At 47.8% G+C, this 64,627-nt stretch overlaps 1 protein-coding gene and 1 pseudogene across 2 annotated transcripts; both read right to left on the bottom strand.

Moving 5' to 3' along the window:
- Positions 1-15,937: 15,937 nt before the first annotated feature.
- Positions 15,938-48,145, bottom strand: CFAP97D2 (CFAP97 domain containing 2). 2 transcript variants are annotated; one of them, XM_074387372.1, is made up of 5 exons: positions 47,758-48,145; positions 37,954-38,034; positions 35,084-35,202; positions 24,316-24,482; positions 15,938-19,450 (listed from the first exon to the last, which is right to left on the bottom strand). In XM_074387372.1, exons 1-5 carry the CDS (start codon positions 47,845-47,847, stop codon positions 19,191-19,193), a joined length of 717 nt encoding a protein of 238 aa, XP_074243473.1. In that variant the 5' UTR covers positions 47,848-48,145; the 3' UTR covers positions 15,938-19,190. The 2 variants fall into 2 exon arrangements, with proteins under 2 accessions (XP_074243473.1, XP_074243474.1); XM_074387373.1 differs by lacking the exons at positions 15,938-19,450; positions 24,316-24,482 and adding an exon at positions 27,237-28,805.
- Positions 48,067-50,747, bottom strand: LOC141581690 (ADP/ATP translocase 2-like; annotated as a pseudogene).
- Between the last annotated feature and the right edge of the window lie 13,880 nt (positions 50,748-64,627).

Genomic DNA, 64,627 nt, shown 5'->3' on the forward strand with positions numbered 1-64,627 from the left:
GGTGGCCGAGCCGTCCTTCCCGGAATGTCATCAGCATTTTAAACGTAAGAGCAATGCACTCTCCTTACAGAAAAGGAGTGGTGTGCGCACACAGCACGTGAAGCCCGGAGACAAGCGAGGGAGAAGTCTCCGCCTTCCACGGAGCGCGGCTTTCCTGGAAGCGCGGAGCCGCCGTTCCCTTCACACCCAGGCGACGCGCGGGAGGAGAGCCGCGGTTCGGGAAGAGACAGGCCAAACGCGGTCCACAGGGAGAGAGACGCAGCGGAGTCTGACACGCGAGAGAAAGCCCGACTTAATTTGTAATAAAAACTGAAATCACCATGCGGTACCTCTCGCCATGGGTTAGCAAAGATCAAAAAGGCGACGACGCTGCCAGCAAGAGCGGGGGAGGCAGGCACCCTGCTGCGGTGTTTTTGTGAGTGATACTGGTACACTCTCCGGGATGAACGAGTTGAAATATCTTCCAAAATTAAAAGTTCGTGCCGCTAACCCTAACGATTTTTGTCTTGGGAAACATACCACAGATCTGCATTTTTGCATGTGCGCAAAATGACCTGCAGCGTGTTTTGTAATAGCAAAAGATGGCAGCGATTTAAAGACCCATCAGGACACTCACGTGGCGGAATCTCGGCGGCTGTTCAAGAGGACAGGCAGCTTTGCACGGACGCTGAACAGTCTCCACGATATTGTATGTGGGAAGAGCAGGGGCAGGGTCACGGTTATCATGTGCTTGCATTTCAATAAAATACAAATTTAGCAAAAGGATAGGTAGGAAGATCCTTAAACTGTCCCTGGAAGGAAAAATGAGAAAACTGGCATCGCGCCAGGCCTTCTGGAAGGAGTGTTGGAAGATGAGAGACGGTGGAAGTGGGAGAGGTGCTTCCCTGGATATCTTTTTGTACTTTTTGATTTTCAATTAATGTGCATATATTATCTTTTGTGAAATTAAGTCGTTGAAACTTAAAGCTGTTGGGACTTGGAATTATCCTGAGCCTTGAGGGGAATGTGGCTATGCAGCCTAGGTCACATGGCGTGAAGCGCAACTCTGCCTTTTTATTCTCTTTTACCTGTAAATAGTAAAGACCAAATGGTGCCAGAGGTAAGACCCCTCAGTTGACTACCCCTCCTCATGGAGTCATAACGCAGTCTTCCTTGAAATACAGTGATCCCTAACCAATTGAATGGCTATGGTGTGTGCCCCTGGTCCCCTGTGAAAACGGTGGTGATCCCGCTGGAGTTTCTCTGTCTCCACCTGCTAGGTGAATCCTGAACTTCTACACTTGGAAAGGCTGACCCCATTTGTCTAGGTGACCAATCTCAGGCTGTGTGTTCGAATACAAGCTATATGTAACCATATTTTCAGAATCTCATTGTTTAAGGTTGACACTTTTGAAAAGTAAATATAACTTTTATGAATATAAAAACCTAAAAAAGAAAAAAAAATCAAAGAAGCCAAAAAAAACCCCACCTTCCTATAAAAAATCCCACCCACTCAAAAATTCTCTCATGCTGCTGTGAGTAATCTGCCTTGTAATTTTCTATGTGTGCGTATGCATATATGACTGGGTAAAATTTTAAAATTGTGTTCAAAAATGTATCCTGTTGTATGTTTCCCTTTCCTCCTCCTGTCCCACTCCTTCTGCAAGCAGCTAGTCGTCAGTTCTGCTCATGAACTTGGGGCAGGCAGGTGGCGAGGTGTGTTCAAGCCATGTGTTCAATGGCTTCCATTCACTTAATGAGATTCTCAACCAAAAATGAGTGACTGAGGCAAATGTCTCCATGAGTAGAGGTGTGAGGATGGGCCCAGGAAAACGCAAGCCACAGAAGCATCAACTAAATAGGGTTTTGGGGACTGGGTGTTGAGGAGGAGAGAGCAAGCAGAAGGAAAAAGGGAGGGGTTGGCAGTGAGGCGCTGATGAGTGCTCAGTAAACCAATAATTTACAAAAGATGAGGCAAACTTCTGACCAGAGGGAGTGGAGGAAAGAGTTATGTAGCCTGCATCAGGGTAGGCAGAAGAGTGGCTGATCATCTTGTCGTTGTTCTGTACCTGGAAGGGAAACTTGTAATTAATACTGCCAGGGTGAGATTTAACAGAAATCACTTTTAGGAGTCAAAGTTAGGTTGCAGACCTAAGGTTACAATAAGCATGTTTGTTTTACAGAGGAATGAGTATCCTGAAAGATTACAGACCAGCAAGGATTTCCTTGTGAGCACTTCGTGAAGGTGGCCATCCGGAGAGGTAGAAGGCCCTTTGTCATTGTGGGAACCTGGTGTATGGACAGTGCTGTGACACAGGGTGATGAAATCACAGCTATCCACTTGAGAAGAGCAGTGGCCGGGTTGCATGACACACTTCCCAGGCTTAACCCTCCCTTTGACATAATGAGTTTGGGGTTCCTGAGATTTTATTTTCTTTCATACCTATATACTGTAGTTATATGTGTATTACATTTTTAGGTTGTTGTGTTCTTTTTACCGTATGAGTTACACATGAATGTGCTCTTTTCGTAAAAGATTTCAACGATAAAGCAGTGGGACTGTGACACTCCAGTGACAGACTGGGAAAGTTCTCCTTCCCTCCTTCTCTTCCCAGAAACAATCACTGTCAGCGTCTGCACTTCCACTCTCCTTTCCAGGATTTGAATGCATAGGTGCACAATTACAAATATAGCCACGTTTTTGTGGTGATGGTAAGCTGGCTTTGTATTGGTAAAATAAAATGTAATTTACTTAAGTCACATGCCCTGGAAAGACATTTGGGCTTATTTCCTCAATTTCTGAATGCTTCTTTTAAGCCAAATTGGTACCTTGTGGCCACAACACATAACAAAATACATGTACATACACATAAACACATTTAAACACACAAACGCACTTAGGCAAACAAGATTCTTTAGCTTTCTCTTGAGAACTCTAACCATGAGATATCGATACAAACTCACCAGTTTACAAAAAATGAAATGAAACAAAAATATTTGCATCCAAAGAGTGGTTTTTATCTCAACACCAGTAGAAAGGTAATAGCGGATTTAAAGCAGGCAGAAAAGAACACAGAGAAACAGAGAACTTAGGAACTCCATAGTTGCAGGTCGACTTTTAGGCTCTGAATTTTTCTTGATGTAATTTGTGTATCATTTAAAAATGTGTGCAACAAATCATAAAATGTAAACAGTTGAAGTAGGAGAAAGCCTGGCAAACGTTTTCCATTTATACAACCACTTGAATGGAGTGGCACCATAAACCCAAGCGGGATACCTGAAAGGGGGTCATTCTCCTTGTATTTCCTCATTCTTAGATAATTTGTTTCTCATGTCTTTTTCTTTAAAAGAGGCTAGCTGTGGCCTAGGGTTTTTCTGTGTGTGGTGGATTGATGTGTGCTGATTGTGGGTAGAACTACACAGTGCTTCACCACTGAGTCACTTCTGCCTCTGTGTGTCCTGGTTTCTCTCTCCAGAGGTCTGTCACCTCCAAGAAGGCTCAAAATTCTGAGTGTCATATCTTATATGTATTTCCTGGATGAGCCTTTTAAAATTAATTTGTTGGTTGGGGGCATTCCCTGTAAAGCCAATACACATCATGGGAGGTCCACCCCCACACATTCCCACCTGGCACCTGGTCACTCAGGGGCACCTTTGGCTTGGAGGAGCAAAATGTCCTTTCTCTTTGGAGCTGAATTCAGTACGTCATTTATCTATGAAAATGACAGCGCAGTTCATCATGAAAATGCACAAACAAGCAGTTTTAGTCTGTTCTCAGGCTGCTAATAAAGACATACCTGAGACTAGGTTATTTGTAAAGGAAAGAGGTTTAATTGATTCACAGTTCAGTGTGGCTGGGGAGGCTTTAGGAGATTTGCAATGGTAGCAACGGCGAAGCAAACACGCCCTTCACATGACGGCAGGAAGGAGAAGTGCCAAGTCAAGAAGGGAAAAACCCCCGTATAAAAACACCAGGTCTTTGGAGAACTCACGCATTATCATGGGAACAGCATGGAAGTAACCACCCCCATAATTCAATTACCACTCACCAGGTCCCTCCCACAACACATGGGGATTATGGAAACTACAATTCAAGAAAGATTTAGGTGGAGACACAGCCAAACCCTATCACAGGCCAGTTGAGATCAATGTTGAGAGAAAAATCGGTAGGGAAGACCTTTCGAATGCATCCTCAACAACTTCCTAGGAGAAAGAAAATTCAGAATAAAGCAAGGACCTCAGTGAAATTGTCCAGGGCTCAGTAGAACTTACCAGTTTCACATGAGAAGAAACTCAAAGTTAGAGGGGCTTTCAGTGGGCCCCAGCTATTACCTCAGCTCCAGTTTTGGGCAGCTCCATCCAGGGTTCTGAGTCTTCTCAGACTCCACGTGTAGGGTGCCAGTTATTGTCAAGGAAAAAAGTCGAACTCTGTAAAATATCAGAAGATATTTATTCTGAGCCAAATGTGAGAATCATGACCTGTGGTACAGCCCCAGGCGGTCCTGAGAATGTGTGCCCCAGGTGATTGGGCTACAGCTTGGATTTCTATGTTTTAGGGAGACGTAAGAAATCAATCAGTACATGTACAATTTACATTGTTTTGGTCCAGAAAGGCAGGACAACTTGAAGTGGCAGGTGGGGGACTTCCAGGTCCTAGGTGGATTCGAAGACTTTCTGATTGGCAATTGGTTGAAAAAGTTATTATCTGAAGAACTGGAATCACTAGAAGGGAGTGTCTGGGTTAAAATAAGTGATTACAGAGACCGGGGGGTTTTTATCAATCAGTTGAAGCCGCCAAGTCACAGGCTTCAGAGAGAATAGATTGTAAATGTTTCTTATCAGACTTACAAAGGTGCCAGACTCAGTTAATTCTCTTTTGAATCTAGAGAAAAGACCTAGAAAAAGAAGGAGATTCTCTACAGAATGTACATTTTCCCCACAGAAGACAGCTTTGCAGGACCATTTCAAAATATGTCAAAGAAATATATTTTGGAGTAAAATCCTTATATTTCTTTTAAGGGCTGCTATCTATCATGTTGGTATCTTATTGCTACAAATAGTCTTTTCATCAGTCTTAAGGTCTCTATTTTAATGTTAATGCTAATCAACTGTGCCTGAGTTTCAAAGGGAGGAAGGTCTAACAAGGTATGTCTGATCCCCTCTTCCCACCATGGCCTGAACTGATTTGTCAGGTTAACTTAGGAATGCCCTTGCCTGAGAGAAGGTGTCTGTTTAGTTAGTTCAGGGGCTTAGAATTTTATTTTTAGGCAACATTCTGTATTAGTCTGCTCTTGCATTGCTATAAAGAAATACCCGAGATTTGGTAATTCATAAGAAAAGAGGTTAAATTGGCTCATGGAAGACTCTGCAGGAAGCATAGTAATTTCTGCTTCTGGGGAGGCCTCAGGAAACATAACCATGGAGGAAGGTGAAGGGGAAGCAGGCACATCTGACATGGCTGCAGCCGAAGGAAGTGAGAGTGGAGGAGGTACCACCCACTTTTAAGCAACCAGATCTCAGGAGAATTCACTACACAGTACCAAGGAGGGATGGTGCTAACCATTCATGAGATCTCTGCCCCATGATCCAGTCACTTCCTACCAGGCATTCACTCAAAAGTCCAATGTCCAAAACCCCATCTGAGACAAGGCAAGTCTCTTCCACCTATGAGCCTATAAAATGAAAACCAAATTGTTTACTTCCAAGATACAATGGAGGTAAGAGCATTGGGTAAAGATTCTGTGGGGAATCCATGAGCCCCACACATTGGGTGCCAGAATGTAGGGATGTGTGAGCCCCACGTTGGGCACCAGAATGTAAGGAGCCAGCCCTACATCACCCATGGGTACCCCAAGTTCGGTGGTGACAAAAGAATGAGAGAAAGACAGATTAAGTGAAAAAGTGGGACTGGGGGCCATCACTTCGTTACTCTGGAGGAAACAGTAAAGGCCCTGAGCTCTGATCATCCACACTATTAATCACAATCACTTTGATCTATAGGGTAGGGGCAGAGTGATGGTGGAGAGAATCAGTGAGCTGGAACTGCTGTTTCATCCTAAGGATTGATAACTAGGGCAGTTTGGGAGCTTCACAAAACAAGATCATGTGGTTGTCTTTAGCTTATTATCTATGTGCAGCTGATGGAACTCATGCCTTAAAAGGAGCCTGCAAGTCTGGCTACGTCACAGTGCTATGAAGGGGTTTTCTGTCCTTGAGCACAAAGTTTATGGTAACAGAGCCGAGGTCACCCTGCACCAGAACATGAGGCATGGAGATGCCTTCCTTCTCAGAGGCCTCCTGCAGCCTTCTGCAGTTTTGTTCCTTGTTTATATGCTACTCATAACAAATTTATGTAGGTACTCTGTAAGTCCTTTCTCCTTTGCATTGTTTCCCAACAGATTCCCATTTCAAGGAGAAATTGGCCAAAAGAAAGGGGCTGCAGGCCCCATCAGAGTCTGAAACCCAGCAGGGAAGTCATTAAATAGTAAAGCTCCAAGATAATTTCCTTTGACTCCATGTCTCACATCCAGGGCACACTGATGAAAGCGGTGAGCTCCCAAAGTCTCAGGCGGTTCTACGTCTGTGGCTTTGCAGGGCTCAGCCCCTGTGGCTGCTCTCATGGACTGTCATTGAGTGCCTGCAGGCTTTCTAGGTGCAGGGTGTAAACCAGGCGTCCCCAGACTTTTTACACAGGGGGCCAGTTCACTGTCCCTCAGACTGTTGGAGGGCCGCCACGTACTGTGCTCCTCTCACTGACCACCAATGAAAGAGGTGCCCCTTCCTGAAGTGCGGCGGGGGGGCGGATAAATGGCCTCAGGGGGCCGCATGCGGCCTGTAGGCCATAGTTTGGGGACGCCTGGTGTAAACGGTGGTGGATCCACCGTTCTGGGGGCTGGAGGATGGCAACCCTCCTCTCACAGTCCTCTAGGCAGTGCTCCAGAGGGACTGTGGGGCCTCCAATCCCACCTATCCCCGCTGCACTGCGTTAGTAGAGGTTCTTCATGAGGACTCTGTCCCTGGAGCAGCCTTTGGCCTGGACACCCAGGCATTCCCAGACATCCTCTGGAATCTAGGTGGAGGCTCCCGGGCCTCAACTCATGCACTCTGCATACCTGCAGTCTTAACACCATGTGAAAGCCACCAAGGCTTATAGTTTCCACCCTCTGAAGCAGTGACCTGAGCTGTACCTGGGCTCCTTTGAGCCACAGATGGAGCTGGAGCAGCCAGGATGCAGGAAGCAGTGTCCTGAGGCAGTTGAGTCAATAGGGCCCTGGGCCCAGCCCTTGAAACCATTCTTCACTCCTAGGCCTCTGAGCCTGTGGTGGGAGGGACTGCCATGAAGTTCTCTGAAATTCTCTGGAGTCCTTTTTCCTGTTGTCTTGGCTATCAGCACTTGGCTCCTATTTGCTTCTACAAATTTCTGCAGCTTGCTTGAATTTTTCCCCTGAAAATGGGCTTTTCTTTTCTACCACATGGGCAGGCTGGAAATTTTCCAAATGTTTAAGCTCTGCTTCCCTTTTAAATATGTTATAGTTTCAGATCATTTCTTTGCTCACGCATATGAGTAAAGGTTCTTAGAAGCAGCCAGGCAACATCTTGAAGCCTTTACTGCTTAGAAATTTCCTCTGCCAGGCTGGGCATGGTGGTTCATACCTGTAATCCCAGTACTTTGTAAAGCTGAGGTGGGCAGATCACCTGAGATCAGGAGTTCGAGATCAGCCTTGCCAACATGGTGAAACCCCATCTCTACAAAAATCAGCCAGATGTGGTGGGATGTGCCTGTAATCCCAGCTACTTGGGAGGCTGAGGCAGGAGAATCGGCTTGAACCCAGGAGGTGGAGGTGGTTGCAGTAAGCTGAGATTGCACCACTGCACTCTAGCCTGGGTGACAGAGTGAGATTCTGTCTCCAAAAAAAGAAAAGAAAAGAAAAAGAAATTTCCTCTGTCAGATACCCTGAATCATCACTCTCAAGCTCAACGTTTCAAAGATCCCTCGGGCAGGCGCACAGTGCTGCCAGGTTCTTTGCTAATGCATAACAAAAGTGACCTTTGCTTTAGTTCCTAGTAAGTTCCTCATCTCTATCTGAGACCTTGTCAGCCTGACTATCTCTCCATATCACTATCAGCATTTGGGTCAAAACAATTAAGGAAGTTTCAAAATTTCCCCTATCTTCTTGTCTTCTTCTGAGCCCCCCACACTCTTCCAAACTCTGCTCACTATCCAGTTCCAAAGCTGTTTCCACATTTTCAGGTATCTTTACAGGAATACCCCACTTCTCAGTACCAATTTTCTGTATTAGCCTGTTCTCACATTCCTGTAAAGAAACAGCTGAGGCTGGGCATGGTGGCTCACAACTGTAATCCCAGCACTTTGGGAGGCCAAGGTGGGTAGATCACCTGAGGTCAGGAGATCAAGACCAGCCTAGCCAACATGGTGAAACCCGATTTCTACTAAAAATACAAAAATTAGCTGGATGTGGTGGTGGACGCCTGTGATCCCAGCTACTCGGGAGGCTGAGGCAGGAGAAATCTGGGAGGTGGAGGTTGCAGTGAGCTGAGTTTGCATCCCTGCGCTCCAGCCTGGGCAAGAAGAGTGAAACTCTGTCTCAAAAAAAAAAAAAAAAAAAAAAAGAAAGAAAGAAAGAAAGAAAAAGAAACACCCGAGACTGGGTAATTTATAAGAAGAAAGGTTTACTTGGTTTACTGTTCTGCAGGCTGTACAGGAAGCATAGCTGCTTCTGCTTTTGGGACAGGTCTCAGGACACTTACAATCATGGTGAAGATGAAGGGGAAGCAGACACAACTTGCATGGCCAGAACGGGCGAAAGAGGGAGGGCAGGTGCCACGCACTTCTCAACAACCAGGTCTCCCAAGAACTCTCTCACCACACAGTGCAGAGTGGGGGGCGCTGCTAAAGCATTCATGAGAACCCACCCCGTGATGCAGTTACCTCCCACCAGGCCCCACCTCCAACCCCGGGGATTCTAATTCCACATGAGATTTGGTGGGGACACAGCTCCAAACCCTATCACATTCTGAGAGCATGACCTGGAAGGCCTATATTTGGTTAGATTTCTTGTGCCTTTTTCCTTCCTAAAACTATGATAACCTACAGCAAAATCATGTTCACTGAGCTTAGAATGATGCCCCGTAGGTTTGTCAACCTTAGATAACAAGATTCAGAAAATATGAGTTAGCATGGAGTTTATTTGAGCACAAGCCCTGAGGTTGGCCGCCTGGGAGCACAGATTCGGTTTCCCTGAGTACGCACCCATCAGCAACAGGTACCGGGGGTTTTTAAGGAGAAAAGAAGAGGCAGATCCTGAGTTGTTTACCAATAATTTACATTAAAACAACATAAGCTATTGATTGACTATACATTTTTCTTTGTCTCATAGACTCCAGGAACATGAAAATAATGGGTAACACAGCTGTCAGGAACAAAATGCCTGTAAACAATTGTCCCTGGGGCATGGGGAGCAGAATGACTGAAGTTGGTTCTACAGCCTTCAAATAGTTCAGACTGCTTTGAGCTATTTTTCTTTCCTCAGGTTAAACCTTCCATCACTGTATTTCCTCTAGCACACTTAGTAATTGGTTAAACTGGGCTCATAAATACATTACCTCACATGACAAAATGGACTTTGTAAGGGGTGATTAAATTAAGATGGGTTTTGTGGGTGGGCATGATGTCATCACAAGAGTTCTTACAAGTGAAAGAGGGAGGCAGGAGGCTCCGAGTCAGAGAGATTGGAAGATGCTATGCTGCTGGCTTTGACAATGGAGGAAGGAAGGGAGGAACAGTGAGCCGAGAGTGCAGTGGCCTCCAGAAGCTGGAAAAGGCCAGGGGTTGGATTTTCGCCTGGATGCCTCAGGAACACAGGGCTGCTGGCACGTTGATAGCAGAGACGCCTGTCAGGTAGTGATTGGAGGTCAGGAAACAGACTTAGAGCTCTGCCAAATGTGTCAATGCCCGAGGGTGGTTTGTCTAACAGAAGACATTCTGCTTATTTTCCTCTCCTTACATTCTCTCCCAGTATTTGTCCTTGCAAAAGAAGATAAAATTTCAGGACCCTCTAAATTTATTATAAGGGGGAAGTTAAGCCCTGGAGACTAAGTCACAGAGCATGTATTTGCAATTCCGCAATACTGAATTTTGTGAAATTGAGTATGTAAAAGTATTTGTTTTGTGGTTTTAAAAAAGTGTTCCTTCCTTAAACCCGTTCTTGAAATACAGTCAGGAAAACAAGACATGGATTTTCAGTATGATGAGAATACTAAAAGGGCCGAGCGGTTTCCCAGGAATTTAAATTGCTCTGGAAGGAAGACAGAAAATCACCCTTCTCACTGATTGGGAGTGAGGTGGTGCTATCGCCACAGGAGAGCCGTTTACAAAGTTGGAGAATTCTGTTGGCAGAAACTGCAAAATGTTGAGGCTTTGAAGGAACAAAAGCAATGATTAAGGAGTCAATGATCAGTAAACATGTCTCTGTTGTCATTTTACAAACAGTTCTCAAATTGGAAATTAACATCTATCCAAACGTCAAATCCTGACTTACTTTGTGTTTCTCCACACGCTGTGGCTGCCAGTCCGCTCTGGCGCTGCCTTAGAGACCTGCCTGTGGGGGCCACGTGGCTCTGATGAGTCGCGAGTGTCGCCTGCAGAGCTGGGCAGAGGGAACTCAGCACTAGCCCTTCCCCGCAGGGACATGAGGGCCACACCAACACTCTTTTTTTTTTTTTTGAGATGGAGTCTTGCTCTGTCTCCAGGCTGGAGTGCAGTGGCACAATCTCAGTTCACGGCAACCTCTGCCTCCCGGGTTCAAGCGATTCTCCTGCCTCAGCCTCCGGAGTAGCTGGGTCTACAGGCGTGTGCCACCACGGCCGGCTAATTTTTTATATTTTAGCAGAGATGGTGTTTCAGCATTTCAGCCAGGATGGGCTCAGTCTCCTGACCTTGTGATCCACCTGCCTCAGCCTCCCCAGGTGCTGGGATTACAGGCATGAGCCACAGTGCCTGGCCCACACACTCTTAAAAAGAAAAACCTTGTCGGTTAATATCTTTCCTCTGAATTAAGCTCCATCCAGGTAGAAAATGATTGATAAGTAAACATTTGTTAATTAAAATTGAGGCTTTCTGTTGGCTTATAAAGGTGAAGCTGTGTGGCACTTACCGATGTGGAAAGTAAGACCCAGCAAGGGTGACTTACCTAAGAAGTTCTCAAAGCCGCAACTGAAACCAAGGCACTGAGCTGACAATGGCATCCTGGGGGTCGTATCCATTTGTGACTATACCTGGGGTTTTGAGGCAAAAGCCGGCTGTGGGGACACCAAGCACCTCGGCCTGGGGCTTGCAGCTTCCCCACGCTCCCTGCCTCTTCAGAGACAAGCCCTCTGGGTGTCCTGATGGAGCTCTGCCAGTGCAGGGAAGCTCTGTGGGGTGAAGGGAAGCCTGGAGCGGGATCTGCCAGGCCCCATGCCCCCAGCAGCACCTCCTGCAACTGTAGTCGGAGGACTGAGAGGCTGCAGGACGCAAGCTGAGCCACCTGAACAGAGAACCCCCAGGTGCTGGACACCCTTTCTTCCCGGCATCCTGTCCTGCCGCCGGCCCCCGCTGCGGCTGCTCAGGACTGCTGTCCGCGGACCCCGTGGACATGAGGGTAGCAGCCAATTCAGAAATCATGTGACTTTGGCTGGTTATCTGATTATCTTTCTAATGTATCTAATTAATTGAATAATGCCCTGATTTTGTGTTAGGTGGATATGAACTTTGTCGGGAGCCATGAGAGTGTTCACTGGTCTCAAATTTGATGTCAAATTTTGGAAAGCACTTTCTAGTACCGGATGTTCTTCTGATTGACTCATTCATGTGAGCTTTGGTCCCCTGTGCCACTGTTCTGCCTGGAACAGGTGACAGTGTGCAGATTGTGGAGGGCCCTGCGAACGAGGCCACAGTGGCGGTTCTCAAAGGGAAGCCAAAATGGAACTGAAGGACGGTTTGGCCCAGCAGATAGGGAGAAAGCCCAGAGCATTCAGGGAATGAAAACAAACCTAGTTGGCTGGAACGCAGTGAATGAAGGCCCGTCAGATGAGTGAGGAAAAATAACCGCCTCTGGATCATTTACAATGCTTACAGCTGTTGCCCAGGGTCAAAAATATTTTATTTTTATTTTATTTATTTATTTTTTTGACATGGCGTTTTGCTTTTGTTGCCCAGGCTGGAGTGCAGTGGTGCAATCTCAGCTCATTGCAACCTCCACCTCCCGGGTTCGAGTAGAGATGGGGTTTCACCGTATTAGCCAGTATGGTCCCATCTCCCAACCTCGTGATCTGCCCTCCTTGGCCTCCCAGAATGCTGGGGCTACAGGTGTGAGCCACTGCACCCAGCCAAAAGTATTTTATTAACACACAGCTTGCCTATGCCAAGACATATTATCATTATCGTCTGAAACATTGAGCTTAGGATAATTTCTAAAAATGACAGCAGTGTATCACTGAAAAAAAGCATGGAATCATATAAACTGGAGATAAACACACACCACACACACCGCGCGACACACTGGTGCACACTCTGCGCAGACACACTACACACCATACACTAGTCCGCACACACCGTATACCACACATAACATACCACACACCACACACTAGTGCATTCATGCAACAGACATACCACACACACACCACACAGACACATCACACGCCACACACCCAACAGTCATACCCTGCACACACACCACACACACCACACAGACACAGCACATACCACACGCTAGTGCATTCACCCACAAACACCCAACACACACCACACACACCAGACACATCACACACCACACACTAGTGCACACAACACAGACCACAAACACACACCACAGGCTTCCTCCTCCCCAATACCACACACACATAACTATGCTTAAGAATTGTTGATTTCAGTGAATGCGGCACTTGGCGGCTGATTACATTCTTCTTGATCAGTCCTCCTTATTCTGGGTTACTTTGCATGTATTTGTTGAGAATTATACATTATTTTGTCATAATTTATGATTTGATGAAAATATTGGGATAAACATGAGAAAGAATAATAGGGGTGTTGGAAGCATGGGCTCCTTGAAATTTCCCCTCAGCCTTGTAGAAAATGAGAAAATTCCAAGTGTCTGGCTAATTTCCTCAGGCACCTCAGTCAGCAGCATGTTTTTTGTTTGTTTTTGTGACAAGATCTCCCTCAGTCACCCAGGCTGGAGTGCATTGGTGTGACCCCTGCTCACCGCAGCCTCGACCTCCCAGCCTCAAGCAATCCTCCCACCTCAGCCTCCTGAAGTAGCTGGGACCACAGGCACCGCCACGCCTGGCTAGTTTTTGTATGATTTGTAGAGACAGGGTCTCACTGTGCTGCCCAGGCTGGTCTTGAATTTCCAGACTCAAGCAATCCCTTGTCTCAGCCTCCCGAGGTCCTGACAGGTGTGAGCCAACAGCGTCTATGTCACAGGACTCAGAGACGTCCACTCTGGAGATCACCGCTAGTGGGCACCGTTTCTCCATGCGTGCAGGGGCTTTCCTCTGAGGTCCTTGTCAGGGATGACGTCTGGCCTGGTGCATTTTCATTCTTTGCAAGTCTCTGACCAGACATGCACTGGGCAGGTGAGGGACCCTGAATGTTGTTGAGGCCCAGACCTGAGAGCCAATGGGGCTTTACAGATGTATTCCCTAAGGGTTCCGTGTAAGGGGTTCTTCCCATTTCAGCCACTGTTTTGAGGGTCAGTACAATTTGTGGTTCCCCTTCCCCAGCCTGTGGGTTACATGAAAACTAAGTCGGGCCTTTAAAGAACTATTTCTTGTCTATGTAGTTTTAGGACAGTTTTAGTAATAGTTTAGTTACTGTTGAGGAGACAAGACAATTAAGCAAATATCCATGCAAGAAAAGTCCTAGTTGGTAAATACTGAAAGCTTCACAGCTACATGAGCAGAATGACATTTCACGAGTGGCTCCAGCCCAGTGTGGCAGGCACCAGTGCATCTCCGGACCCAAAAACCAGCTCAGTGTAATGTGGGACAGATGCCACACCCACCACCTGTGTCATGGGGCCCCGAAAACCAGCTGAGGGTGACATGGGCCTGTGTCAGTCTTGCCGGCTTTAATAACGTTTCAGTGTGTTCCCTATCAGACCCATGTGTGAACCCAGCTGTAGCTCACCAGAGTTTGCCTTCTCTGCTAAGCAAGTCTGACCTCCAGGCTTGACAACCATTTCTGGACCAGAGACGTTTCACAGTGTTGGCACCCAAAGGGCCTGGACTCCATCCGTTGACTGGGTGGCATTTCCAGAACACTGTCACATCCAGAACTCTCTCCATGTAGCACCCAGAGGGCCCTACATGCACCCCCTTCTCCCTTCTTCTCTCCCTCCTTTCCTTTCTTCCAAGAGGAAGGACATCACCCTTGTATCATGGCCTCGTTCTTCTCTGAGACAGATGAGGTCTGGGAGTCCTGAGAGGGACCTTCAGGTGTCCTGGACTGACGTGGCAGCAGGGAAGAGGATGCCAATCAAACCCAGCAGAGCCGCGGCCGAAGGGCTGAGACACCCAGCAGGCCTCCCTCCCCTGTCCTCCCGCTCCTCTGTCTCTGTCCCTCCTCTTCCACTATGGGACTACTTTTCTTCCTTCTTTCCCCTTCTCCCTTCTTCTCTCCCTCCTTCCTTTCTTCTTTTCTATATCTAACACACATTTCGTGTGTGCCCACCTCACACAGCGGAGACAGGGTTCTGTCCTCACCACTCAATCCATTATATTTATCACGATTTTAAAGCATCTCAAAGTTCTGTAGGTTTAAACTAATTTGATACCCAGTGTAATATGGGACAGACACATCTCTAGATCTGAAAATGCAGCTGGTACTTGACCTTTTCAGGTCATCAGAGCTCTTGGGTGGCCGGTGTTTACCCTCAGGGCTGCTGATAGGATGCTCATTTTTCCACTGACTCTCTGAGCAAAGTCCAGAAGGGAAAAGAGCTGACGTTATGGCTCCTCTGTGTAACGGGAAGATTTTATCCCACTTCTTGACTATGTGTGGCAATTTGTCAGTCTTCATAAATGGTTTGCTCTCTGGAAAGCAGCAGGTTGAAAAGAGAACAATGTTCTCAGGACCAAAAGGCAGGCTTTGTAGTTTTGTGATAGAGCCTTTAAAGTTCATCACCTTAGGGCCTATCAGGGAGGCTGGCAGAGGACCAGGACTGCTACAGCACTGCCATTGTGGGGTGGAACAGGCTGGGGACACACAGGCCAGAGCCCACTGCCATCTGGAAAAGGAGGCGCAATTCGAGGCTTGCAAACCAAGGACACGGTCGCTATGGGGAGGCCGTTTTTCCATCAAGTTTAGCAAGACGTGGACTGTTGGTGGAGGTCCTGTGCCCAGCTGGGCTTCACGACAGAGAGGGGCATTGACCACCTGGAGAGGTCGCGGCTGCAGTGAGCAGAGGCTTTGGGAGGCCCACTCAGGATCAGCAGGAGAGCCAGAATCCACACCCAGGCCTGGCTGACCCCACAGTCTGTGATTTCAAACGCCGCCGCTGGAGGGTCCACCCTGAGGAGTGGTGAGGAACCTGGGATTGCTGGATTCCATGTGGAGGAGCCAGGGCCAAGGCTTGTTACTCATGTCAAGTGAATTTTAAAGGGGCTTGTGCATAAAGGAATGAAATGAGGAAGGAAATTAGCTGCTGTTGCTTCTTTCTTCTTCTTCTTCCTTTTTTTTTTTTTTTTTTTTTTTTTTTTTTTTTTTTTTTTTAGAGTGGCAGCCTCAAGCTGGTCTCGAATTCCCAAGCTCATGCAACCCTCCCACCTTGGCTTCCCAAACTGCTGGGACTGTAGGTATGCGGCACCACGCCCAGCCTGAAATTATCTTCTTATTTTCCTTCCAACAAAACAAAACAAAAATCTAAATCTATGGTATGGGTTAAAAATAGCAAGGAGTAGTTAGGCACTGTCACATTTCTGAAGGGTCAGCTATCAGCCCTGGGAGGCTGAGCCTTCACAGATCTCCCTCATCTTTGAGTCTCAGGCATATGCAGAGTTTTACTGAATCAATGAAAGTGTGAGTCTTTTAACTCCTTTTTAAAGGGCATTGCCTGTGGGCTAGATGTTCATTGTTGTGGAACAGTTTAGAACGGATCTTACCTGGGGCTGAGGGAGCACATGGCAGGCCCCAGGAGTTCTCAGACACGCCCTTACTGTCTCCAACCAAGACTCTCGGGGGCCCTTTTTATATCTTAGGTTATGGTTTCTGGAGTCAGGCTGTAGTTTCTTCATGTTGAAAATTTTAATTTGATTGATTTACTTATTTGTTAAAGTAACAATCACAGGGCTTTTAAGTACACAAATCCACCTAGGAATTATAGACAAATCCACCACAACTCAAAATATGGTAACAGAATAAGTCTTTATAGCTAGAAAAAAAAAAAATCTAATTCCAAACCCTTAGCTCCTAAGATTACGCTGCATAATTTGTTTTCAGTTATCAGTCCAAAAAGCACAGAAAATAGTTGCGCTGCGTCATCTGGTCAGGCACATTGTTGAAATGCTGTTTTAGGAGCTGCCTCATGGGCACTTCACAGCTGCTCTGGCTGTGATAACGGTGAAGAGGGGAAGAGGGCGGGGCTGCCCTGGCCCCCGCCTCAGGTCACCAGGGCTCATGGGTGATGCCTCACACTGCCCTGAGACATGGTCGTGGTAGCCTAGAGGTGCTCATGGGCAGCCTTGGGGCCTTCTTGTCACCCCCGATCACACTTGTCTTGTTTCTGGATTTGTGTTCTGAATCCTCACCCTTTCTCACTTCTCTTTTAGGGTTTAGGCTTGGCTGTGCACTTGAAATTCCAGTTTCAGTTCCTGCTGGATCAAAAAAACATACTTGAAACTAACACTTCCTTAGGCAAGAACAAGAAACTATCAACTTACTTGGGAAAGGGAGTATTTCAACTCGTTGACAGTTCCTTACTTAGAATTAAACAGAATTTTAAAAATAACAGCTTTATTTAGATACAATTCTATGCCCCTTTATAGTGTATATTTTAGTGGCTTTTGGTATATTCAGAGTTGTGCAACTATTGTCACAGTGTAACTTCAGAACATTTTCATCACCTCCCTCCACAAAAATCAAACTCCTTAGCCATCACTCCCCAATTTCCCTTCCCATAGGAGGAAAAAGGAAAGAAACTCAAATTTCCTTTTTGCTAAGTAAGTCTGAGTTACTTTCACAGTCATTTCTGCAAATGTCATGACAACCACTGATTACTTTCCGTCTCTTTGAATGTGCCTATTCTGGACATTTCACATAAAGGAATCAGACAACATGTGGCATTTAGTATCTGGCTTTTTCACTGAGCATTATAATGTCTTTAAGGGTTATCCATTCTGTACCAGTGTCAGAATTCATTCGTTTTTATGGCAGGTTAAATACCATTGCATGGCTATACCACATGTTTTATCTGCTCATCAGTTGACAGACATTTGGGTTATTCACACCTCTTAGCCATTGTTAATTATGCTGCTGTGAACATCAGTGTATGGGTTTTGCATGGATGTATATTTTCAAGTCTCTCAAAAACGTACATCAAACGTACATCTCAAAAAATAGACCTGAGAGTGGAGTATCTGGGTGATCTGGTAACTGTTTTCACTTTTTCCAAAGTGGCTGCACCACTCTTTATCCCTACCAGCAGCGTACGAGGGTTCCAGCTTCTCTATGTCCTTATTACAATCTGCCCTTTGTTGCAGTCGAGTTAGTGGCTGCGAAGTGACTTCTCCCGTGGTCTTAATGTGCATTTCCTGATAACACTGACCATCTTCTCCTGTGCTTATTGGCCATTTGTATATCCTGTTGGGAGAAATGTCTATTCAAATGATCAGATAATCTTTCGCCAGTTTTGTTGTTGAATATCTTTCTGAAATGCAGCCAAGTACGTTTACCTGGAATCAGTAAAATGAACCATGTCGGTTTGTTGCTGGATGGTACGAGGCCTTCAGGAGGAAAAAGAAAAGAACCTCAATTCTACTTTCGCTAAGTATGAGTTACTTTCACAGTCATTTCTGCAAATGTTACTCACTAAACCCTGGCGTGAGGTCTAGGAGGCGGTTCCTGTCCCATCTTCACAAGAGAGAATGGGGCTCCCCGAGGCTGAGCTTTTGTCCGTGATGATAGTGGAGGCCAAGGAGCTCAGAGCCAACCCACACCCACTGTGTGCCCTGTGCCAACCTGCACTCCACTGAACCAACTGATTGTTTAAACAGTTAATTTTGCTCCTCGAGATCATTCGCGTTTGTTTCGTTTTTGTTTCTTTCTCATGTGCAGAAGTTATCGGGGTTGGGGCACCAAGTTAGAGCAATGCATACTTCCAATTAGCTGGGGGTTCCAGGAAGTGCCAGGATGGCTGGTGGGTTTTGTCAGATAATCTGATAGAAATCCTTCAGTAGAAACAGGTACAAAATCAGTATCTGCTCATTTTGGAGTAAGGGATGACTTGAAAGCGTAAGGAGGATGGAAAATTGGAGTCCTTCCCTTAAAGCGTTTGAGAAATTTTGCAAGCTAGCGCTTAAACCAGATTGAGATACCCAGGAGACTGCAATGCAGCCTCCGTTGGGAGGAGCTTCGGGGCTGAGGAGAGGGGTCTGGGCTTTGGAGGGCAGGGCAGGGCTTCCCTGCCAGCGTCATGAACTTCTGGGCCTATGAAGGTAAACTGGTCTGTCCCATCCATGCAAGGCCAGCAAAGATCCCAGAGCAAAGACCCCGTAACCCAGAGGTCCGCAGCTGGCCAGACCGCAGGGAGGGGGTCCAACAGCGGGTCAAGGCAGCCACCAGGCCCAGGAGGATCTTCTGAAGGCTGTGATTCAGGCTTCTCATCTTATAAAACTAGCATTTTTCTTTCCTAAACTTGCAGTTTTCATATGACTTAACTTGCTTTTCTTTCTAAAAGGAGAAGACCTGTCAGAAACCGTGCCGCGCTCGCCCCCCGGCATGGTGCTTGGCTGGTCTGTTTCCAGGGTGGGTCCAGTAGTTCGAAGCTGCAGACCCCATGGCTGGCAGGGATTGAAGGCAGGCCCTGGGCCCTTCACCTGCTTCCTCCCTCACACAGGAGCCAAGAGCCCTCAGAGCTAAAGAAGCTGCTGAGAAAGCCATCTTCCTGGGACACACAGACCATAATTCCAGCTTGAGGTTCAGAGACAATGAGTCATTTCCCATGTTTCCCATTTTTGTCCAGGTACAGGGCAGGGGGAGGGATGCCTCGGCGCCACTGTCTGGCCGGAGCCTGCCCTCCCCAGCTCTGCCCTGGAGCCGACACTTGAACCATGTTGCCAAAGCTGGGACTTCTAGTAAAGTGCAGCGTCTGGCTGTGGCTGCAGGAAACGCTTTCCAGGCAGGGCTTCTGTTTTCCCCTTTTTTGTTTGACTTTATCTTCATACTGGCTTTCTGGTAGGCTGTACCTATTTCCTGTGAAGTAAAGCAGGAAGAGCAAGAGAGTCAAAGAAAGTAAATGATGTATAAATTTGGAACATTGGTTGCAAGTACTGTCTTGACATTTGCTAAGGAAAAACTCAGTGATATTAATATAATAGGGGGAAGAGTAAGGAAACAGAAACAAACAAAAGAGCCAGAAATGAGAACAAACATGATACACTCATGTCGGTACATATAAACGGGTAAAACTGAGAGGGAAGCCGCCGGGACTCGGTTAAAATGCAAAATTATGCTATTCTGTTTATGAGACAACCTAAAATAAAATGACCCAAATACATTAAAAATAGGATCATGAGGTCAAGAGATTGAGGCCATCCTGGCCAACATGGTGAAACTTCGTCTCTACTAAAAATACAATTAGCTGGACATGGTGGTGCACGCCTGTAGTCCCAGCTACTTGGGAGGCTGAGGCAGGAGAATCACTTGAACCTGGGAGGTGGAGGTTGCAGTGAACAAGATCACAGCACTGCACTCCAGCCTGGGTGACAGAGCAAGACTCCATCTCAAAAAAAAAAAAAAAAAAAAAAAATGATGTCCTAAAACAAGCTGGGAGGAGGGCAGTGGAGGCGACAGTGTGGGTGAAAACAGGTCCCTGGAGAGGAGCGTCCCAGACTCAGGCAGCCTGGGAGAAGCACAGCTGTGGGGCTGTGACTTCACAAGGACAAAGCCAGCAGAAGAGGTGGGAGGCTCTGGGAAGCTCATGTGGGAATTGAGTCCATGAATGAGATTTTGACCTGTGTGCTTAGACCCAGCATGTAGGAGGTGTTGGCTCTCATACCTAGAAACAAGACACGTACGGGATTGTTAAATCTCATCCCCAAAGCTTCCTGCAGGTTTGACTCTGACGTAGGCCTCTGCCAAGCACCTGAGCAATTTGACTCTCCTGCCTGAGTCCAGCCCACAGATGGAATTGTGACATATTGCCACAGTGATTTGTCGTTGTGAGGGAGGAAGCACCTCACCTGTAGTCAAAGAGGGCAGTATCAAACCAGGCACTGCTTTCAGCAGTGAAATGAGCCAAGTGCCCCCATGTGCCACCCTTCATGTTGGTGAGGATGTGGGAAAGCACCACTAAGAATGAACCTCTGGAGAGTAATTTCTAAGAAGTGTAAAGAATAGAGTTTTTGACATTGTAAACTGATTTTTTAATAACTTGTTATAAATTGAAAAAATAACATTGATCTGTAACTTGCACAATACACCAAAAGTCCGTACTTATTGAATTTCATATTCATGAAAGACTTAAAGGTCATCAAGAAAACTTACAGCAATAGGAGAAAATACAGGAGAAAACTTGCACAATCTTAGCTTGAGAAAGCCTTTTCTGGTTATGGCACAAGGACCAGATGCCATAGGGGAACTGCTGATGGATTTGACTATCTTAAAACAAACTTAGGTGAAATGATAAGTAATAATGTGGAAGAGAGTGCTTATGACATTGATAATAGGAAAAAGGTAAATATTGATAACATATAGTGAGTACAGATTAATAACTAAAAGGAACACATGATAAGAATTTGGACAAAGGCTATGAACAGACAATTCATACAAGAAGAAATTAGATAGTCCAAAATTTAAGAATATGTTTACCACCCAGTAAAACAATATTTACTACCCAAGAGTATGAGGAAACAGACATTTTTGAGACCACTTTAAGCAGAGGTGCAAACTGCTAGACTGTCGGTGGGGGGCAATTTGGTGGTGTCCATCGAAAATCTAAATGTGCTTGCCTTTGGATTTAACAATTTTACTTCTAGGAATATAGGTTACAGCATAACTTTGTGTAAAGATACATTTGGGTTAAGATGATCAACATAGTTTTACTTGGAATGTTGAAAAACTGAAAACAACTTAAATTTCAATAATTAGGAGACTGCTTAAGTAAATTAAGGCAAATCTGTACAAAATATTTTGTAACTGCTAAAAAAGGGAAGAAGAAGAAGAAGAAGAAGAAGAAGAAGAAGAAGAAGAAGAAGAAGCAGAAGAAGCCCTTCGTGTACAGAATGAAACTATTTGTCGGATACGTTATTGAATAGAATTAGCAATTTACAGAAAACTACATAGAGTAGGGCCCCATTTTTGTGCAAACAAACAATATATCCGGGCGCAGTGGCTCACACCTGTAATCCCAGCTACTGAGGAGGCCAAAGCAGGAGAATCACTTAACTTGGGCGGCAGACGTTGCAGTGAGCCGAGATCAAGCCATTGTACTCCAGCCTGGGTGACAGAGTGAGACTGTCTCCAAAAACAAACAAACACCAAAAAACACAAACATAAGTACTTGACAAATAAAAATCAAGGTTCGCATGCAAGTTGCTAACAGTGATTACTTCCAGCGGCTGCCATCCAAGAGAGGACTCCCATGTTCCTTACACCCTCTATACTGTTTGACATTTTGTGGTTTACAAAAAGCAAGTATTAGCTTTGTACTTAAAAGATTTGAGAAAATGGATTGGACATGAAATGTTCAAATTGTCAATGTAAATTGCAAAGCAAACGAGATTTTCTGAACGCCTTAGGAGTTAGTAACTGCTTAACTGTCATGTGTCTTGCACAGGTACCTGTTCCCTTCGCTCGTCAGGCTTCGATAAGCAGTGTCCAGCAAGCAGCAGAGCTGGGCTGCCAATCTCCTCCCAGGCATGGAAGGAAGCACTGCAAAGCTGACACTAGCACAGACAGCTGTGGCAACTGCAGGGGCCTAGACAATGAGGTGCTACTTCAAGTAGCTGTGCAGGGATGGAGTCTGCAGTCCTGAAACTTGTCCAGGGTTGGGGCCTGTGGTTCTGAAGCTTGTGCAGGGTTAGGGTTAGGGTTAGGGTTAGAAGCTTGTGCAGGGGTGGGTTCTGCAGTCCTGGAACTTCCACAGGGGTGAGGTCCGTGGTCTTGGAGTTTGTGCAGGAGTGGGGTCTGTGGTCCTGGAGTTTGTGCATGGGTGAGGTCCATGGTCCTAGAGTTTGGGCAGGGGTGAGTTCCGTGGTCCTAGAGTTTGTGCAGGAGTGGGATTGTGGTATTGAAGTTTGTGCAGGGGTAGGGTCTATGGTCTTGGAGTTTATGCTGGGGTAGGGTCTGTGGTCCTGGAGTTTGTGCAGAGGTGAGGTCCGTGGTCCTAGAGTTTATGCAGGGGTGGGGTCTGTGGTCCTGGAGTTTATCCAGGGGTTTAGTCCTGAAGCTTCTGCAGGGGTGGGGTTCATGGTCCTTAAGTTTGTGCAGGGATGAGGTCTGTGGTCCTGCAGACTGTGCAGGGGTGGGATCAGTGATCCTGGGGTTTGAGCAGGGGTGGGGTTTGTGGTCCTGGAGTTTGTGCAGGGGTGGGGTCTGTGGTCCTGGAGTTTGAGCAGGGGTGGGGTTTGCGGTCCTGGAGCTTGCGCAGGGGTGGGGTTTGTGGTCTTAGAGTTTGTGCAGGGGTGGGGTCAGTGGTCCTGGAGTTTGTGCAGGGGTGGGGTTCGTTGTCCTTAAGTTTGTGCAGGGGTGAGGTCTGTGGTCCTGGAGTTTATGCAGGGGAAGGGTCCATGGTCCCGGAGTTTATGCAGAGGTGGGGTCTGTGGTCTTAGAGTTTGTGCAGGGGTCGGGTCTGTGGTCCTGGAGTTTATGCAGGGTGAGGTCTATGGTCTTGGAGGTTGTCCTAGTGTGGTGTGTCTGGTCCCAGTGCTTCCATAGGGTTGGGGTCCGTGGTCCTGGAGCATTTATTTAATATTTGATGTCTGTATTTTCCTTATGATGGACTGGATTTTAAGGAAAGCAATCTTCCACACTATAATGTTCCACATTATAATGGTTATATATCCAGGTAAGGAGAGTGATGGAAGATTTTTATAACTCTTTAATTAATTTGATTTATTGGGATTATTTATATGCAGTATAATTAATGACAAAATTTAAATCTCATGGTTCTGCCTTTACAATTATAATTTTGCCAATGTGAATAAAATGAAGAGAGTTTAGAGTTTAAATTGTGGGACAAAGTCAGATTTTTAATTCTTTCCATTCTGGACTCTGTGGGACAGCAATTTAATTCAAAATCATCACATGATTTCTTTTTTTCCTTTTTCTCTTTTTTAAATTTAAATTTTAATTATTTATTTAATTAATTAATTACTTTTTTTTTTTTTTTGAGATGGAGTCTCACTCTGTGACCCAGGCTGGAGTGCAGTGGTGTGATCTCAGCTCACTGCAACCTCTGCCTCCCAGGTTCAAGCGATTTTCCGGCCTCAGCCCCCGGAGTAGCTGGCATTATAGGCATGTGCCACGCTTGGCTAATTTTTTGTGTGTTTTTAGTAGAGACGTGGTTTCACCATCTTGGCCAGGCTGGTCTGGAACTCCTGACCTTGTGATCCGCCCACCTGGGCCTCCCAAAGTGCTGGGATTCTAGAAGTGAATCACCACGCCTGGCCTCTTTTTCTTTTTTTAATAGAGACAGTGGCTCACTATGTTTCCCAGGCTGGTCGCAAACTCCTCAGCTTCAGTGATCTTCCTACCTCGGCCTCCCGAAGTCCTGGGGTTATAGGTGTGAGCCACTGTGCCTGGTCAACGTGATTTTAATGATGTTTTGTTCATATTATCTGGCTAAGTTATTTTCACCAAATCTTTCTCTCACCATCTGCAATCAATCAGCTGACCTTACTTTAATTCCCTGTTTTGTGGGCAAATGCCTGGTGGGTAGTTCGTCAGCTGGGTGGCTGTTCTGCGTCTCCTGTTAGAGGATGTGACCATCGGACATATCCTTGCTGACAACTGAACAAGATGCTCGAAGACAGAATCGGCGAATGATGAATCTGATGAAGTAAAATGGGAAATTCCAAACAGCTATGGATTTTAGATGAAAAGGAAGGTGCGGGTACCTTTTCGCTTGGTGCCTCTGCCATCGCTGGGACCTCTCGGCTCCGCCCCGGTCTTCACACCACCCTGGAGCTGCACACCGTGGTTCTCAGCGTGCGATTCCTTCCCGAACCGCCCTGTTTTCTTCTGCGCTCTGCGAAGTTCCTGTTCTCTCTTCCCCCTGCGCAGACTCCGGGAAAGAGCAAACACATGTTTTGAAATCTGGACTTAATTAAGGCGTGTGTGGCTGCCATTCCCTGGGCAGGGCCAGCAGGCTCCAGGGCGGGAAGGGGTCCCGGGTGCAGGGTTGCTCCTGCTTCCCGCTGAACCAGCATTTAAGAAACCGGTTCTCCTTCAGGTGCCAGAGCGGTTGCTGCTGGCTCGGAGAGGAGAGGGTGAGGGGCACACTCGGCCCTGCGGGAGGTCGGTTCGGGTCAGGACAGTGGGGCACAGCGGGGAGGGTTTCGGGCACTTCCGGTGAGGACGGTGGGGCACAGCGGGGAGGGCTCCGGGCACTTCCGGTGAGGACAGTGGGGCACAGCGGGGAGGGCTCCGGGCACTTCCGGCGAGCACAGTGGGGCACAGCGGGGAGGGCTCCGGGCACTTCCGGCGAGGACAGTGGGGCACAGCGGGGAGGGCTCCGGGCACTTCCGGCGACGACAGTGGGGCACAGCGGGGAGGCTCCGGGCACTTCCGGCGAGGACAGTGGGGCACAGCGGGGAGGGCTCCGGGCACTTCCGGCGAGGACAGTGGGGCACAGCGGGGAGGGCTCCGGGCACTTCCGGCGAGGACAGTGGGGCACAGCGGGGAGGGCTGCGGGCACTTCCAGCCAGGACAGTGGGGCACAGCGGGGAAGGCTCCAGGCACTTCCGGTCAGGACAGTGGGGCACAGCGGGTAGGCCTCCGGGCACTTTCGGTGAGGACAGTGGGGCACAGCGGGGAGGGCTCCGGGCACTTCCGGCCAGGACAGTGGGGCACAGCAGGGAAGGCTCCGGGCACTTCCGGTGAGGACAGTGGGGCACAGTGGGTAGGGCTCCGGGCACTTCCGGTGGGGACACTGGGGCACAGTGGGTAGGGCTCCGGGCACTTCCGGTGGGGACAGTGGGGCACAGTAGGTAGGGCTCCGGGCACTTCCGGCGAGCACAGTGGGGCACAGCGGGGAGGGCTTCGGTGCTTCCAGCGAGGACAGTGGGGCACAGCGGGGAGGGCTCCGGGCACTTCCGGCGAGGACAGTAGGGCACAGCGGGGAGGGCTTCGGTGCTTCCGGCGAGGACAGTGGGGCACAGCGGGGAGGGTTTCGGGCACTTCTGGTGAGGACGGTGGGGCACAGCGGGGAGGGCTTCGGTGCTTCCGGCGAGGATAGTGGGGCACAGCGGGGAGGGCTCCGGGCACTTCCGGCGAGCACAGTGGGGCACAGCGGGGAGGGCTCCGGGCACTTCCGGCGAGCACAGTGGGGCACAGCGGGGAGGGCTCCGGGCACTTCCGGCGAGCACAGTGGGGCACAGCGGGGAGGGCTCCGGGCACTTCCGGCGGGCACAGTGGGGCACAGCGGGGAGGGCTCCGGGCACTTCCGGCGAGGACAGTGGGGCACAGCGGGGAGGGCTCCGGGCACTTCCGGCGAGCACAGTGGGGCACAGCGGGGAGGGCTCCGGGCACTTCCGGCGGGCACAGTGGGGCACAGCGGGGAGGGCTCCGGGCACTTCCGGCGAGGACAGTGGGGCACAGCGGGGAGGGCTCCGGGCACTTCCGGCGAGGACAGTGGGGCACAGCGGGGAGGACTTCGGGCACTTCCGGTGAGGACAGTGGGGCACAGCGGGGAGGGCTCCGGGCACTTCCGGCGAGGACAGTGGGGCACAGCGCGGCGGGTGGGCTCCGGGCACTTCCTGAGCATGGTCGGCGGAGCAGATGCGGGGTGAGATGAGTGGGCGGGAACGGGGTCCCCGGACGGTGAGGGCAAGCACCTGGGCGCCTGCGGGAGAGGTGAGGGGCGCGCAGGGTCCCAGCGGTGCGGGGAGTCCTGTGCACGTGCAGGACAGCGAGGAGCCTCCGAACGCTTCACACCGGGCTCTGCAGGCCCTTGAGAAAGACCCTGTGGACAGGCGGGGGCGGACTGCGGGGCATCAGGCGGCAGCGAGGGGCGCCGAGGCAAGCCCAGGGCAGTGGTGATGGGGGAGCGTGAAGACCTGTTGAGGAGGCCGCGTGATGGAGAGGGAGCTGTGGGCCGCGGAGGTGCCTAGAGCCGGGGCTTCCCCTGGCTGCGGCGCACGAAGTCAAGAGCCTGCCAGTGTTGGGGCTGAGTCTGCTGGGCTGGGGAGAGCGTGGAAGCAGAGAATAATGGCGGAATGGCGGATGATGGGTGGCCTCCTCCCGGAAGGTCACCGTCACCCTCCGGACCTTGTGCACTTCCTCTGTGCCAGGCCCTGTCCTGTGTATATTGGGTTTCGTTGGTGACAGACTTCATCTATCGTTTTGGAACACCATAGGCCGTCATGCGCTGTGAGATGCATCTCCATCTCAGAGCCATTAAAGTGTGTGTGTGTCTCAGTGAAATGCGCTTCTCTCATTTAACCCTGGGAGTGACCCGAGAGGGAGGCACTGTTGGTGGCCTGGCTGAAGCCAACCGAGGTGGGGCTGGGCTGGGCTGGGCTGGAACATTCGGGTGGAACTCAGGAGAGAGGCTGGTGCTCAGGAGTGACAACAGGGCTGCTCCGTTCTGCAGCTTGGAAGTGGTGCTGGGGCAATGTTGTCCAGGGAGGACAGACAGGCAGGGAGGCAGCCGAAGGCTGAGCCACAGGAGCAGAGGATCACAGGGCAGAAGGGAACACTTTAGGAGGCAGAAAGTGCAAGAGAAAGTCAGGAGTGAATTACGACCAGGAGGGGCATGGACGCTTTTGTTAAAAGCTGCAGAAAAGTCAAGGGTTAGAGCGGATGAAACTGAACTGACATTTAATGAGGGTCAAATACGGTGGAAAATCAGCAAAGTCACTCAACATAAAAAGAGTAGGACGGAAGAGTCCATGCGAAATCAGTGCATAAAAATGTTCCTTTCAGCATCACTGATAATAGTGAAAATTCTGAATGAATTTTTATTGACACAGAAGTGACTAAGAAAGTGATTAACCCACTGAAATGATGTTCAAAAGTTTCAGTGAGATGCAAAAAGTCTTAAGCCAGGATATGAGATTATATTCCAGGTACAATTTTAATTATACTTAATACATATCTATGTGCACAAAATATAACTATAAGGAAATGCAGAAAATATACAAAAAGTATTCTCTCTGGGTGATGAAATTGTAGGCAGCTTAAATTTCTTCTTTGTATCCATAAAATATGTATTATGTTATGATCAATAATAAAAACATTATTTTTTAAACTTTAAAAGGAAACAATTCAATAAATTGAGCAACTGGGAAGTCACTGGTGGCCTCATTTGATTGTTCAGTCATTCCACAAATGCTGACTGGGTACCTACTGTGTGCCCAGCACGGGTCTGGGCACCGAGTCCACAACGGTGAACAAAAGCAACAAAGTCCCTGAAGTCGTGAGGCTTGAGGTTCAGGGGGAGACACACAGCAAACAGGTCGACACAGACGTAAGTGACGGCGGGTGACAACTGTGGTGCCCATGCTAAAGGAAGGAGTGCGGGACGGGCGCCCCCCGGGGGGCATCGGGCCTTCCTCCGGACGTGGCATTTAGGTTGAGGCTGAAGTCTGAATAAGAGCTAGGCCTGTGGGAACAGTCCAGATTCCTTCTCACATCTGGGAAGGGCCCCTGAGACACGGAGGAGAAAGGTGTCGTGCTCGAGACCTCATTTTAACGGATACCTTTGCTGTTAATCCAGGCAGAGCTGTTCCCTTGATTATCTGTCTTCTGTGAGAACACCTACTCAGATTACTGTGCAAACTGATGTCATCCAATTAACTCTTGTCTGTCTTTTTCTGTGTCTAAATGATGATTTTGGCTCCTTGGGGTTTCACAGGAGCAAGTTAGCATGGGTTGGATGCGGACAGAGGGAAGGTGCCCGTTGGCACTGGCAGGCGGCTCCTGGGTCCCTGCAGCTCCTCAGGACAACAAAGGAAATGTTACCGTACTGTCCATTATTCGGGAATTACCCTTGCCTGCTTTCTTCTCTTTTGTTTTCAGGACTAATTGGCAGCTGGCTTCATTTGTCTTCCTTCCTCCCTGAATTTTCATTGACCCCAATTCTACCTCCAGGCTTTAAAAAATCTCCTTCTAGGTGAAGAAAACCAAATGGGTCCTGTTTATTTCCCTGAAGGATGAGGCTCTCCTTGGTTGTGGACCTGCTTATTCACACTGGAGGTGGCAAGGGGAACATGCTTCTTGTGGTTTCTGGCAGCTCAAAGGAAGGGGTTCTTGTCCAGGCTTCCGTATAGAAAACTGGACTCATAGCAAGGCTCCCAGAGTCGTCCCAGCCAGAACCAGATACCAGAGACACGGGCTGTGAGATTTGGCACACAGTCTGGAAAGCCATGGATAGGCGTCCATGAACCTGGATAGGAAAGTAATTGTGTCATATTTCCTCATTTTCTTCCATTATAGTTGGAGGCAACAAACACGCTCACCTATGACTCTGTCACCAAGAGAAACTTCAGGTATTACAGTTGCTGCTTATTTTTTCAAACATTATTCATGCTTATCACTTAGGTAAATTTTGGTGGCTGCTGAGCCTGCTGCAAGGTCCTGTTATTTAATATGGTAATAAGTAAGCACATGAATCATTTTGTCATAGTTAAAAAATTATTTTGATAATGTGCTTCAGGCTGGGTGAGTTGGCTCACACCTGTAATCCCAGCACTTTGGGAGGCCGATGCGGGCAGATCACCTGAGGTCAGGAGTTCAAGACCAGCCTGACCAATATGATGAAACGCCGTCTCTACTAAAAATACAAAATTTAGGCGGGCGTGGTGGTGGGCGCCTTAATCCCAGCCACTTGGGAGACTGAGGCAGGAGAATCACTTGGGTCCAGGAGGCAGTGGTTGCAGTGAGCCGAGATCGCACCACTGCACTCCAACCTAGGCAATAGGAGCAAAACTCTACCTCAAAAAAAAAAAAAAAAAGAAAAAGAAAAAGAAAAAAGAAGAAAAGATAATGTGCTTCAATATAATTTACTGCCTGTGAAATTGTGTGGATTTTATTCTACTCATTTAAATACACTGCTTTCAGGAGTGTATGACTTCATCATTCTTCCAAAGCAGGTCATGGCATAAGTTAAAGAATGCTCGAGAGAAAACATCCACATTTGGAATACAAAGAAGCGAACAGCAACAACGCTATTGCTGACCTTAACTGAGCTCTGAGCACTAAGCGTTTGCGTGTCTTAGCTCATTTCATTCTCAGGACAAGCCTACAGGAATGGCACAAGAGTTCCTATTTCATACATGGGGAACCAAGGAGCAGAGAACCTGGCAACTCGTCAAAGGCCACACAGCTGGAAGTCGCGAATCCCAGGTCTAAAGCTGGCGGAGACTGCAGAGTGAGCTGAGGTCCCACCTGGCTCACACATCTTACCAGCTCCACAGAATGCTGGAGCTGCCCAGCCGCCCAAGGAGATGCATTCATTGCAGATTTTTTATTTTCCAATTCAGCTTCTCCTTGCTTTCTGGCCAAGTCCTCTCTTAGAGGAAGAGTATGAGACATATTTTGGACCTGAGTTGCAGTGCCAAAATGGGGTTAAAAGCCACCACATAGCCTCTCAAGGGAAAAAACGGTGGTGGTGCCAAAGTCTAGTTAGCTACAGAAGAACATTTCCAAGCACAGAACAGTGGACGAATGGGTTTTCCCTGTGAGGCACAGGTCCCCAGTCTCTGGGCCACAGACCCACACCAGTCTGTGGCCTGTTAGGAAGCAGGCCATGCAGCAGGAGATGAGCGGGCCAGGGAGGAAGCTTTGTCTCTGTTCACAGCCACCCCCACGGCTGGCGTTGCGGCCTGAGCTCTGCCTCCTGACAGATGAGCAGCGCATTAGATTCTCACGGGAGCGCGAGCCCTGCTGTGACCCGCACGTTTGAGAGATTGAGGCTGCGCGCTTGTGAGGATCTGATGCCTGGTGGTCTGTCACTGTCTCCGTCATCCCTAGATGGGACCATCTAGTTGCAGGAAAACAAACTCAGGGCTCCCGCTGACTCTACATGATGCTGAGTTCTACAGTCACTTCATTCTGTATTACGACACAACCACAATAGAAACAACGCATGCAGTAAACGTAACACACATGAATAATCCCCAAACCATCTGCCTCCCTGGCTGACCCTGTCTGTGGAAAATTATCTTCCACAAAACTGGTCCCTGGTGGCAAAAATGTTGGGGGCTGCCGCTGTAAGGTGTAGAGGGAAACGTTCTTAATTCAGGTACCATGCATAAATGGCAATCAGTACTATCAAGCAGAATGAAACTAGCTCTGTTATTCCCACAAGCACCCCAGCCATCCATAACCCTTAAATCTGAAAGGAAAATAAAATCTGGGGACCCCAAACTCACTGTACCAAAGGGAAAGTGAGGCTCAGGAACAGAGTCACGCACCACAAACTGCCTTCCTTTTGCTCATGACCCGGCAGCGGCAGGGACAGAAAGCCACGACTCTCCAGGAGCCTCCCTCACAAACCGCTCAGAAGGACATTCTGTTCAGAATACACCCCCTCCTCCCCAATAAACTACCACAAAACAGAGTTCTGGTGAATCTCAGTCTAACAATGTGAATTGCCAGCTAAGCTTCACAGGCAGGGGAGAGAGACAGGACGGGCACTGTCCCTCCACCCACCCAAGAGAAATTTATATTTGACTTCTTTCTCTTTCTCTTGTTTTACACACGGCTTCACGGAGCACGAGAAAGTGGATAATTGGCTGTTCTTCCACCCGCTCCTTTCCCATGTAAATGTGGATCAGGTGAGCGCTGATCAAGCCTCAGGAGAATGGGCCCTCCCCTCCCTGTCCACTCCTCTCTTGTTTATTTTTCCTCCTTCTCGTGCTGCCTGGCCTTTCCCCTTTAAATACAAAAATCCTCAAAACCCTCTTTTGGAAAAGCACAGATCTTACTGAGACTTGTGTCTCTGTATCCCAGTAGCGTCCTCAGTGATGGCAAAATAAACCTCTAGGCTGCTTGAGACCTGTCTAGACACCCTGAGGACCCCCGTGTGCCCAACGGGGTGCTGCCCTCCACCAGCAGGGGGGCAGCCGGGGCTCAGGCTAGGCTCATGCCTTGCCCACGCCGGCGGACCCGGGGACGCTGCCACCACGCCTCAGTGGCGCTTGGCAGCCGATGCCAGGGCCACACCTTCTCTTTTTCTTTTATCCCCCCGGGGATTTCGCTGGGTCTGGGATGGTTCCCTTTGTGCTGGCATTTGAATGCCCGTCCCTTTAAGAAAAGAACTCCTCCCTGATCTCACACACATCCAGCTGACCAGAGAAGGCCAGAATCCGGTGACCCTGGTCCCTTACCATTTGCATTAGGTGTGGTGAATGGGCTCTGGGCCTTAGAAGGTCCCAGAAGCAGTGAGACTCTTCCTTGAGATACAGGCCACTGTGTACCATACACGTCACTCATTTATCGTGTGCAGCTCAGTGGGGAGACGCCCACAGTCGTCAGCACAGTCAGTTGAGAAAGTTTTCCTCACTTCCTTCGGGAGCCCTGGACTCTTTAATTATCACTTTGCTACCTATCCCTCCACACCCTCGCCTTAGCAACCACTGATCTACTTCCTGTTTCTATAGATTTGCTTCTGAACATTTCATCTAAACGGCATCATCTAATATGTGGTCTTTTGTGACTGTCTTCTTTCATTAGCATGTTTTCGGGGTTCATCCATGCTGTAGTCCATGTCAATACTTTATTCCATTCCATAGCTGGGCAATATTCCATCATATGGCTAGGGTTTGGGTTTAAAGTCTCTGCTGTGTGGTCCTAAGAAGAAAGATTTATTCAAGAAAAGCTACTGGCCAGGTGCGGCAGCTCATGTCTGTAATCCCAGAACTTTGGGAGGCCAAGGTGGACAGGTTACATGAGGTCAGGAGTTCAAGACCAGCCTGGCCAACGTGGCAAAACCCCGGCCCTACTAAAAATACAAACATTAGCCGGGTGTGGTGGCACACACCAGTAACCCCAGCTACTCAGGAGGCTGGGGCAGGAGAATCGCTTGAACCCAGGAGGCGGAGGTTGCAGTGAGTCTAGATCATACCACTGCACTCCAGCCTGGGCAACAAAGGGAAAAAAAAAAAGAAAGAAAAGCTACAGCGATTTGGCACACAGCTCTGGCATTTGAACTGAAACCTGCTCATTCTCTGCTGTTCCCAGCTCAGCAATGCAGGCTGCACTCCAGAGGCTGCAGCCCAGCACGCAGGCTGCACTCCCGACAGCTTCTGGTCAAAGGGCCTTCTTCCCGGAGGAGGCAGGGCCTCGGCTTTTCTCATCTTGTTCTCAGCTGCCTGTTGCTGAGACTAAGTCCCAGGTGAGTGTGGCCCTGAGCTGGAGGTGCCCTTGTTCTGCTCAGTCCCCGTTTATGGAATCGAAGAGGGGCCTGGAGCTGTGGGAATGGTGCTCCTAAGAACACAGGAGCCCAGACTCCCTTGTTCTGATTCACAGTCATTGAATCTATGATGGGAGAGGCAAGCCAAGAAGACCTGTGTGTCCCCCCAACACACGTACAATGAAGCAAAGAGCCTGGGGTGTCACTCAGAGAGAGGATTGCCATTGTCACCACTCCCAGCTCTTCCCAAAGGGACTGTTTCATTTGCAATAGAATTTAGAGAAGTTCAAGCCTCACTGAACGTGAAAATAACGACATCCGAATCGGGAAAGAGGATGCAAACTAGTTCTATGGACAGACAATAGGATCTTGCATTTGAAAATCTTAAGGAATTCACTAAAAAGCTCTAGAACTAATCCACAAGTTCACAAAGGTTTCCTAATAAAAGATCAACACACAGAAATAAATTGTATATGTTTTTGTGTAGACATGTTTTCATTTATCTTGGTTATATACTCGGAAGTGAAATTGGTGGGTTATATGGTAAATATGTTTAATCATTTAAGGAAATGCTAGACTGTTTTCCAAACTGACTGCACCATTTTACATTCCTCCCAGCCCTGGAGGGTTCTGAGCTCCCCACATCGCCACCAACACTCCTTATTATCTGTCTTTTTGATTCCAGCCAATCTGATCGATGTGACGTGCTATCATGTTGTGGTTTTGATTTGGATTTCCTTGATGATTAATGATGCTAAATGTTTTTGCATGTACTTACTAATCATCTGTATGTCTTCCTTGGAGAAGTGTCTATTCAGATCTTTTTGCCTATCTTTTAATGGGGTAATTGTCTTTTTATCATTGAGCTGTAAGAGCTTTTCGTGTATTCTAGATGCAAGTCCCTTATTGTATCTGATTTGCAAATATTTTCTCCCGTTCTGTGGGTTTTCTTTTTTTTTTTTTTTACTTTCTTGATAGTGTCCTGTGATGTACAACAGTTGTTAATTTTTGTTAAGTCCAGTTTATGTATTTTCTTGATTGTCATTCCTGCTTTCGGTGCCACATCTAAGAATCCATTGCCAAATCTGAAGTTACGATGACTCCCTGCTGTTTTCGTCTAAGAGTTTTATGGTTTTAGTTCTTTCATTTAGGTCTCTGATCAAGTTTTGATGAATTCTTGTGTATGGTGTGAGGTGAGAGTCCAACTTCATTCTTTTGCATGAGGAGATAGAGTTGTCTCAGCAGCATTTATGGAAAGACTGTTCTTTCCTCACTGAGTGGTCTTGGCCCCTTTGTTGAAAATAAATTGATTGTAGACACATGGACTTATTTCTGGACCCCCATTGATTTCTATGTCTATCTTTATATGAGTGTAATACTATCTTGATTACTATAGCTTTGTAGTAAGTTTGAAATAGGTGTGGAGTCCTAATTAGGAAAGAGGAGTCAGGCTGGTGGGACCAGGGAAAAGCAAAGAGATAAAGCAGATGAGTGACAAGTCTGCCTTTCCATGGTCTAGGACACACAGCCCTCCAGGCAAACAGCTCACAATTTTCCTGTGCAGAGCTATCACCAGACACCACAGTTAGCTCACTGCAGCCTTGGTGTTATGGGGCCGCACAAAGCCCTCTTCTGCATAAATGCCACCTGTAGAATCTCCAGCAAGCCTTGGTTTTCTCACAGCCAGCCTCTCTCCTCAGGGCTGCCTGCTGCCTCCTCGAAACGTATTTTCCTTCTTTCTTTCATAAACTTGCCGTTCTTTACCTACAACTGTCTTGGAAAATTCATTACCCCCATGCTGCTGGACATACTGGTCTGCTGAGGGAAAATCAAAACCTTAGTTGCTTTTGGAAACCGACACCTTTGAGAACTGCACGATCAGGGGCTGGGGCACAGCCTGCGTTCCCCACCACCGAGCTGCAACCTCGGCCAAGTGGTCGCCTCCCAGCGCCTCTGCTTCCCCTCCTGTGAGAGACCCAAGAGCCCCTGCCACACGGGGCCACGTGAGGGTCTGGAGTCAGGTGCGCTAGCAGGTTCAGAGGAGCGTCTGGCACACGGCGAGCTCACGGCTGCTAGCTATGGTTTCGGGCCCCCCTTTCGTTGTAGGTTGCAGAAGCAGCCCAGGAATCTCGAGTAAAATGTAGCATCACAAACCCCCGAGGAAAAGGGCGCTCCTCGGAAACATGGCTCTTTTCTGGAGAGGACAGAAACCCCTCGACCCACAGGCAGCTCTTCTGCTCCTCCCCAACGCCTTCCTGGCACTGGGGTGTGGTGCCGAGCCCGTGGGATGGCAGGAGCCCCTCCCTTACCTCCTGTGCGTGGAGTCGTTTTTGCCATCAGTCTGTCTCCTGGTCCTCATGACAGAGGCCACCTTCTCCAGAAGCAGGTGGTTGTCCCTCTGGATGATGGACAGCCGTGCCTCCTCCAGCTGCGGACAGAGAGGGGCTGGGCAGCACCTGCGCCATGGCGAGGCTCTTCCTCATGCCACGTTTCTGCCACTTGAGGGTCCTGGAAGTTTTACGTGGCCTCGTCTCATATTGGCGAGTGTGCTGTTGTGCCTCAGCAGGGACTGTGCCCACCAGGACACACTGTCATGCCTCAGCAGGGACCGTACGTGCAGGGACCCACCATCACACCTCAGCGGGGACCGTGCACCCAGGGACGCACCGTCACACCTAAGCGGGGACCGTGCACCCAGGGACGCACCGTCACACCTCAGCGGGGACCGTGCACACAGGGACCCACCGTCACACCTCAGCGGGGACCGTGCACCCAGGGACGCACCGTCACACCTCAGCGGGGACCGTGCACACAGGGACGCACTGTCACACCTCAGCGGGGACCGTGCACACAGGGATGCACCGTCACACCTCAGCGGGGACCGTGCACCCAGGGACCCACCGTCACACCTCATTGGGGATCGTACACCCAGGGACGCACCGTCACACCTCAGCGGGGACCGTGCACACAGGGACGCACTGTCACACCTCAGCGGGGACCGTGCACCCAGGGACGCACTGTCACACCTCAGCGGGGACCGTGCACCCAGGGACGCACCGTCACACCTCAGCGGGGACCGTGCACCCAGGGACGCACTGTCACACCTCAGCGGGGACCGTGCACCCAGGGACCCACCGTCACACCTCAGCGGGGACCGTGCACACAGGGACCCACCGTCACACCTAAGCGGGGACCGTATGCGCAGGGACACACAGTGCATCCCTGTGTGCACGGTCCCCGCTGAGGTGTGACGGTGTGTCCCTGTGTGCACGGTCCCCGCTGAGGTGTGACGGTTTGTCCCTGTGTGTACGGTCCCCACTGAGGTGTGACGGTGGGTCCCTGGGTGTACAGTCCCCTCTAAAGTGTGACGGCGTGTCCCTGTGTGTATGATCCCCCCTAAAGTGTGACAGTGTGTCCCTGCGTGTATGGTCCCCGCTAAATAAAGATAGACATATTTTATTCCTTTATAAGAAGAGAATATTTGAGCCCAGAGGAAAAGAATCTGCCTCTCGGTTTAGGCATCTAAGGGGTCTATCTGCAGATAAGCTCAAGACTGGTTACTGGGCTTCCATTCAGCTCATTTACAACACCGCTGCTTAACAGGCACATAGAAAGCCCACAGCATTTTGTCCTGGAGGCATTACTTTGAGGTAACCATGCAATTCTCACTCATCAAATGACCTAAACTTCAAGAGAGAAACAAGGCCTGTAATCCCAGCAGTTTGGGAGGGAGAGGCAGGCAGATCACCTGAGGTCAGGAGTTTGAAACCAGCCTGGCCAACATGGCGAAACTCCATCTCTACTAAATATACAAAAACTAGCCAGTTGTGTTGAGCGCACCTGTAATCTCAGCTACTTGGGAGGCTGAGGCAGGAGAATCACTTGAACCTGGGAGCTGAGGCTGCAGTGAGCTGAGATTGTGTCACTGCACTCTAACCTGGGTGACAGAGTGAGACTCTATCTCAAAAACAACCAACCAACCCAGCGTTCTGAGGTGGTTAAGAAATGGTTTACTGTGAAGGAATGATGCTAGTTACCTGGAACAGCATTGAATACGTTGTTACTGTGAATCCACTCCCCTTCCCCTAAGACATGATGCGTCATGTAAACCACAAATAAAGTTCTAAACCCCTCCACAACCCCCAGCCAACTCAACGGACCCCTCCCCTTGGCCAAGAGCATTCCTAAGTTAACCCCACAAACGAGTTCAGGCCGTGATGGGAAGTGGGGCTGGACATGCCTCACTATGCCCCGCTTCCGGTGGGATTCAGGCACATCTGACCAGCATTACAGTCAAAACAGAGACCTTAAAACTCACGAAAAGATTCTCTGTAGCGACAGAGATGATACCAACATGATAGATAGCAGGCCTTAAAAGCATTGTAAGTATTTTATCCCCCAAAATATTTTTTGACTTAATTTTGAAATGACCCTGCAAAGCTGTCTCTTGTGAAAAATCTACATTCTGTAGAGAATCTCCTTCCCTTTCCAGGTCTTCTTCATGATCCAGGAGAGAATTTACTACGAGTCTGGCACCTTCTAAAGTCTGTTGAGAAACATTTACAGTTTATTTCCCCTGAAGCCTGCTACCTGGAGGCTTTGTCTGCAGGATAAGAACCTCAGTCTCCACAACCCCTTGTCTTCACCCAGACACTCCCTTCTGTTGATTCAGGGTCTTTAGATAAATTCTTTCAACCAATTGGCAGTCAGGAAATCTTTGAATCCACCTGTGACCTGGAAGTATGCCTGCCCCCACTCCCAGCTGTCCTGCCTTTCTGGACCAAACCAATGTACACCTTACACGTATTGATGGATGTGTCAAGTCTCCCTGAAATGCACAAAACCAAGCTGTACCCTGAACACCTTGAGACCATGTTCTCAAGGACCTCCTAGGGACGTGCCATGGGCAGGCCCTTAGACGTGGGAAATGTCCACATTGATCGAGCCGTGTGTCACACACTTCTTGCTGTACCGTCAGCGTCGCGACTGGGGAAAGACTTCTGCTGTAATTACCAAACAGCTCCCTCAGGGACAGACAGGGCGAATTCATCACCTAGACTGTGTTTTGCCTTTGGTGAGTTTACTCCTAACTAAACCTGCCTTTTCTGTTTTCCTGGGCTTTTAAGCTGGCATTTTCTAGTCAGCAATTATGTTAAGAAAGATAGAAATGAAAGTGTACCTTCAGCCTCTTGAGTTTCAGCTGGAGGTGGCGGAACGTCAGCGGGGCACGGGTGTCTACCAGCGGCTGGGCGCTCTGGACCTGGGGCGTGAGGAGGCAGTGTTACCTGGGCGCAGTGCTGTAGAGAGTGAGCCCAGACCATGCTCTCTAGGGCCTTTCGTGGCACCAGGGATTCCACAGCATGAAGTTCCCATGTCATGAAGTTCTGAAAGAGGCCTGTGCTTAGATTCGGAATCTGGGTATCTCCTGGAGGGAGCCAGGTACCCTCAGAAGTGAGCCTCCACTCTCCTTTTAAAAGACAGAATTAAGTGGGCACAGGGTGAGAATTCATTAAATGCCAACCACCTGGTGACATTTCCAGCCTGCACTCTACTGCCAAGAGGCCTTTTATACAGCGAGCATGCCCCTGCATCCCCCTCACTTTAATCTCCAAGCTCTCCACCAGCACTTCAGGACTAGCCCCTTACGCACGAGTTAGCTGTACGACAAGCTCTAAAGTTTCCAACTGGGAAATTTACAAATAAGGGAAACATTTATATTATAAAATGCGACAGGTTAAATGTGTGAGACCTGTATGCATCACTGCCTGCAATAAAAAGTCCCTGCACATTCTGGAATGTTCCTTTACAGATTGAGAACTATGGAACCTGCTCACAGATAACCTGAAGGCGACAGCACTGGAAAACTCCCCAGCAGAGGGAGAGACCCCGAGCACTTGGAGAAGGATGGCTGGTCTGGGGACAGAATTCACCAGATGGCCAGCCTGGGACAGAACCCATGTGATGGCCGGCCTGGGGGCGGAATTCACGGGATGGCCAGCCTGGGGACAGGACTCACATGATGGTCGGCCTGGGGATGGAACTCACGGGATGGCCAGCCTGGGGACAGAACCCATGGGCAGGGTGGTAAGACGCCATGGGACGTCAGGAGGTGGAGAAAGGGCTGGACGGTGAGGTGTGCACAGAGCACATTTAGGAACTGCAACTTAGCCCCAAAGGGAAGGGAAGCCTTGAGAACAGAGGCAGAGGAGTGACGTGGTCACGTGGTCACGTGGTCCCTTTTTACAGCCTCCTCTGTCACTATGTGTGAACGAAGAGAAGCCTGAAAGAAGGTGGGGAGGCTGGTGCCAAGGCTCCTGTGGTCATCCGGGGAGGAGGCCCGGGCCCGCAGCGTGCTCAGGGCTGTGGGGCCACTGGGTGGGGAGCTGGCAGGAGCCAGGCCCAGGTGCGGTGTGCATGGGTTGGGGGGGCGTAAAGGGAGGAAAAGGAATGAAGAATGCCCTCCGCTTCAAGACAGAGTGGGTTGGTGGTGAGTGGGTTTGCGGTATGGACGGTGAATTCTGAGTTAAACATGTTTAATCTGAGATGCCTACACAGAGCTTTCTAGAAGCAAGTTGCTTCAAGCTCCGGATAAAGATTTGAGATCCATGACTGTTATTAAAAATGTCACACTAGCTTGCGTGACGGCAGAACTTGTTGACCAAAGCCTTTTGAACCCCTTGATGTTATCTGATGTTGCTTCTTGTTTAATTTAAACATTAAGTACAAGGGGGAAGGGAGTGCTTCCTTACAGCAAAATGCCAGTTGGTAAACGTAGAGGCAGTGGTGCGGTCGAAAAATCACCATTTTGTAATCATCATTGTAGAGATTGGCTGTGGCAGAATCATCAGTGAAGGTTTGCTCTTAATGGAGACCCAGTCCCCCTTTCTCCCTCCGCCCTTCCTGGTTTGGCTCAGGACTCACGTAAAAAGGCCCATGTTGTCACTGTTCAGGAAATCTCCTACGTCTACTGTATAATTTCCCTGTTTATCTCCCTGCAATTTGCTATGAGAAATCCAGATAATTGGTCCTGTAGAGTTTCGGAGTCTGGATTTTGCTGATCACATGCCTGACATTTTCTGTATATTGGCAGTTAGAAATTCAGGTTCATTTTTTTCCCTTGATAAACCATAGGTGATACAGTGACATTTTATTGGAAGGTACAAATTTCTGCTTGTCTCTACCTTGTGACATTAGCAGCAGTGAATGATCCTTGATTTATTACTCGATTATGGTTTGAAAAGCGAAAATATTCTAATTCCATCATTCAATCTATATTTATATGCTGGAATACTTCTATAAAGGAAAGCTTTGCATTGGGAGGAAAATTACTAGGTTTTCTCTATTTGTCAATTTTCAAAACAGTAAGTTGGTTCTTAGTACCTTCCAAAGATGACTAGTGAGGTTTTTTTTGGAAGACATTAGGAAGTATAATGTTAAAACATATTTGACGTGTTTCAATCTATTGCATTAACTTTGGCAAGGCACTGCGGCTCACATCTGTAATCCCAGCACTTTGGGAGGCCAAGGCAGGTGGATCACCTGAGGTCAGGAGTTAAAGACAGGCCTGGCCAACATGGTGAAACTTCATCTCTACAAAAATTAACTGGGCATGATGGCGGGTGACTGTAATCCCATCTACTTGGAGGCTAATGTGGGAGAATCACTCAAATCGCGGAGGTGAGATCACACCATCGCACTCCAGCCTGGGCGACAGAGTGAGACTGTCTCAAGAATAAATAAATAACTTCCTTATTAGAGCCCAACTTGTCCATCTTCATCCAGTTAGTCTCCTCCAGTGGCTCCTGCGACCTTTCCACACAACCTAGCAGACTCAACAGGCTCCTTGGCTTCTAGAGTAACAAGGTAATGCAGGCTTATTTTGCATATATCCTATCTCAACTTGGGATCAGCCGTTTCCACCACTGTGGTCTGGTTCTCTTGTTGAGAAATGGCCTTTGAGTACTAGTCACTGTAATTAGGAGGCTGCTGCTGTTTCCAGCCCTTTGCAGTGGAGAGAGCCCATGCTCCTTCCAATTCCAGTTCAGGCCTGCCTTCCTCTTAGCTTCATTGATCTTGCTTCTGCATTTCATTCTTCCCAAGTGGGAATTCCCAATTCTTAATGACACCAACAGAATTACTCATTTGATTTCTCCCACTGTGAACACAGCAATCTGGGCTGAGCATGGTGGCTCAGCCTGTAATCCTTGCACTTTGGGAGGCTGAGTCGGGAGGTTTGCTTGAGCCCAGGAGTTTGAGACCAGCCTGGGGAACACAGTGAGACCTCAGTCTCTGCAAAAATTAAAAAAAAAATTAACCAGTCATGGCGGTATATGCCTGTGGTCCCAACTACTTGGGAAGCTGAAGTGGGGGGGTCGCTTGAGCCTTGGAGATGGAGGCTGCAGGGAGCTGTGGTCGCGCCACTGTGCTCCAGCCGGGGCTGCAGAGTGAGACCTTAACTCAAAAAAAAAAAAAAAAAAAAGAAAAAAAAAGATTAGAAATAATACTGACATGCCACCATTAATGTGATTACTGAAAGTAGCTTAATTTTCTGACACTGTTTTGTTATTAGAGGATCTCACCATGAATATCCACATTACTGAGTTTCAAAGGCAGCTGGAAGAGTTAGCTCCTCTCACTATGGCTATGGAATCAGTTACATCTGCACTTAGGTTCCTTTTATTTCCAATAGTTAGAAATGCCTTTTAAATTTAATTTTGTTTTGTAGTATGCAAAACATTCACATGGCACCAGAGCCAAGTGTGCCAAACAACTTTTTCCAAGACGTCTAAGTTCTATAAGCTCATCTTCACCCTGTGAAGACTAGAAGACTAGACCCTGTGAAGAATAGAAGACTATTCTTCTGATTTCATAGTTACTCTTTACATTCATCAGAATGTAAGAACATAGAATATGTGTTTATGTGTACATATATTTATTATGTATATGTGCTTGTGTATATATATACATTTCATCCCCTTTTTAGATAAACTTTGTGTATTTTACACATTTTTCTCCTCTTTGCTTTTTCATTAAACAGAACATCCTAGAAATAACATTATAGTCGTATGTAGAGATGTTTCTCATTCCCCTTTAAAGCATGATGCTTTATTGTGTTAAAAGGACCCTAATTTATTTACCCAGCTCCCTGATGGACATATGGGTTGGTTCCAATTTTGCTATTACAAAAAATGCTGCAATTAAAATATTTTACAACAGTGTTTTGTATCTTTGCCAGTATATCTTTGAAATTGGGACTGCAGCGTGAAAGGGTAGATGTGCGTGTAATTGTATTCGATTATGCTCTGTTCCCCCGAAGGTCTGGGCCCGTCGCCCACCCATCAGCATCGGATGGCCATGCCTCTGTCCACAGAACCCTGCCAACAACAGTTTGGATTTTTGCCAATTTAATAGTTGACAAGTGGTATTAGAGTGTGAGTTTGATTTGAATTTTTCTATAATACGGAAGCTGAGACTCTTTTTATAAGTTAAGAGCTATTTGTTGGCTGGGTGCAGTGGTTCATGCCTGTAACCCCAGCACCTTGGGAGGCTGAGGCAGGATGACTGCTTGAGCCCAGGATTTTGTCTTTATTTTTTTAAAGAGCTATTTGCAATGTTTTCTCTGTGAACTTTTGTTGATACCACGTGCCCATTTTTACATGGGATGGTTTGCATTTTTCTTCCTACTTTTAGAAGTTCCTTTTATATATAAGGATAAGAACCTTTTATGACACACATTTACATATAACCCTTACTTTCAGAAATCCATATATATATATAATATATATATATATATATATATGGATAATAACCCTTTCTGACACAGATTGCGATTATTTTTCCAAAAACAACAACATAAATATGTGCGTGTACATACGTATGTATAAAGTATTTACATCCATATATCCACTTATACATGTATGTGTGTGTCAAATATATGTATATGTATGTTAAATACATATCTATGTATGTTAAATACATGCATATATGTTTGTTTGTTCTTGTTTCTACTCAGCCTGTTTTCTGAGCCATGCAATATGGCTTTTTAATTTAGTCACATTTATCAAAAAATTTCCCTCGTTGCTTCTGGGTTTTGAGTTATGGCTAGCAAAATTTCCCCTAATCCCAAGTTATAGAATAATTTGCCTATCTTTTCTTCTAGTATGTGTGGAGTTAAATTTTAAATGAACTGAAAATTTAATTATAAAAAATTTATCTTTCTATAGAGTATGTGTTGTATAGACTGAATTTTGTTCTGTCCGAGCTCATGTTGAAGCTCTAACCCCAATGTGACTGTATCCAGAGATAGGGTTGTTTGGAGGTAATTAAGGTTAAATGAAGCCCTATGGAAGGGGCCCTAATCCCGCAGGATTGTGGCCTTATAGGAGGAGAGGGAGAACACTACCTTTCTGCCATTGTGGACGCAGCAAGAAGGGCAGCCGCCTGCAAGTGAGGAATGGAGCCTCGCCAGGAACCGCGCTCTGCCAGAGCCTTACTGCGGATCTCACAGTCCCCAGAGCTGTGGGAACACGGATTTCCATTGTTTAAGCCACGGAGGCTGATGTTTGTTATAGCAGCCTAGGCAGACTAAGATGGATTTTGGACCCAAGAAGTGGGTACTGCTGTAACAAATACCTGAACACGTGGAAGCAGCTTTGGAACTGGGCAATGGGTAAACAAGGAAAAGTTTTGAGGTGCATACTAGAAACGTGAATGCTAAGGTGACTCTAGTGAGGGTTCAGAAAAAGAGAAGAACTTGGGAGAAAGCTTGTAACTTCCTAGAAAATACATAATAAATCATGAATGGAGTGTTGGTAAAAATATGCATCTTAAACTGCAGTTGGATGGCCCATATTCTCCCATCATATCTCCATCCTCTGCAGGAGTCTGGCCCACACTTAGGGCAGAGCCGACATGCCAGTCCCTTGCCACCTTGGCCCCTCCAGACTCTGCTCACTGGCAAGGGCAGGAGGGAGGCTGAGGGGCACAGTGGACAGCATGGTGCTGGCCTGCTGTGCCTCTTGGGTGCCATGAACAGCAGCAGGAGGCAGACGGGCTCCTGTGCAGAAGGGGGCAGGTCCCTAGTGAAGCCTGACAGTGCCCTGGCTCAGCCCCAGCTTTGCTCCAAGATTGGAGCTGGCACCAACAGTGGCAGAAGTCAGGCAGTGGGAGCAGGCACTTCTGAGCCTGTGGGGAGACAGGGCCTTCCTGGGCCCCTGAGAGTGCAGAGCCATACACAAGCTTGGGTCTGTAGTGACTGCCACGTGGCTGCAGCTGCACCCAGGGAACTCTTGCCCTGCCCACTCAGAAGGGATGGGGCTCCTGCTCATCCCTGGCTCCCAGAGGCTCCATGGAGTGTGCAGTCGTGACTGCACTGCCTTACCACCTGGTGTGGGGCCTCCAGCTTCTCGCTGGGCCCCTCTCTGCCCACTCCTGTGTGCCCGACTGCACTGCTCTCCCACCTGCAGGTGGCTAGGCCTGGGTCCATCACAGCAGCCCTTAGGGTGACAGGTTCTGGGGGCTTCCAGAGGTGAGCTCTGGGTACTGCCCACCTCTGTCCCGTGCCCTCCCTGCAGCAGTGGTGGGCAAGAGCAGCAATGCTGGGCCAGGGTCCGCAGTGGTGGAGGCTCTGGGCCTGGGAGCATGTCCTGCCCGGCTGTACAACGGTTGGGGCACACAGTGGCTACCTGGGGGATGTGGGGCACAGGGGCCCCACCCCGCTACTGCCACTCCCGCAGCCACCCCCACCACCCACACCCACCCCCTGCCACAGCTGGCACAATGGCAGTGGCTGCTTACTCATTTCACTTCTATTGATCTATAAGCATATATACGTATATCACAGGTATACACAGGAAAGTACGCACAATCTAATACTACCTGTTATTACGGTTTTGAACAAACGTTTTTCTGTTAGATCAACTAAGAATAACAAAAGTAAGAGCTTTTATTTCACTGTTGCTTATTCTTGCTCTGATGGTTTCCTTTCTCTGTGTTGATTCATTACTGACCTACACCATTTTTGTTCTATCTGAAGAATTTCTTCTGCTATTTCTTCCAAGGCAGGTCAACTGACACATTTCCTCAATTTTTGTTTGAGAAAGTCTTTCTTTCTTCTTCACTTCTGATGGATAATTTCTCAGGGTGCAGAATTCTAGGGTCTTGCCTCCCTTCCTCTGGGCACTTCCCACGTCTCCCTCTGCTTTCTCCTGCTAACGCGGCTGGAGGAAGCGCACGTGTGACCCTAATCTTCGACCCTCTCTTGGAGTCTTGTTCCTCCGGCTTCTTTCAGGATGTTTTCGATGTCTTTGATTTTCTAAAGTTTGAACATGATATACCTAGGGGTCATTTTTCGGTATTTATCCTTTTTGGCATTCTCTGAAATTCTTGAATCTGTGGCTTGGTGTCTGACATTAACATGGTGGAAATTCTCACTTATTATTGTTTCAAACATTTCTGTTCCTTTCTCTCTTTCTTCTCCTGATATTCTTATTACAAGTATGTTACACCTTTGTAATTGTCCCACAGTCCTTGGATATTCTTTTCTGTTTTTATTCAGACTTCATTCTCTTTGCTTTTTAGTTTGTTTCTTGTTTGGCTGTTTGGTTGGTTTTTCTAAGACAAGGTCTCATTTTGTTGCCCAGACTGGAGTGCAGTGGAGTGACTGTGGCTCACTAAAGCCTCAAACTCCTGTGCTCAAGTGATCCTCCCGCCTCAGCCTCCCAAGTAGCTGGGACTCCATGTGTATACCACCATGCCCAGCTAACTTAAGTTTTATTGTAGAGAAAAGGCCTCACTGTGTTGTCAGGCTAGTCTCAAACTCCTGGGCTCAAGAAATCCTCCTGCCTTGGCCTCCCAAAGTGCTGGGATTACAGGCGTGAGCCACTGTGCCCGGCCTGCTTTTCAGTTTTGAAGCTATGCCTTGAATGTTCATGTCCCTCCATAATTTGTGTTGAAACTTAATTCCCACTGTGGTAATAAGAGGTAGGGCCTTTAGGGAAGTGACTAAGTCATGAGGGCTCTGCTCTTGTGAATAGGACTAATGCCCTTACATGAATGAGAGAGGCTTCAGAAAGCTGCCTGGGGCTTCCTTCTCTCACGCTGTGCAAGGACACAGCTGTTCATCCCTCTTGCCCAGTCCCCTCCTCAACACTTCATGCCAGAATCAGGTTCCCGGCCACGCCGCTGCTGCTGGTCAGGGGCCCCACTGGGGTGTTCCAGTGACTCCATCCTTGGACCCAGTACCCATAGGTTTCCAACGCCACAGAACTGCTGAGCGAGCTCGTGCTCCCGGGGCCTCATGGCTCCAGTCAACCTACCAAACTTCACTAGTCAACAATCATCTCTGCATTTCCCACCGTGACGATCTCAACCTCCTTTACCTTACAGGTTCCCAGGCACGGAGCCTGGTTACGCACATACGCTGCCAGATTGCTGACCAGCTACCTCATGCAGGAGCGATTCTAGTCCCCAGGATACGAAAGTGAACGAGAGGACCCCCGTGGGGGTTCTATCCTGTAGTATCGGTTCGAGCTGAAGAAGTGACGCTAACTGATTCATGTGTGCTATTTCCACACCCAGTCCTTCCCATCTTTCCCTACTGACGGCGGTTTACTGAGTGCTCACTGCACGCGCTACCTGCAGAGAACAACGTGGTGGGCAGGACGTGGCCAGCACCTTCACAGAGTGGGGCAAACAAACAACACGAAACATGAACACACCCATCAGTCACGTGGCAACACGAGGTAGCAGGCCACGGAACCAGAGAGCGACATGATGTGCTTCTCAGCGGAGGGGACAGAGGAGACTCCAGGAGGCGGCGTTGGGCCCGAAGTCCCAGGACTTGAGCTTGAGCTGGGAAAGAGCCGGGAAAAGTCCCGTGGGGACCTCATGGAGACAGCAGGTGCCCAGGCCTGTCACCGGGGGCGGTGGCGGGTGCCACAGGGGCTTGCAATGCATGTGACCTGTGGCCCAGGACACACAGGTTCACTTGCAACCCCAGGAGGAAGAGAAATGCTTGACCCGCAATTCACTCCTTGGGGTAGTGACTTAAGATCATTACAGGGCAGTGTCCCGTTCCCAGACACAGAAATCCAAACTTCTCCTTCTTAAGAGTATTTCCATCCTGATCAACACAGGTGTGGCGACGTGATACATGGAACGTCATTCAGCCTGAGGCCTCCACTGCGGTGCGGGCAGAAGACGGGGCAGCAGCCAGTGGCCGCAGCGGACGTCCTCACCAATTGTCCGCATTTGCACCAGGTAAACGGAAGCAATAACATATCTCCTAATGGGGCAAAGGCTGGCTTTTAGTGCCCCTGGAGTCCACTGTTCTGATGGAGAAAAGGATGCCAGGCCGGGTGCAGTGGCTCATGCCTGAAATCCCAGCACTTTGGGAGGCTGAGGCGGGCAGATTGCCTGAGGTCAGGAGTTCAAGACCAGCCTGACCAACATGGGAAGACCCCATCTCTACTAAAAATTCAAAAATTAGCTGGGCATGGTGGCGTGTGCCTGTAGTCCCGGCTACTCAGGAGGCTGAGGCAGGAGAATCACTTGAACCTGGGAGGCAGAGGTTGCAGTGAGCCGAGATTGTGCCACTGCACTCCAGCCTGGGTGGCAGAGAGAGACTTCTTCTCAAAAAAAAAAAGAAAGAAAGAAAGAAAGAAAGAAAAGAAAAGAAAAGGGTGCCTCTGGTGTTTTTGTCTTAAGATGCTTTCAAGTTACTTGGGAAAAATTAAGTACTTCATAAATATATGCTGTGATTAGAAACAGGGCGACCCTAAAACGTGGCACATGAAAGCCTTATCTATTTAATGAGATTTTTATTGTATGGCGACACAGATGGTGAATCTTGTTGGGAATGCCATTTCGACCTTGCTATCTCCAAAAAGAAAATCACCTTCAGGTCTCCAAGGAAAGCATGGGCATTTTGTGGGCACTGCCGGGTGCCCGCTGAGCTGTCAGGCTGGACTGGGGACTTTCCTACCTTCCTCCTGTGGTCCTCATAGGCCTTCTCCCGTGTACGCCACAGGTACTCAGTGGCACGGGGAAAGGTCAGCCGGGGGGCTCCGTGCATCTCAGCAACAAAACCCTCCTGCTCCTGCCGGAGAAGAGCAGCTGGGGCCTGTGCAGCCCGGGAGACGCTTTGTTTGCAGGGTCATGTGACGGTTGTCATGGCGTCCAAGTAAGGGGGAGGGGGGAGGAAAGGGCGTTAGAAGACAGCCTGGAGCGTTCTCAAACAACGCATTTGATAACAGCGAAGAATGGGATCTTCTGCCCCACTGGGGAGTTTTTCTCAGATCTTGGATGGTTTAGGGTTGCCATTTGATGCCCACTCCTCAGCTACAGAGGCAGGAGATAATCACGCCTAAGGGCCGATCAGTTCTCCAACTGCCTTTCCTCCTGCCTCCCTTCCTCTGCTCCCCGCTGTCTCCGCTCCCGGACCTCTCTCTGCTCCTCCCCTTCTGCCAGCCACCCCCCTCCCCAGTCCTTTCCTTTCTTAATTACCGCCTCTCTCTGCCTCCCATATCTCCTTTCTCCTCTATCTTTGAATATTTCTTTAGATATTTTTATTTCTCCAAATTTGTTATTTATCAGGAGTGACTGAAATCAAATGTATAACTGAGTCCCATCATCATCATCATGGAAATGGCTTTAAAGAAAATTGGTCAGATGAATATTATTGCTTCCCATTTTCAATCAGTAAATAGTTGCCACTGATAAACTGACAGCCAGAAGTCTGTCCAGAATGCTCAAAATGTTATATAATACAACATGCTTCACAGGGGGAGGAATCCTAGGAAAAAATTTATGTGTACTTCTTGATTTCATCATACAAGACAAGCACAAAAGCACCACCCATGCCTCTGAGAACACTGGACCATGCACCCTTGAAAAAAACGTTGCCTCTTCATCACAAGCAGTCTTCCCCCAGCAGTCAGGCATGTCCGTGTACATGATGTCAGAGTCTTCCTCCAGCAGTCACGTGGGCCCGTGTACATGATGTCAGTCTTCCCTCAGCAGTCAAGTGTGTCCGTGTACATGATGTCAGAGTCTTCCTCCAGCAGTCACGTGTGCCCATGTACATGATGTCAGAGTCTTCCTCCAGCAGTCACGTGTGCCCGTGTACATGATGTCAGTCTTCCCCCAGCAGTCAGGCATGTCCGTGTACATGATGTCAGAGTCTTCCTCCAGCAGTCACGTGTGCCCGTGTACATGATGTCAGTCTTCCCTCAGCAGTCAAGTGTGTCCGTGTACATGATGTCAGAGTCTTCCTCCAGCAGTCACGTGTGCCCATGTACATGATGTCAGAGTCTTCCTCCAGCAGTCACGTGTGCCCGTGTACATGATGTCAGTCTTCCCCCAGCAGTCAGGCATGTCCGTGTACATGATGTCAGAGTCTTCCTCCAGCAGTCACTTGTGCCCGTGTACATGATGTCAGAGTCTTCCCCCAGCAGTCAAGTGTGCCCGTGTACATGATGTCAGTCTTCCCTCAGCAGTCAAGCGTGTCCGTGTACATGATGTCAGAGTCTTCCTCTAGCAGTCACGTGGGCCTGTGTACATGATGTCAGAGTCTTCCTCCAGCAGTCACTTGTGCCCGTGTACATGATGTCAGTCTTCCCTCAGCAGTCAAGTGTGTCCGTGTACATGATGTCAGAGTCTTCCCCCAGCAGTCAAGTGTGCCCATGTACATGATGTCAGAGTCTTCCTCCAGCAGTCACGTGTGCCCGTGTACATGATGTCAGTCTTCCCTCAGCAGTCAAGTGTGTCCGTGTACATGATGTCAGAGTCTTCCTCCAGCAGTCATGTGTGCCGGTGTACATGATGTCAGTCTTCCCTCAGCAGTCAAGTGTGTCTGTGTACATGATGTCAGAGTCTTCCCCCAGCAGTCAGGTGTGCCCGTGTACATGTCAGAGTCTTCCTCCAGCAGTCAAGCGTGCCTGTGTACATGATGTCAGTTTCTTTGCACCCTGACTGCATCATCATGTAGCGGTGTATGGTGTCAGATGGATATGAGTCAACCCAGCAATGGCAGTGACGGTGCGGTCACAAGAGATGATGATGTGAGTGTTCTGGGGATCCAGAAGTGTTCCCTTTGCAGTGTCGTAGATACCCAAGTAGGCACCTTGGTAGATGATAATGCCCTGTGCAGACACAGCAGCGCCTTGGCACACACCCTTAATCCCACCAGATTTGTAGCTCTTAACCAGGCCGTCTCTGAGGCCTGGGAATTCCCTTTCAGCTCCAGCTTTACACATGTCAGCTGCTAGATGGGTACGGACAAAATCAAGAGGGTCACAAAACACAAGGATGTGGCCCCAGTGGCACCACCTGATGCCAGACTCCCTGCAAAGTAGTGCAAAACTGGGTCCTCTTGTTTACACCACCCGAGAAGATGTGCTTGTGTTTATATCTGAAGGCGAAGTTAAGAGCCTGGGTGGGGAAGTATCTGATGACATTGGCCAGGTCACTGTGCCAGGACACGACTCCCTGCTCCTTGGGAATAAGGACCACGCTGTCTAGAACTTCTGCGGTGACCTGCTTGCTTGCTGGCATGCTGCACCTGCAGCAGCAGCTTGACCCACCCGATGGGCGCTACTGCCGTCCTGGAGGCGGCTGCGGCCCCTGCACCTGCCAGGAAGTCCTTGGCAAAGGACACAGCAGCATCCGTCCTGTTCAAAGGAAAGAGGAGGCAGGCTGCTGCGGGATGGGCTGAAACAGGAACCAGCTGCGGGGCTCAATAATTTGTATAGTTTGGACAACTGCAAAATGTTTGTTTGAAGGTTGGGCGGCAGATCTTCACTGATCTTTTTTGGTTGACTTGAGGATTAGTTATGCAAAGGCTTAGCTATTTTAAGCCATCCTCTCTCATTGCTTTAATCTGGTTGGGATGGGTTTTCCTGAGACTAATGAAGTGAACGTAATGCGAGGATAGCTGTTGGTCATTTCATCGCTGTTGAAGCCATATGCTGCCATTGGTCGGTGGATGGAGGAGTGGGGCTGGGCCCTACATCTGCTCATTCTCGTATGGATAAAGCATTGAGGGAAAAGTGGACAATGTAGGTGATGCTTAAAATTTTTGATTTTACAGTGTGGGGGTTCACAGTGGTTTGGATGCACACGCTGTTTTTGGTGCTCCTGGTTGAATAAAGTGAGCTCAGGGAAGGAGTCCCAGCTGCTACCCACAGCTGCTACCCATGGCTGCCACCCACACTGCCACCCACAGCTGCCCACCCATGGCTTCCACCCACAACTTTCTACCCACAGCTGCCACCCACAGCTTTCTACCCATAGCTGCCACCCATGGCTGCCACCCACACTGCCACCCACAGCTTTCTACCCATAGCTGCCACCCATGGCTGCCACCCACACTGCCACCCATGCTGCCACCCACAGCTGCCCACCCATGGCTGCCACCCACGGCTTTCTACCCATAACTGCCACCCATGGCTGCCATCCATACTGCCACCCATGCTGCCACCCATGGCTGCCACCCACACTGCCAGCCACAGCTTTCTACCCATAGCTGCCACCCATGGCTGCCACCCACACTGCCACCCACAGCTGCCCACCCATGGCTGCCACCCACAGCTGTCTACCCATAGCTGCCACCACGGCTGGCCTATGGTTACCTGCAATGCACTGACCACTTGACTTATGTTTGCTCTTGGGCTGGACTGCCGGCAGGGCCTGTGGCAGAGGATCTGCAAACATCAGCCACGTTGCTAAAGACCCAGGAAGATCACCCCCAACGACATGGTCTGGGTCTCAGAGCACCACAAGGCTCAAATCAAATTTGGCCTCTTAAGAGCAGACCAGACAAGCAGTTAGGCAGCAGCTCCTTGGCGTCCGTCCTGAGGACTAAAGCGAAACCCTGACAAGGTTTGTACAGGGAAGAAGTGTGCATGGGAGTGGGAGCTGCACAGTCTGGAGTCTGAGCTGAGTGCCGGGGCTGACATCCACCCTGCACTTCTGCTCCAGGATCCAAGCCGTGGCACCACACTGTACTCTGTGAATTTTATATTAAGTGGAGAATTGTGCTGTATATTGAGCTAGGTTTGGATGTTTGATATTATATAGTTTCTACTTATATTCTACAGAAAATAAATACCAAAGCCTAGTTTTGGCTTTGATTATCCAGACAATACCTGGGTTCATCTCCCACCTTAATTAAATTTTGGCCCAATATTAACTTTAACATTGTATTTATTAGAAATGCCTTGAAATGTTACCAAGTGATGTCCTGAAATGTGAAGGCTGTTCTGTAGAATAGCTTATTATGTTACATGCAATATGCAAAGTGTTTGTTGTGTGATATATTAACTCAGTATTTAATATTCATAATTATTTTCCTGTGTCCTTAACTCTAAATCCAAGCTTTGATTTTTCTGTTCTTCTACCCTCCCACAAAAGGCAGTATCTTCAAAACCAAGAGCAACTTCATTCTCATGCTGCAGAATAGTGTGGTTTACAAACAAATCTCCAACCACCTCAAATGTACTCTACCTTTTGGGGGCACATGTGCTCATGAACATTGATTTCCAGAAAAGATAACTGTGTCTCCGGTACCTTCTGTGTAGTGAAAATCACTTGAGAACTGAACTAAAAAGGCTGGGAGTCACCACCACCAAGAACAGCAGCGTGACTTGCTTCACCAAACTCAGCCAGCGTCCTGGAGGCCAACGCCCGTGTACTGAAAAGCCCACCCAGGAGTCAGGAATTTTGAGGCTGTGGTCAAAGAAATCTGCCAGACTCCCCACACCAGTACTCAGACGGCTTCTCCTGAAGGCACTCAGGGTCTCAGCAGTGGGTCTCTGTAGGGGACAGGGCAGGTGGGCAGTCTTAATAGGAGCCAAAGTCTTCACCCTCAGGAAAAGATGAATCAGAAATAGCCCATCCACCAAAAACTGCTAGGTTATAGCAGATCAGGGGACAAGATAGGGAAGAACCCTGCAGCCTAGGTTAAAACAGTTCCAAAATTAGCTGAACGTCACAGTGCCTAAAAACGCCTGAGTTGTGAATTAGCTTAACATCACGTTGCAAAACTAGCTTAAGACCACAGTGACTGAAAATTCCCTGAGTTGTGAAATTAGCTTAACGTCACAGTGCCTGAAACCTCCCCAAGTCGCGAAATTAGCTTAACGTCACAGTGCCTGAAAACCCTCGAGTCGCGAAATTAGCTTAACGTCTCGGTGCCTGAAAACCCTCAAGTTGTGAAAGTAGCTTAACCTCACAGTGCCCGAAAACTCCCCAAGTTGCAAAATTAGCTTAACGTCACAGTGCCTGAAAACCCTCGAATCATGAAATTAGCTTAATGTGGCCCTGGACTGATTGTGTCTCAAGATGCTGCCAACTTTCCAGTGTCTCTGTGACACCGAACATCTTGCAAAGTGAATCAATCCTGCAGAGAAGCCATGGCCAGCCCCACAGGAACCTCAGGGCAGATGTTCAGACACAGGTGACAGGATGGCCACACTTACACGTCTTCAAGGCACAAAAGACAAAATTGGAAATAGCTGCAGGGAACAGGAAACCATAAAACTTTTCAACACAGAAGGATGCTTACAACATTTGCAAAATTTGACCATACGCTGGGCCATGAAAAAATGTCCTTTTGAAAGGACAGAAATCATACAGATAGTGCTCACAGTGGCAGAAAGCCAGGAATTTCTAACAAAAGATAACCAGGAAATCCCATGTTTGGAAACTCAGCAGTGCAATTGCAAGGTCAGGAACAAGACAGGGCTGACCCTGTGGACTTCCCTGATACAAGAGGTGCTCTTTGGATTAAGTGGATTAAAGTGTTAGGGGCCTTGAACAGTCCACCTAAAAGGAAATTCAGAGAAACAGGCTCTCCAGAACAAGTATGTTTAAGTGGGAATAGCAGGGAATTGTACGCTCTGATAGATCACAGGCACACTGCAGGGGCCGGGGCAAACGGGAGATTTTTAAAGACAGAGAGAACTCCACATAAGCTGCTTTGTAACAGAAATCTCTGGTTAGCAGAGCTTGTCCCAGAGCTGGCATGAGCTCCTTGTGCTGGCCACTTACCTGTCATGCCAACGTGCTATGCATCCTGGGTGAATGTGTGGCCTGTACATGGGTGTCTTGAGATGAGGCTGTCCACAGGGGTTTGTGTGTGAGGGTGCCCTGTCATGACCACCCCACCCCATTTGTTAGGGTTTGATATAAGTGAACCTATTTTGGTACTAGCAACTTTCACAGAACAGAAGGAATTCAACTTGCTGGTCATTAATAGTAATGGTGTTAGCTGCAGCCTTATTAAGCAATCATATCTCAAGAACCCTATTCCTGAGAAGATACACTTCCATCTCCATCCCATTCTGGAAATAGTCTTAAAAAATCGATCCAGAAGTATGGAAAAGCTGAGTGCATAAACACACAAATTCCAGTGTCACTGGTTTACCACTGCACAGAGCTGGAGCTGGCTCACTCAGCACAGAATGCGATGGGGTGTGGTGCAGCTGCTCTTGTGACAACTGGAAAGACCAACCCAGCAAGGCGGGCTCAGAACTGCTCCTCTTACCGTACACAGGAAGCTGAGCCCAGAAGCCACCTTGGAAAACTGTTCCTCTAACTAGTACATGAGAAGCTGAGACTGGAGGGTGCCTTGGGAAAGTTAATTTGTTGTAGGTGTGTTGAAGAAAACTAAATATGGCCCAAGAAGGGCTCCCTACTTCTGTATTTATGAGTCCTTGTGGATGAACTGCAACCTAACTTCATAGGTAGACAACATTGAAAACCTAACTTGGGAGTCTGTGCCTCTAACAGTAGCTGAGTCTTGGCCAATTCCAGTGGCCGTGCTTCAACCACTCACACTGCTGAGTGTTCAGATTGTGTTCAAATAAGGCAAACCCTGAGCTGTAACCAATCCAACTGTTCTGTACCTTGCTTCTTGCTTCCCATTTCTGTAAGTCATTTATCTTTCTTTGTCTATAAATCTTCTGCCACATGGCTGTGCTGGAGTCTCTTTGAATCTGCTGTGATTCTGGGGGCTGCCCAGTTCGAGAATCCTTCATTGATTGATCAAACTCCTTTAGCTTTAATTTGGCTGAAGTTTTTCTTTTAACAGATGGTGTCAGAAGTGGGATCCAATATTGTAGGGGTTATAATATGCAGCTTTTAGAAATTCACGGGGATTTTTGTGTGCTATCCCTTTGTTTTATTTTTCTTGTGTGCTTAGACAGGAAAAAAATCATTGGTGTATTTGTCTGTTTTTATGCTGCTGATAAAGATATACCTGAAACTTGGAACAAAAAGAGATGAATTAGACTTATAGTTCCACATGGCTGGAGAGGCCTCAGAATCATGGTGAGAGGTGAAAGGTGTTTCTTACATGGCAGCAGCAAGAGAAAAATGAGGAAACAAAAGCAGAAACCACTGATGAACCCATCAGATCTCTTGAGACTTATTCACCATCACGAGAATAGCATGGGAAAGACAGGCCCCCATGATTCAATTACCTCCTTGTGGGTAATTGTTCTGTCATAAAGAGGAGTACCTTAGAGTAAAATGCATGCCCAAACAACATGTGGGGATTCCGGGAGATACAATTCAAGTTGAGATTTGGGTGGGGACACAGCCAAACCGTATCAATTGGCTAAGTTAATAAAGGGAACCAGAGAGTAAAGCCAATATTTTAGGTAAAAATAGGATCTTTAATTTCCAGAATACTGAGTTCCTTCTGGTTTATACATTAGGCCTGGGAAGCAATGAAGTCTTACAGAAATGGCAAAATCTTACTAAAGATAACTTACAGTGGAATGTTCCAAATGAACAATGTACAAAAGCTCATTAAAAAATGAGGGCTCACAAATTAGTCTCATCTAGGGATGCTCATTAATATGCAGAAGCTTTTAAAAATATTTAGAGATAGGCTAGGCACAGTGGCTCATGCATGTAATCCCAGCACTTAGGGAGGCTGAGGCAGGCGGATTACGAGGTCAGGAGATTGAGACCATCCTGACCGACATGGTGAAACCCCATCTCTACCAAAACACAAAAAATTAGTCAGGTGTGGTGGCAGATGGCTGTAGTCCCAGCTACTTGGGAGGCTGAGGCAGGAGAACCGGGAGGAGGAGGTTGCAGTGAGCCAAGATTGTGCCACTACACTGCAGTCTGGCAACAGAGTGAGACTCCATTAAAAAAAGAAAGAAAGAAAAGATTTAGAGATGATGGGGCCAATCTGGGAGCAAGTTTGAACCTTGCCAGTTTGATATTGAGGGCTGAGCAGAGTGGCTAATGCCTACATTTTGTCACACGTATTTTGCTCTGGCCAGAACAGAAAAAGATAATTTTCCTTTGTGCTGTGGCTTGGCTGCAGTGGCTTGGTGCAGCAAGCTGGATCACTATGGTCCCTCAGGGAAAGGGAACCCAGAAGCCTAGCATGCTGACAAAGGGTAAGAATTTCTCATAAGTCTGATTTCTGGCCTCTTTTTCTCTGTGCAAACTGGTTAAATGAATAGTAAAAATCACTGTTTATCTCTTCTGTAAAGTTTCAGTTAATATGAAAAAGAATTCCAACGTTGATCTTAAACTGTAGTGAATCTGGTATGCTTTGTGTGTCTTTCTGTATTGTTTTGTCATGAAGAGGAATATCTTAGGATAAAAGGCATGCCTAAAACCCTGTAAGCCCACTGTTCAAGATGCAAACTGATCAGTTATGAACTTTGCTTGTAGTCCCTAAAGGAAGAAAAAGAAAAAAAAAATAGATGAGGTCTCCATCTTGTCTTATATGTCCCTGGGGGCTTGAGCTTGTAACCATGTGGCAATACTTTCTCAGTCTCTGCCATCACAATGGCTGCTGAATTCATGGTTCAATTCCCAGCTTAGGTAATGAGTACTTTGTTATTGATATTTGGGCGACTTTGCCATTTTTTAAGTCTCTTACCCTCCATGAACATTCTTGAATTTTCCTTTCTGTAAGCACAAAAATATTGGCTGTTTGGCCTGGCTAAAGTTGGGTAATAAGAAATTTAAAATAATTTTTATTAAACAGTGCTGTGGATAATAGTCAGCTTAATTAAAAGTGGATATTCAGGCTCTAAGAGCCTGGGACTCCTTGAGAAAAACAGAGGCACCAGAAACCCTTTCCCAATTAAGAAACTTACAAATTGGTGAATGAAAATTTACAACTACTATAATAATCTTTCTCTGTCTGTCTGTGTAGTTATATATGTGTTTTGTGTGCCATGTTTATATAAAAGAGCTCTAATTAATTGGCTTAAAGAAAAAGAAGCACTTAGATCAAATTTTTTTTTTTTTTTTTTTTTTTTTTTTGAGATGGAGTTTTGCTCTTGTTACCCAGGCTGGAGTGCAATGGCGCGATCTTGGCTCACCGCAACCTCCGCCTCCCGGGTTCAGGCAATTCTCCTGCCTCAGCCTCCTGAGTAGCTGGGATTACAGGCATGCACCACCATGTCCAGCTAATTTTTTGTATTTTTAGTAGAGACGGGGCTTCACCTTGTTGACCAGGATGGTCTCGATCTCTTGACCTCGCGATCCACCCGCCTCGGCCTCCCAAAGTGCTGGGATTACAGGCTTGAGCCACTGTGCCTGGCGGATCAAATATTTTTAAAGAAAAATAAGAACTAATGCCTTTTAGTTCACGTGATTTTAGTAATCTTTGGGAAATAAAAAGTTTTAAAGATTATTGGAAAAAATAAAGACATTTGGTCTAAGTTATGCAGGTCAAATACTACGTTTGCTAAATGCTTAAAGGTGATATACTGCTTTGAATTTTAAGGCCTGGGGACATGTGGAATTAGCCATATCCCCTAGCTATGAAAATAAGGTTATAGAGAAAAGAGATTTAATAAAAGAAAGGATCTGGTATGGTAAATTCTTGTCCTAAATTAAATGACTTGTTACTTAAACAGAGGAATGTTTAAGACATGTCAGAAAACTGGACCATGTCGTATACGGTCTATGTAAGTTGTGAAAGGACTCATGAAAGGAAATTTAGGCACCAAAAGTGAAAGTTGCTAAGAATTACCATTACAATATGTAATTGAAACTACTGAAAAAAATAGATTTACATGCAAGGTATGTGATGACAGCAAAATGTGTTTTTGATAAAAGATTATAAGCATGAGAATGTAAATGTTTGCCTAGTTTAAAGGGTTAAATGATTGTTTTAAATTAGGTAAGATAAAGCTAAACGTTTAAGCAAGTTGTGGCAGGGCTATAAAAAAATTAATCTTGTAAAAGAAATTCTGTGAGTGAATATATTGGCTAAATTTAAGGGGGTATTACTCAGCTTTTCCATAAATTAAACATTGAAATAAAAGCATAACAGGGTTTTTTTTTTAAGTGATAATCTATTCTTTAACAAAGATTTTAAAGGGCTATAAAAGGCTTATGAGAATCTCACCTTATGGTCAAACTGATTAAGATTGAATAGATTTGTCTATAAGGTTTATTAAACATTGGGGTTGACATTAATAGTAGACTAATGCAAGAGTGAAATTTGGCTTTTTCTCTTGAACAAGATTTTCTTGTAATATTAAAAGATAATGAAAGATTTTTGTTTGCCTTTTGGATGAACTACCAAAAAAGAAAGGAAAGACAAGAGACAGACTGTTTAGAAAGCTAAATATTCCCCATATGAATGAGCAAAGATTTTTGCCTTTAAAAACTTTTTTTGAATCATTTTGGATAAATGAATGATTTATGGTAATCTGTAATTCTATTTCATAATATCAAGTGTTTTAAACCTTTAACATATTTTATAGGCTTCTCAAAAGCAAACATCAGCTTCAAAATGGTCTTTTCTGATCTCTAACTTTGGGATGTGACAGAGGGTCCATGAAACATCCAAAAGAGAGGTCAACAGGATTATCTGACATGTTAAGTTACAAAGGAAGCATTTTAAAACTAAAAATAGTGTTTAATCTTCAGGTTATATTTCAGTGAATTATGTTAATATATGTTCTAAAATTTATGGGATTTCTAAAATTCTAATGTGTATGATTTTAAATGAGTATATGCTGTCAAGCATAATTATGGTTATTATGTTATTTTAGAACACAGAAATAACCAAATTTCCTAGTTTAAGTGTTAAAGTTTCCTACTTATAGTGTTTTTAACTATAACTATTTATTTTATTTTATTTTTCTTGAGGTGGAGTCTGGGTCTGTTGCCCAGGCTGGAGTGCAGTTGAGTGATCTCAGCTCACTGCAATTTCTGCCTCCCAGGTTTAAGTGATTCTGTTTCAACCCCCTAAGTAGCTGGCATTACAGGTGCCCACCACCATGCCTGTAGAGACAGGGTTTTGCCATATTGGCCAGGCTGTTCTGGAACTGCTGACCTCAGGTGATCCAGCTGACTTGGCCTCCTAAAGTGCTGGGATTATGTTTTTAACTATACCTATTTAAAGCCATTTCCACAGTTAATTGCTTAATGCTGATGCAGTTTCTGAAAACTTCAAAAGCATGGTGTCTTTTAGGAGGTTCATGAAAGTATGGAGAGCATCCTGAAAATCACTCTTAAATACAAGTTTCTAATAACTTTAGAATCATATCATTTGAACTGCATAAGAATTCCTGGAACTTTAATGCAAAGACTGACTGGGTTATAAAACTGCTAACTCAAGTAGAACAAAAATTAATTGAATGCCAAGAAATAGTTTGCCAGATTTTCATGCTAAATCAGCCAATACTGAAATTTTTCAGATATACAATATGAATGAAATCTATGGTCTAAGTCAAGTTACCTCTGGTAACCCATGAGTTACAGTGCTATGCACCTAATTTGGAGAAATTAGGTGACATTCAAAAGGACATAAGTCTGATGTTAAGTATGGACTCACAGAGAACCAGGATGGCCTCCTTGTCCTTCCTGAGTCTTTAAAGCTTTTATTAGTAAAAGTTCTGCATTCCACACCTCATCATGGAAGAGGTAAAATAATCCAAATTACATATATTGATGTGGTGACTTATAAATCGCAAAAATAGTTTATAACCAAAGTTTGGTTTCATATTCCTGGAAAGACAATCAAAGCTTCAGATACATTTGGCTACCTGGTGGGTCATTTAAACATTTATCAAGAAATTTCATTCCACTGTCATTTTCAATGCATGTTTTCTGGTTATATAAAAACTTTCCCATGCAAGAGGGCTGATGTTATAACACTAAGTTATTGTGCCACAGTGTATTTTTATCAGGTAAAGAAAGCTTCTTTATGGTTCACTGAGGGCAATCAACCTCTTTGCAATCTGGAACTCAAAGATGGGATCTTCTGAGAACATCAGAGAAAGACTGCCCCTGCCACCCACACTGCAGCAAAACTTTGGAAACTAACTTCAAGAAGGAGATGTTAAGAAAAAACAACAGCTTTGGAACCTTGAACCTTGAGTTCATAATCTCACAACTGAGAAGTGTGTCTCCACACTCTTGGAACTGGACAGCCATTGGAACCCTTCAGGTAAAGCTAACCAGGGAAGTTTCTCCCATGAAGTAGATGGCATCCCTGATGTGAACAGCTTTCCCCAAGATCACGGATCAAGAATTTTCCTATCATGAGACTCCTATTTTGGAATATTTCTCCTTGCTTATGCCTCTGTGAACAACAGAAATGGAAAGGGGGTCTGCTGTGTGCTCTTACAGGGTATACTTTTATCTGTGAAGGACTTTTCATCCAGCCTTATACATGGATAATCATCTACTTTGGTAGGTAAAAGATGAAGGCCTGATGTGGGTGAGAAACTTTAATGGTACATATGTTGCTTCATAATCAGATAAAGAATTGATTAACTCTTATCCCACATCGTGAGTTAGAAAGAACACTGCCAAGAGGCCTTCACTCTTCTGGAAGGGATCATTTGTTAGGACTTTTTTCCATGGTTTGGAATAAAAGAGGCAATGATTAGAAATAAATCCCTTGGCCGGGCACGGTGGCTCAAGCCTGTAATCCCAGCACTTTGGGAGGCCGAGGCAGGTGGATCAAGAGGTCAAGAGATCGAGACCATCCTGGTCATCATGGTGAAACCCCGTCTCTACTAAAAATAAAAAAAATTAGCTGGGCATAGTGGCGCATGCCTGTAATCCCAGCTACTCAGGAGGCTGAGGCAGGAGAATTGCCTGAACCCGGGAGGTGGAGGTTGCGGTGAGCCGAGACCGCGCCATTGCACTCCAGCCTGGGTAACAAGAGCGAAACTCCGTCTTGAAAAAAAAAAAAAAAGAAAAGAAAGAAATCCCTCATGATAGGGTCTAAAGCAGACTCTACTATAAAAGCTATGGTTACACAACAAACTTTAAATTCTCTTATAAAAGTTTTGATAAAAGCGGCTCAACAGAGAAGAATCTGTGCAGTCGCTGGCACTCGCGGCCCATGAATCAAACGTTGGGCATCACAAAGATTCCGCTGAAGGGCATTGATGGAGAAAGCCGCGTAGCCAGTGAGCAGAGTCCTCATCCTGCTCATTCTTCGACCTATTTGCGTTTAGGTGGTTGGTTTACGGGGACCTTGCGTAAGGAGCATACTCCAAACTCTTGGTATTATCCTCCCAGTGGTCATAATAACTGTCCCTGGAGCCCCGTGTTCTCTCAAAGGTTTTAAACGTTTGCATGCAGCCATCTTTAGAAGGCCAAATGGTCTCTTTTCCACTGGAATGACCAGAGCTGAAAGAAATGTGTGACATGAGGGCACTGTAAGCTACGAGAGAAGCGCTGAGACCAGAAACCCAAAATCAAGGTGCTGAGACTGGCGCTAACACCCTAAGTTTCGGTCACACTCTCACCTAAGTGAGAACCTGACCAAAAAAGGGGGATCTGCTCCCAAGCCCATGCTGTTCACAAGACAGATTCTCCTACAAAGCAAACAAGAGCCCTGTGGCCATCCGTGTCTGAACAGTCCCTCCCTGGGACCTCCGCATCTGACCACCTGGCTGGCAAATGCGTCCTGGCTTCCTCAGCCCCACCCCGTTTCAGGCTTTGGCTGTCTGAGGGCAGCACAGGGAGGAGAGCACAGACAAGAAGGCGACGTCCAGGGCGCCGAAGCCTCCCGGGAAGGCTGCCTGGGCAGGAGGCTGAGCACCATTCCTACTCCCTCCTCCAAGTCAGCTGAGTGGGGAGGTGATCTGATTGTTCAGTTGGCTTTTGCTGGGAAACCTGGACAACCCCGACGCTGGGGCAGTCATGCCAAGAGTTCGCAGCCCATGGTGAGCAGAGGGGGTAGGGGCCACAGGCCTGTGCAGACAGAGAGCACGGCAGAGCTGGAGGCTGCCTGGCTCCCTTTCTGTCTGCAGAAGTACCATGTCCTGCCTGGGGCTCTGCCTCCATTTCTTTTTATCTGGCCACAGAATGCAGTAAGACTTTCAGACTGAACAACAGCTTTTCGCTATTTGCAGTGGCTGATTTTTTTTGTCTCTAGTTACTAGTCCTCAAGTCTGGCCTTAGGTCATGCTCCTGTCATCTGCAGGGGACGGTCCCTCCAGGGCTGGGGTGCAGGCTGGAAAGCAGCCAGGCCCTGAAGGGGAACCCGTGGACACTGCCTGCCAGGAAGGCAGAGGGCAGCTGAGGCTGCAGGCGGGGGTGGGGGAGGTACAAGGCACCGAGGCCTCTGATGCTCAGACTGGCGTGTGCTGACTGTCTCAACAGCCCCTGGAGCTTGGGTTCTGCAGGGGGATTGTGTGTGCTTCTGAGCCCTGGGGGCTGTGTCCAGGAGACCTGCAGGAGAGCCCAGTAAGCTCTCCAGTCCCCGGGAGGGGACAGGGCCCTACGCGCTCAGCCCGCTGCCCCTGGTTGCCGTCTTAATGCAGATGCAATTGTAAAATAAATAAACCATTTTCTCCATGAAAACAAGGAAGCAGTTCATGAGTATTGTTGACAGCATATCCTTCCCTTCAAGAAAAGGAGAAAATTCAATGAAATACAAACTGCACCCTCTCCTCCACCTGAGAAGGAAATGAAATTGAGAAGAAAGTTAAGTATCCATCTGATTAATAAAGAAGTACCAAAATAAATAAATAAATAAATAAATAAATAAATAAATAAAAAAAAAAAGAAGTACCTTGGCCTTTAGAGGAGCAGATGTCCTGGTAGGAACTGCCGCTGTGACCAGGAGGAGGTGTGGCTCGAGGCTCCATTCCGGTCCAGCTTGGCGGCTCGGTCCAAACCAGCGACCGTGGCTCCTCAGTCTGTCCCATCTTAAATGCCTCCTGCTGCACCAAGACCCGCTCCCCCTTCTCCTCCTCTTCCTTCGCCCAGAATTGCTTATCACAACGCCCACTAACCTTGAGAGAGTGACTCCAGCAGGTATCCCAGATGGAAGACTGATGAAAGCCACGCTACCGACAAGCTTCCCATTCTCACATCTTAACCAGTCCTAGGTGGGAGCTGCCTGTCGCCTCAGGGGCAGAGTTTCAAACAAGACCACTGATGAAAAGTGGCCTTGTTTCCATCCTGCTTGAATCAGGTTCCGCCATAAACAGCACAGGGACACACACTGTGCCTTCCAGAAGCAGCACCTTCGAATCGGTGGCAATTCGAACCGAGAGAAAGTTGTTGAGATGAGCTGAGATTTATCTTTTCATAGTAACTTTTACCTTTTAATTCTAATTCTGCCCATTGAAGTCACACTGAAGAAGCCGACGCCTTTCTGTACACGTGGGCCCCTCCATACTTGAAGGGTGAGCTGAGCACACATTGCTCCCCCACCGGCCCCTCCGTAGGTCCAGCCTTCTCGGCCCCTAGAATCTTCCTGTGTGGCCAGGGAAGCATCGCTTGGAACCGGAATTCACAGTGGGGGTCAGAGGCAGGGAGGAGGGGTCCCTCCTGGGTGCAGACTCGAGTCTGCTGGGGGTGCTCAGCAGTGCGCACCCCCACCCCGCCTAAGAGGCTGATGAGTTCCCTTGGTCCCGGCACACTGCCGGGTTCCACCCCAGCCCCCCAGTCCCCTGCCCTGTATGGATGGAGCACTTCTACCAGTGGAAGTGGTCATCCTGTGAACGCTGTGGAAACAAACACACAAACAAAAAAACGGTTGAGAAGAGGAATCGCCCAGTCCTCGCCCAGGCTCCCGTTTTCAGTAAAGAAACAGTCTCTGGGGAGTCGGCGGCACCTCCTGACAAGCACAGCTTCCTCCTCACTAGTGAAGGCCGCCGAGGGCACAAGCCTCCAAACTGCCGGAAAAGCTCATCTCCGCTTTAGGAACGAGGGTGATCACAGCCGCCTCCACCCCGCTTCCAGCTGGCCCGCTGCCCAGCCCCCAGGACCAGCACAGTCTACCCTTTCTTAGCACACGACCACCCCTGCCCCTGCCCTCGGCCTGGCCTGGCTGAGTGGGTCACGGAAATGACCTCTTTAGAAAGTGGAATTGTTGTCACTTCACCGCAGTGAGCCGACGAGGTCCCGGTGCGCGTTTCTCCCAGGACGAAGCAGAGATCCGTGGTCACCTCATCCCTGGACCACAGGCTCCCCTGGCCTGCTTCATTTTTAAAGTAGAGGAGATCGTTGTCGAAATGGCCCTCAGGCCCGATGTGTACATGGCAGGCCCGCCTGGCACGCAGTCAAGGGGCAGAGAAGCTGCAGGAACGGGAGTTCTGGTTCCCGACCCGGAGTCTCCCTGTCTCCCCAGCCCTCGCGTGTGCGCTGCCTTCACGACACCCCGAGGTATTTAAATGGGAATCATGTTGCTCCTTCTATAGTCAGCGGAGACGCCGGTGTCAAGGACATCAACGCCAAGGGTCTGGCTAGGCCGTTAGCCGAGGACGGGCCGGGGCTGCTTTCCTCGGGGCAGCCAGACACAGGCTTTCCCCCTGCGAGGGGTACAGGAGCCTGGGGGGCTGGGAGGAGCCAGGCTGGCAGCGCGGAGCGGGCTCTCGACGTCCCGTCCC

Source organism: Saimiri boliviensis, chromosome 16, assembly GCF_048565385.1.
Source record: "Saimiri boliviensis isolate mSaiBol1 chromosome 16, mSaiBol1.pri, whole genome shotgun sequence".
Taxonomy (NCBI): Eukaryota; Metazoa; Chordata; class Mammalia; order Primates; family Cebidae; genus Saimiri; species Saimiri boliviensis.

Coding starts and splice junctions, on each gene's coding strand:
- CFAP97D2 (XM_074387372.1), bottom strand. CDS start 47,847: ATGCACGGAGCCCCCCGGCTGACCTTTCCCCGTGCCACTGAGTACCTG. Junction 38,035..47,757: donor ATGAGGACCACAGGAGGAAG/GTAGGAAAGTCC, acceptor CTCACGCCCCAG/GTCCAGAGCGCCCAGCCGCT. Junction 24,483..35,083: donor AACGACTCCACGCACAGGAG/GTAAGGGAGGGG, acceptor TCTTTCCCGGAG/TCTGCGCAGGGGGAAGAGAG.